We start from the raw sequence: 66332 nt of genomic DNA on the forward strand, positions 1-66332 counted from the left end.
ATGTAATTTTAACAAAATAAATAATTATGTAAGTTTTTCCGAATAAGGCGAATGGTCGCACGTAGGGGTAGGGGTGGTAATGGGTCTAATAATTTTACCTATAAAATTTAAGGGTTGAGTTTAAAATAGGTTGAAAATAAAATTATATAGAGTTTTAAGCTAAAATTTTATAAGAATTAAATAGAGTTGTGAAAGAACCCAATAACCTTAACCTATTACCACTTCTAGTCACATATGTGCTAAAAGGTTAATGGTGCCATCTATTAAAGTACGGAGAGAATACATCATTTTTCATGTATAATTTTATTTACAAAATTATCACTGGTTCTTTTATAAGGTATGATATGCTAGTGGCCCTAAGGGCATGTTCAACAGTAGAGTCCATTGTGGGCTCTATCTCAAGTCACGTCAGCAACCAGAGTCTATTTTATAATGGTACGTACAAAGGTAAAGTTAGGTATGATTTCTTCATTAATGCAATAAAATGTTTTTTATTAAACTAGTTTTCTTTTTATACATCCTCATGCAAGAAAGTTTATTTTAATAAATGCTAAGAGTCGACTCTAAGTCGTTGCCATGTTTTTCTCTCTCCTTCCCTCTATTTCATCCACCTCACCAAATTTGCTTACGTGACGATTGAGAAAGTCAGCTAATAGACGTGCCCTAAGCCCCTAACTTGAACCCTTGAACATGTAAATACATATCTAGATCCTTAATTTAATTTATGTATCACTTAAGATCTATAATATGGATAGCGTACCTCCAACACTAATATTACCATCCACAAAGGCAAGGATTTTGTAGCATCCATGGACACCAAAGTTAGCATTGGATCTGCGTCATGTAGTTTTAACATCAAGTGATACATTAAATCAATATTAGATATTTAGATGTGCATGTTACAACTTACAAGTATATGAGTCTAGATGACATCTTGATTCTAGTTTGCCAGCGATGTATTTTACTCGTGTAAGCGATGTATTTTACTCGTGTAACGATGCCAATTGAATAACAGTTCTAATTAAATGTTTACAATTTTCTAGTAATAATCTTACGATAACGGTTCGAACCAATAACAAATTTGTAATTGCCCCTAGCAACATCATCGCATCTTATAGAAAGCTAAACATAAAAAATTATACACTACCACTGTCACTTCAATGAGAAACGAACAGGTAAAGAGAACAAAGGCACCGCTTTGGAACATAGGAATTTCCCTTCAATTCTACCCGAAATATATTTTGGTTTTCACCACAATTCTATGTTGTAGAGTCCATAAGGTCGAAAGCGTAGCCGGCCAAGTCATCCATATACTCGTCGAGAGCACTCTCAGAAATAATCCCAGTGTCATTGTGTTCGATCAGCTGCACACGATGGGGGCAAATTAGGGGGTCCGACACACATGTACAAAATACGAACAGATTCAAGCGAAGGTAGCATGAATAAGGCGGTACCATGATTTCATTCATCAGGTCCTTCTCCATCATCCGCATCAAAACATTTTTAAGGGGGAAAAAACACGAGCAGAAGATTCACATAAACAATGTTACCGAGTGTCATAAAGCATGGTTATCTGATGGCAACAATGATTAGTCCAAAGAGGCGTAAATATTACATCCATTCTACCTGCATATCGTCCACAGAAATATTGGTCTCCACCACCTGCAAGGCGCAGCATCTATGGTAAGCTGGCAACACATGGAACAAGTGCATTTGCAGGTATGTTGAGAAAAATATACCTCAATGTTGTCATCCATAAGCATATTGTTCACCATCTGCATCACATGTTGAATTCAATATGCCCTCAAATCAGTAACAAGGAAATAATTCAATTAATGATGCAACAAGAACTGTACCTCCATTTCAGCCAGGATGGCATCATTGTCCCTAACCATCTCGGATGTCCTGCACATCGCAATATGTTTCAGAATTTTTTGTGGCATAACAACTCGCACGCAGAATGGGAATTCCAAAACCTGGTTTCCTCAAAGAATCATACAGATCAAGTGCTTCCTTGCTTGGAGAAATGGTGCCCTGAACATCATGATCTTGAAGAGATCCAGCTCCTGAATTGAAACTCTCCCTGTACTTCTGGAAAAAAAAAACAACAGCAAGACAAACAAGATGCATCAAGATCTTTTACAGCAGAATATGTGATAAAAAATGCTCTGCGACATGGCAGGAGGTACCTGGAGGTGACTCTTGATGTTTTGGGTCGTAATGCCGGTGACACCCATGGTTTGCATCGTCTCCTTCACTGCAGTTGGTTTAGCTTCTGCAGGTTACAACAGTTGGATAACACTGCATCAGTTTTTTAAAAAACAACATAGCATCAACTTCATTGATCATTTTGAGATCCAAGCAGTAGGACCAAACCATAGGGACCTCCTTGGAAAGCCACAGCCTCCACAAAGATCTTATGGAGATCATCAGACCATCGGAGGTAACTCCTTGTTGCCTGCATAGCCCAGATAATGCGAGAAGCCAGAATGCTTGACATGTAAGAAGCATCATCGTCTTGTGCTGGTTTGCTGTTGGACATATTCTGCAAATCAAACTCAGGGAACTTCAGTAAAGATTAAAACAAAGGTAGTTTTGATTGTGTAATCAAACAAGACAGAATTCAGTAAATTGTATGTATGGTGTAAACGTGAGGATGTGCTCTCATGGTAACTCAAAACATTTCCAAATAGAAATGGGAGAGATCAAACGAGTACAAATGTTTTGAAATCCCATATTTGAAATCAAACATGCATTTAGTCAGCATAAGAGAAACTAGAGCTTGCTATAAATACTAGTACCAGTGTCTATGATGAGAAAAAGGGAATCGAAACTGCGCCGGCTATTTTAGGGAGAGGAGTGAATGGCATTCCAACCTTTAAAGTATATCACCCCTTTTATATAGTCCTTCCTACATTGTGTCTATCACACCAGTCACCACAGTTGGTGTACATGGGAGGAAAGGTAGGCAGAGAAGTACAAGATTTCTCAAAATGGTAAGAAAACAAAATGAATGATTATCTCATATTAGCCATGGAAACAATAGGGTGCTCTTTCAGAAGCACATGCAGCCTCTGCCCAATACATGATGGAAGTGCATCATAGGTCATGCAAAACCATCCACGTGATAAAGAAAGAAACATAGAACTGCAAATATAAATTAGGTACAAAATGAATGTTGAGGTTAACTTATCAGGCAAGCTGGATGTTCAAGATGTGATCAAACTCCTATCCTGCCAACCCCTAGCGGATAGCAGCTACGTAGCAGCATAACCTTGTCTTGCCATTGTCATACCATCTGCACATTTTGCAATTAAGAAAATATAGAATTTCAGAAAAATGAATCATCCATACAAGGTGCCTAAATTTTGATACTGCAAAGCTTTGTCCATCCTTCAAATTGCAATTCGAAAAGTAGGGAAGAATTCCAAAAGATCTGGATGTACTATAGAAAATGAGTTCAATCCTACATGTAATTGCATAGATGTATCATGAGGTTCCCTTTTACATGGAAGATGAAGGATACATGAGTGCAATTGTTGCCAAACCAGTATTCTAGGTATGGTTGGCAATTTGGTTGAACTGTACAGATCACAAGGGTGATAAGAAGTGTATCACAGGAACAGGAACTAAATTAGTGTATGACAATAACACTTATGACGTAGTCAAATTTCAGATATTATACATAGGATTATAGGAGTACATCACTGTTCTTGAAATGCTATTAATAATACAAGCTATTTTTACAAAGAATGCAACTATAAGGGAGAACAAGAAATTGTGCCTAGTTCTCTTCATGGTTGTAAGATACGAAGAAAGATCGCAGCAAAACAAGCACTAATCCTCAGCAACATACTTGTTCCGACGAGCACCAAAAGCAATCCTCTGCAAGTGAAATCAGGGGATTTGATTATTCAACACGGTGGAGTTGACTGTGGTTGAGGATGACAAATAATAACAAATACATTGGAGATCTTACTGAAAATATTCTGGAGTAAGCTTTCAAGCCTGTGAGAAAACGGATATAGGTCGGTTTCATGGATTGGTTGGTAGGTATTGCTCTGATGTTTGGAACGAGATAATCCGCAACCTATCACAATTCATAATAAAGTGGCAAGAGGAATTATTTTTGGGCTTATAACTCCGTATAAATAATATATTTTTGGGCCTACAACAGTCAAGAAGACATCAATGGGTGTATATTAACATCAATAACATGTATAAGGCAGGTACATCGGATGACTGATAGATATATCCTGTGTTACATGAAACCTAGATCTCATTGGTGGTATAAAACACTGTCCTTTGTCATGTAAAGCTTTTCAGCCTTTTAAATTCAATCGAGCTCATGTATTTTACTATAAAATTTAGCTTTTTCATATGTCCTATAAAAATATTAGGCAATCACTTTTGTTCTGATAAAAATAACTGAGAGATATGTGAATAATGGTTCTCTCCGAAATTAATAGATACTAGGGTATGCATGTTTTCATGAAAGATGTAAATGTATACATGATCAACACAACAGGTTATTAGCATGTTTGAACATTGGTAATCCAAGTAAACACAACAGGTTAACTTAACCCATATATGAATAATTGTTTCACGATTTTCAGGAACAGATGGCTGGGTCCAGAGATCATGTTCAAGCTACTTGGTTAGACATTTCTGAACAAAAGACAGGCCGGCTTGCAGTAGCTAAATGATGATTGCTACTTCACTTTTCACTTTTCAGCCATATGGAAACTAGAATAAGAACCAACAATATACTAAAAAAAGGAATCGAGATGGAGCTCTTACCACATTAGGAGGTTCAGCTAATATATTGATGAAAAATTTGGCCTGTCATCAATATAAGTGCAGAATTAATCACGATGAACTGTCTTTTCAATAATGGTTAAAAGGAGACCATGTGAAACACTCACCTGCTTCGTTGTAGCACCAGACATAAGAAGATCAGTTGTAACCATGCCAGGCTGCACAGATTATTATGTACTTAGCATAACTATTCTTACATCATTATTACTTGATTATAAAAGAAAGCAATCAATTAGCTTCGCAGAGATGCATGGCTCAAAGCTTACAGGAACTAATTTGCTAAACAACTCCAACAGTTAATTGTCTTTCAGCAAGAAACTAGTCAAGTCTAAAATACTAAGACACCAGGAAAAAGGTTTGGAGTTATGTACCGACAAATTGTGCACCATGACATTGTTCACTTCATTCATCTGCAACTCTGCCTGCAATTAGAATCAAATTATTGTTCTTCCTGCAATTTATAATAAACAAGAATTCCAGAAGGACGAAAAAATAAAAGGAAATTGAAACCTAAATTGTGAGTTGTTCATAAAAGTCGTTCCATTTAAGAACAAAAGGGTCTGAACTTCAAGTCCAAGGGCTATATGGATGATTAAAGATTATGACTTCAAATTACTAATGGGTATCGAGTAACTATTTGACAATCTCACATTGTTCTGTATACTGAGAAATGGTGGTAATCAATATTGTATCATAGTTGTGCTATCACAACGGGGTCAACAATTTATATGAAGTTACGATGCCACAAATACTGGACTATGAATAAATACTTCACTTGATATGTTCTGATTGAAACAAAATGATATGAAGCTATAAATGTGCTCCTTTAAAAGACCCCCAATGGTCGTGGTGAATGGTGAGTTTGCCATCACCCCACCAACTACTACAATCTAACAGGTAGGACCACTGTCCTTCACTCACTTTCACACTAACCAGTCAATGGCCACCCCTAGTAACAATATATGAATACCCAATGGATAAAACAGGGAGGGGAGAATTGCATCTAGCAAATAGCAGCCGTGGCATAGGCTGATTAGTAGTTGGCGGCACCTTTGTATGGCTGTGTGCTATAATCCCATAACAAGGTACGTGCATTCTTTGTATGGCATAGGCTGATTAGTAGATAGCTAGTTCTCATATAAGAGTTATCTTTACCTGTAGAGATTTTGTAAGGTGCACCACACTTCTCTTTGTTGCACCATATGCAGCAAACCTGGTCATTATCAATAATAATCAGTGTCATATCTCAGCAAGGATATTAGCTAGTATTCCAGTTTAATCGCAAAAGGCATTACTAAAGATAGATAATTAAATTTAATATTGTTTGATATCCTCCCTCCTCCCCCCAGGGCGCCGCAGCGTAATTTTCATTTGGATGAAACTACTGATAACCGTACAATATATGTTTATATGTAAGCCAAATGCAGCACATAAAAGTATAAGGCACAGTTATATGGAATTGGAGGTACTCTCCTATCAGCAATAAACTAAAACATTATAATACATGATGTGAAATTTCATAACTCCATACTGTATGAGAATGCAAAAGTAATATATAATGGTCAAAACACACAACAGAACATTCTTCTATTGAGTACACAAGAGAACAAATGGAAATGCAAACCTTGGGGTTGGCCTTCCATCAGAACCAGCCCCATCGATGTTAAATATGTGGCCACCTCGAGGTTGGTTTCTCATCATATTTATTGCCTAAGATGGCAAGATGGCAAGAAGATGAATATTTGGGAAAATGACACTTTATAGTTCTTGTAATGAAATGCAGAAATCTAATACTGAGTTGAAAGACATACCTCACGGCAACATATCATTAATCCAAGAGTGTTAGTTGTGATCACTTCCCTATTGAATCAGAGAAAAGTGGCATTTGACTATCACTTCTTGAAAGCACAATTGAATGTATTTGGTCAAGCCGTAAATAAAAAGACAGCATGAAAATTACATGAGAGCCTCATCGGAAGTCTCGACCAACGGTTTAAAACTATATGCATTTGATCCAGCATTGTTGATCTGTCCCAAGAAACAAGAAAATAAGGAGAAAATCATGCCCTCTTATGGTATCTAGATTTTAGCCCAAAAAGGTTAGACATTACAAAACTGAGTGTTTTAATTAAATATTAAGGAGGGTAGCAGAGAAATTTCAAGCACTCAAGAGTATGTAGTGAGAATCAGCATAATTTATAGCCAGTGATTTTCGTATTTGTACATAAGAAAAGAATTGATATGAGTAAGTTCATGTGCAGATATTTGATGATGATGGGGTGATTATGTACCCAAATATCAATATACTTGATTTTGTCACGTGCAAAATCAACAAGTGCCTTTACATCTTTCCCCTCCCTAACATCACAGACGATTCCCTGCAATAATACATATGGAAGCACTTCAGAATCTAAGATACAAAAGTATTAAGCTGTAATATTTTCTATCCACAAACATAATTTAGGAATAGAGACTCCAATGGCAGTATAAGCATCAAGTAGCTCAGCAGCAGGAAGTAGGTACCCACACATGTTGCTCTCCAAATTCCTTTTTCAAGTCAGTCACCACAGATTCTACCCTTTCAGCTGTAGAGGATAGACTGCATGTCAAGGAAAGACTAAACTGTAACTATCTTGTGTGCTCTCTTTTTTTCATTCTCTAACTAAAAGTAGGCTAAAAATTCCAACCAATTTATTTGTCTATCCATTTTAAAATTTCATGAAACATCAACTTAACAGGTCAATCATCTCAAATAGCTGACCCCTATATAGAGAGCCTAATGCGAATAATTTAGAATAGTTTAGGATATAATATAAGGCAATAGCTGGCTAGTGCATAGTTTAGTGTTAGGTCAACAGGTTCGTCCAGTTGAAAAGAAAGGAAAAGAAAGAAAGAGGTGAATTATACATGACCATGCAGATCAATTTGTATTGCATCTTAGGCTCGATAACTTATCCAATTTTGTTTATGTCATCACTAAAATTAGCTCTCTATGCCTATTGAAAGCATAAAATCGTTTCTGTACCTGATCTTGAGCAGATTATAACATTATCGCCAGCCTTCAAAAATTCCTTTGCCAGAGCATATCCTATACCTGTTTAAGAGCAAACATAGGTCATTGAGTCAGCATGTACTAGTTACTAGAAAGATTTTTGAAATATGCTTCGACAACGGAAGGCTGTTAAGAGATATACCTCTACCACCATTTACCAAAATATCTAACATGTACAGCATCAAAGAAATTGCTCCATACAGTTCCAAGCTGATTTGCATCGTTTTAACTAAAAGTCTAAAAGATCAATACCGGATGCGTTCATCTACTTCCAAATTGGTGTTGGTCTCTTGTATAGGATACATGAAGCACGAAAACCATTCCTACTAAACATGGTTACAACTTACGACACAACAAATTCATAGACCTAAAAAAAACAACACAGCTACCACACACGGACAATCTGATCTGAATCACTTCCAACATAAGCAATTAAGCATTCAGAAATATCGATCACCAGTCCCTACATGATACCATACCGTCATCCACAAACATCTACTACTTCTCTCCTGTAGACAAAATCAAGCATGTGAAGCAACACGACTACTCGACGAGGGGGGACTCAAGGAGCGACAGAACCCCACAGCACCTTTCGTGGAACCGGTGATTAGAATATTATACGGAGGCACCATGGCCTCCCTCCGCGCGACTCCTCCACCGCCGGAGAGAGCCTCCGCCCGGATCCCGCCAAGTTGCCGGCCGCACCCCGCCGCCAGCCGGCGCCGCGCTGGCCGGCCGGGGAACCGCACCCCGGGGGGCGAGCACGGGGCCCGGAGCGGAGCCAGGCCCACCTGGGACGAGGCGCGGAGCGGGACGTGGACGGCAGTTGCCGCCATTGCGGCGGCAGTCGGCAGCAGCGATACGAGGCGAGGAGGAGAGACGGGCGTCGGCAACTGCGCCGCCGCTCGCAGTCGCAGAGTCCGGATAACGAGCAAGAAACAGGGAAGGATTAGGGAATGGGGCTGAGAGTTAATAGACCGGGGGTGGCCCACGCGTCGGTGTGAGCAATCATCTCTTTCTGTTTTTTTTTCTTTTTTTCTGTTTTTGTTTAGAATAGATGAAGAGCAACCCTCCCTTTGGAGTAAAATTTCTCCAAGCAATTTTGTCCAGACGATTATTCAAACAGATTTGTCATGGCTTTGAGAGGAGAGTTTCACTTTTACGGGTAAGAAACATTTGGGCTTAGTGAAACTCTCCTATGGTATACATCTATATCTTTTTTTTATGCTTATAAGCCAAATTTTTAATTTTTAATTTTAAATTTGAAAATATTTTTTTAGTTTTTTCATCAAATTATTTTTCAGCCTTACCTTTTAGATGCTAAAAATACATATATAGTTTTTTATTTATAAATTATTTTTTATTTAAAAATATATTATTTGGATTTTTAAATGAAACACCAAAACAATAACCCGACTTCCTCTTGTCGTATACTTCAATCTGACGTGGTCGTGGACCTGTGTCACGTGTCCTGGTGAATGGTGTATAAGACGAGAGTATGATTACGATATGTCGCCGTTGCTTATGCACTAATGATACTGCCATTGGCTGTCACGATGCCATTCTCGGTGAGCGTTGCTTGCTGGGTTTGCACATGCAAGCTACACCGCACATAAATACGCACTTTAATTTGTGTACACTGCATCTCGATCTTGAGCATATTTTTGTCTTGATCTGCGTGCGGTTTAGTAAACGTTTGCAGACACATGCATAGTTAAGCACCAATGTCACGTAATTCAGATGTTCATCGATATCACCGCAAATAATTATGATACTATGGAAACTCAAGTAAAACTAAAGCATCAGACTAGTTTATTGATTGATTATTAGTATCACTACACAGCTGGGTGCGACACAAAGTACTGACAGGTTAAGCGGAGCACCCACTCTAGCTAGAGCCTAGATGACAACCTAATCAACCATCGATCATATTAACACCACTTAGCGATGCCCCGCCGGCGGCGGCCACCGGATTAGTTCAACCTTCGGCGGCGCTCGTCCAGTCCGCCGGCGAGCCGGCCGGCCTAGAGGATTTCCGGGCCACTGTACGTCAAGGGGATGATGTTAAGGTCCGGCAGCATGCCGGCGCCCATCGGTCGCAGCCATGAAAACTGGCTCTTCTCCTCGTCACTCAAGTTGCGGCCGAACGCGTGATGATCTGCAAATGCACAGATGAAACTAGCACAAATCGATCGATCTGCAGCTCGAAGTGGTGGCTGTGTACTTACTTGGGTGGAGGTCGAAGGGGTAGTCCCGGTAGAAGGTGCACTGGCGGCGGGGGCCAAGCGAGTAGGGCGGCGTGAGGACGTCGAGGAAGGCGCAGGGCTCGTCCCCGCCGGCGATGAACCGGTGCAGGTTACCGCCGGAGGAGGGGTACAGCACCCAGGTGCCGCACCCCGCCGCCACGTCGTGGTCCAGCACCCTCTTCGCCAGCCTCGTCGTCGACGCTGATGCCGCCACATCGATCCAACGCCGTACGCAGAGCGGTCGACATCGACGGACGACGACGACGACCGGCCACACGCACGCAGAGACGTCAGACCGACGGGGGCGAGGTAGGTACGCCGGCTGCGCCGGCGGCGGCGCCTGAAAACTATACAAGGGCCGAAGGGCGGGGTGTGGGCTTACGTACAGCGAACGGGGCGGTTCGCGCCGTTGCCGTGGACGGCGGGGCTGACCCAGTCGAAGGACTGGACGTGCGCCGAGCCGGCGAGGAGCTTGCTGAACACCGTCATGCCCGGGTGGTCGTGCAGCGGCATCACCGTCCCGGGCGGCAGGTAGAAGATCGCCACCTGCACGACGCATGCATGCAAGAACCAACCAATATATATACGCAACGACGACGTTTCAATAAAGAATCGATCGTTAATGAGTTTGTAGGTTCAGAGATCAGAATTAGTAGAGTCACTTTTTTTAAGATAATGGATTAAAAACCTTAGTAGAGTCACTTAGGATCTGTTGCCTGTTGGGACTGAACTATGTGTGCACGCACCGTGAATTTCTCGCATTCGTACATGTATTTGCCCCCGATGACCGGCGTGGGGCTTCGTGCGGCGGCTCTCGTTACCTCGGAGGCGTCGAACTCCGTGTCCAGCCGGATGTCGTCCGGTCCAATTCCATCTGGGTGTCATCGGGTAGTCACTTCCTCAGCAAATTAATTTGAAGAGCAAGTAATATAAGTCTCTAAACACTTGTGCCAACATGCTAGGTAAGATCAAATGATAGGATGGAGAAAAGAAGATAAAAGAGAGGATGGGTCATATCTCTCATCTATGGAGCAACATCTATACAAATAAAAACCTCCAACAGATGAAAGAAATAAACCAATTGATTCATAGCAAACAAATAAAGTAGAATTGTTATGGTGTATTGAGGGGTGTATGCTAGAGATAATATACTGTAAATGTTACTCCTAATTAATGTAGATAAAAATAGAGGTGACGACCAACCCCTTTCAGAAAACTTGCTCTAATACTGTATTCAAAGTTTTATACAAAATCATATCACTTTATGAAGGGTGACACACGGGGACCACAATATTACAAAGAGAAGGGAATGAAGAAGAGGAAAAAAAACATCACAAGAAAATCAGGCTCAAAAAAAGGTTCAGGGTAGCATTAACTTTAACACTCATTTTAAGGAAAATAGTAGCTCATCGGGTTAGTGGTATCTAGATATAATATATATGTTCGGATATGTCTGATAGCAATAATGCGTCCATGATAAATATGGTATATATCATATATAAAGTCAATAGCACATATCCACCAAAGTACCCGACTATATAATGATAGCACATGCACACTACATTAATTGCACACCGACGTATAGATGCGAAGCAAAAAAATTCGTATATATGATAAGCAATGGCTAAAAATAAAATGACGTCATTTAACTTTTGTAATTAGACATATGCCATATACATATTTCAGTCAACATTACATTTTGACCAGCCAGGAACGACCGACGAGACTAGTTGACGGCAGCCGATAATTAACTTGAGCATAAATAGACTTGTAAGCTTGAAATTTGATCATTCCTCAAAGAAAACATCTCCCGCTGTGCTTACCTCCCAAAAAGGAGAAATGAGTTCTCAAGAGAGAGATGTGTGGTCGTGCAGTATCAGCGACGATGATAAGACTAGTAAACCAACATACACATGGATAATGCATACTGCATATGGTAAATTAATTTTCACGTATCGAGAAAACATCCCCTTATTTTCTCAAAATACTTGTAAATCAGCGTGAAAAATTTTGAAAAAAATGGTGATATTACTGCAATTAACAATTTAAACTTGATTTCCAAAAATAAAATCTGATGTCTAAACCGTAAGAGATGCAGAAATATGTGCACGTGCAACGATCGAGAAGTTGAGGTTAAATATATTAACGAAGCCACGTACTGAACAAGGCGAGGATCCGCGAGACGGTGGTGGGCGGCGGCGCGGACTCGGAGCCATCGAGCAGCACGCGGCACTCGTTGACAAGCAGCTGGAGAGCACTCTGCCGCCGCGGGGGCACCGCCACCTGCCGTTGCACCGCCTGCGGCACCGAGACCACCGGCGGCTCGTCGTCGTCGTCGCCGGCGCCCTCCTCCCTGCTGGGGCTCCCCTCATCCGTCGGACCCCTCTTCCTCTTCTTCCCGGCCGCCACCTGCTGCTCCGCCCTCGTGGGCGTCGTCGACGGCGACCCAGACTCTGTCAACGTCTTGGGGGCCGCCGCCGCCGCAGACGACTCCTTCCCCGGCGCCGTGCCCTGCCCCTCCGCCTCCTCCTTCCTGAACGCTGCATCCAATGCAGCCACGGGAAACGGGGCACTCCCAGCCATCGCTAACAACACAGCCACGCATGCAACGTTAACGTACGGGAAGGTAGTCAGAGTCCCACGGGAAAATTCACCAGACGCAAACCCAGCCATGCATCACCGAACGCGCGAAATTAAGCTCATGCATGCTCACCGTGCAACACACCCGCAGAGCGAGCTAGAACCGGCAATCGATCGGCCAGGAGCAGCGCGCGGGTTGCTGGAACGCGACCGAAGCCGGCCCTATTTATACACACGAGCGCGCGGTGGTAGGCCAGGGACACGTATAGGTAGGTACATGCAGGGCCTGCCCTGCCGCGGCGTGCGTGCGTGCGTCACTGGGGCGGGGATGATGAGTGGGCATCGTGAGTTCGTGACGGGACGACGCGCGCGCGCGCGTACGTGTGGAATGCTTTCGCGGATCGAGACGGCGGTATGGCCGCCTGGCCGGCGGGGTCGGACGAAACGGACCCACATGCACCGCGCGCTGCCTTTTCGCCCGGTGTGGCCGTAGGTTTTTCCGCTGCCTTTTCGCCGGCGACGAGACGTGACGGCGAGGCGAGACAGACAAGCCCAGCATCGCGCGGCCGGCGCGCCTTGCTCTTTCTTCGGGTGGTCCTCCTCGTCGCATGCAGAGGTGGTGATCGATGACGAGAAAAGGTGACTCGCCGGTTAATTTTTGGATGTTTGCGGCTTCGCGCGGCGTGCTGGCGGCGAGCGCCCGCGCGCGCGGGTGCATGCGGTTGCGTTGCGTGCGTGGAGCGTGCGGGGTGCGTGCGGAGGCCGGGCGGGCTTTCTTGTCGTCCGGGGCGGGGCGCACCCGGCTGGACACACTGCACATGTATGTATGTGCGTCCAGCTAGCTAGCGTGGCCGTGCATGCGTGCAGCTGCAGTGCTTTTGTTTGCTTGGGGGTAAGTCATAAGTGTGATCTGCCGGGTGCATGCATGGTGCGAGACAGCACAGAGGGCCTAGCGTTTCTTTGTGCGGCCGTACACGTGTACTGCTAAGTGGGCGTGGTGTGCAACTGGCAGCTTGCTGGGCATGCACCGCGTGATCGAGCGATGGTCCGTGCTAGGCATGCATGCCTGGCTCGGCGCCCATTGAACTCGTAGTTTAATTAGTACTACTTTCTTAAGAGGTTTTGGTGTGCGGATCACACGGATAAAGCGATCCTATGGATTAAACTTATGATTTACTGTTGCTTTCTACTGTCAAGGGATTTTAGTGTGCGGATCACATAGGTGAAAGAATCACATGGATTGGAATTGTGGTTTACTATTGGATTCTAATGTCAACAGGTTTTTGTGTACGGATCATGGATGATAGGATAATATGGATTGAGCTTGTGGTTTACTACTACTTTCTACTGTCAAGAGGTTTTGGCATACGGATCACACGGGTGATAGGATCATATGGCACTAGGGTAACTATAGCTAAAAATGGTGATGGTTGCAAAATAACGGGCCATGCTTTTTTAACTCATATAGACGTGTAAACCCGTTGATTGCATACGACATAATATAGCTGCATAAAAAAATGGTCGTGTAGATTATGTTGTTATAAATCTATATTCAAACACGCAAGATTAAACTAGATCTACACTTGAAGAATCTAGACCAAACTTAAAATTGCATATTTGTATGGAGATTTGTATTAATATAATATATCTAATAAAATGTTATAACATTTTATACAACTATTTGAATCACATGCGCCTAGGCCTAAAAAAAATTAGGGGGGAGGGGGATGGGGGATAACCTAAATATATCGATTATCATGGCTCCACACCGCTCATCGTCTTCTTGGTATGATAATAGTAGTTTTGTGTTTATGGAGCTGGTGTTGGCGCCTAAGACACTGGCATAGTGTAGTTGTCTACGAAAAAAAAGGACTACAATAATAGACTTCAGCTCTATTTGCATAGAAATCATCGTTAATGAATTATTAATAGAGAGACAATAGTTACCTGCATATGAGGATCACCTCCATAGGGTGACCTAGTTGGCCAATTGAATGATACCGGCATTGACATATTAGTTCTAACGATAGTTGTTTTGTGAGCATATGAAAGGGGGAAGAGAGGGTATCTCATGTGCTCAACCGAACAATGACGAGAAGAGTATTGATGTGGATTTCCTTGTGTGGTTTAAAGCAATGAATGGATCACATATATAAAGGGAAGGCCGAGAGAGGTAGGTGAGGATTTTGCAGGATGAAAGCGAGAGGTGCTGGATACAACAAACGTGAAAGGGACGTAACGTATGCAACTAGAAATTGAAGTTCCAATTTAAAGAAAATTTTAAAGATGAATTATATCAACCATCCTCTTGGACGCGAATGCCAACTCATACAACTATTATGTGTTGTCCGTGCCACGTATAGAGGGGTCGGGGATAGTGTATTGATGACCCAACTAGTTTTTATTCTGTTGTCTATGAGACATATTTATTTCTTGTTATTCTCTTATGTGTAGTTGGTGTCTCAAGTAGGGGAGAGGGAAGTCTACTATGTGAGCCACGTCACACCTACAAAGCCATTAAGTGTAAGAGTTATATCATTCTTGAGAAAAAATTTAAGTCATCCATTTATTCTAGATTTAAGGGCTAGAAATGTTGGTTACATGTACTACACCATGTGATAAGGTAGGGTGGTGGTGGGACCAATGACGAAAGGGCAAAATAGTTATTTATTCATCTACTATTCTTTTTCATTAGTGGGATGATAATTGCCTCATGCGTCCTCTGCTCTCATTGTCCTTTTCCTCTCTTGAACTGTTGTTTCTAGATTGTTGTCTCCTCCCCTTAATGTCCATGGTCCAAAAATTTATCACTTCTCTTTTCTAGTGATAGGTGGGCGCCCCAAACCATACCATCACGTGCCATAGAAAGCAACATCGAAAATTCTTTCACGTTTCACATATACCCTACTCCTTTTGTGATGAATCATGTTTACCTTTCTTTCTTCTCCTTTCCATTCCACTAGCACAATCTTCGGCGAGATCCTCACATCCCATGTCCTCTCTGCTACACTAGTTCACTCTACTTCCATTTTCCATTCTCCGTTTGAATCCAAACTAGGCGCAACATTAATAGAGGCTTAGAGTTTGGAGTGAGGAAGAACATTTACTTCTTAAGCACTAGCGCATTATTACAAGGATAACAACTTGGTGTAAAGAGAATGGATGAGGAACAATATCATGGGGCATAGGCATGACAATAAACTATCTTGATTGCTTTGTAAGTACTGATTATACCCATTTTCAAATCAATGGTTGGAAATAAGTGACACCTCATATTAACTCTTGGTTCCTCCTCGAATATGTTATGTTTTCTATTACATAGAGCAAGGTCAATAGTATAACCAACTATTTGCTTTAAAAAGTGTCACATCATCTACCGTCAATCTAATACCCTTTGTATATAACAATTAGCTATGTATGCATGTTAAAACATTCATACCCTAGCCACCAAATTCTCTCACAAAATTTCTAGGAGACCATGCTGAGCTAGCTACAAATCTAGAGCCTACTTCACTCATCTCTCTCCTCTTTTATCTCCTTCAACTCACCACAAATAAGATATGATTGCTTTTGTAGTATGCTTATGTCACGTTATTATACTTTCTATTATGTTTTGTTCTTTACCTCTTCTTTGTACAAGTAAAATAATAGGCTGAAATTCAACTATAAGCCTATGTGGAGAAAAAAGAAAATAAAAAATAAATTGTTGGCTCTCATGTAATAAATAGTGCTACACGTACTCCATGATAAATGCATTAAATATATAACTGGAAGGAAGAGATGGGCCAAATATTTTTTTTTAAAAAAAGGTTTATTAAACATCCTCTAAAATGCTCCTAATCTTCCACGTGTTGCATTAATAAATTAGAAAAATGCAATAAATTCTAAGGAAAAAGTAAAACATCTAACTATTTGTTTTCATTTACATAGACATGACAATTATTTTAAGCCATTAGATTAGATTTATTCTTTGTACTACTTAAAAAGAACGTAGCGGTGGTGATGACTCCTACACTTGGCAGACACACTCAATCATTATTGTTCGCTCTTGAGGTTCAATATTCTAGATTGCTTCCACAGTCCCTTCTCACTCTCATGGCTTGGAACTTCGCTAGATCGACCCAACATCGCACTATCCTCTGAACTCATCTCTAACAAGTATTCGCTATATTTGTTACCTTGCGACCAATCTCGTATCGCTCTCGTCATCGCTTCCTACTCCCTCGAGCGAGTCATGGCTGCCTCACCATCATACCCACCTCTCTGGCTTTCGACCTCTAACTCATCCCACCGCCCCATCTACCACCATCCAATAACATACTCAAAATTTTCCCAAGTTGAGAAAAAAAATTGCGAAATATTTTACTTTTGGGTCTTCTTGATTTTATCAATAGTTAATCTCTTTAAAGGTTTTACTCTTTTAAAATGATTTACTTTCAAAATTCAAATATATTTAAAATCCTCCTAAGGACCAACATACTTTCATTTGTAAACATTGTGTGGTGAGTTATTCTCCAATATCCAAATACTCCACAAGTATTCCACTTCTCATTTCTAATAACTCCCTTGAAATTTTTACTCCTCTATTTTTTTCATTCAAATGTTTTCTTTGAAATTTATATTCTTTGATTCCATTCAAATAAATTTTAAAGTTTCATACATTCCCAAAGTTTACTCCTCTCCCTCTCTTTGTCCGCCTAATAAAGAAGAAACAAAGAAAGAAAGAAAGAAAAGAAGAGAATAATAAGGGGATAGAAGGAGAAACTGACATAGCTTTGTGTCACTCACCTAATAGCTGATGTGGATCCTCCCAATTTCGCTGAAGCTAAAAAATCTCAAGACCAAGGCAAGATATATAAAATATAATCATACAGATGCCCTTAAGTTTATGCTTTAATAATCTTTACTTTATGTTAATAAGTTGATTTATTTTCACGTTATCACCTAGTATATAAGTACAATAAATAATAAGATTTTGATCATATAGAAATCCATAATTTATTTTTTCATGCATTATAGGTTTGAGTGAATGCTTTTTAAAAGCATTTAATATTTCATGTAATTTCATAATTTTAGAATAATATTGTAGTGAAGTAGGTTAAGTTATGCATATCATCATCTTAATGATCATATGGAGACATGTTGAGATACATGATATTATTTGGGGGTGTGTTATGGTACATGGAGGTACCATTTAATGTGGTTATCCCCTTTAAAACCCCTTTTATAAATTAAGAATCCGGTGAAATGTTTCATGCTTGGAGGGTATGCACATGCCGGATAGGGCTAAAAACGGAACGAATATGGACGGATAATATTTGACACTAACTAGCCCCACGATACTAGAGAGACTGTGATTTGTTGGCCCAAAAAGGGAGACGTTGATCTAGGAGGAAGTCTTGCTACACTCTAAAAGCTAGCTAAAGAGGTGAGAGATTCTTTCCACTTTTAATTTGGTATAACTTTCTCTTAGTTTTCAGTGTAGGATTATTCTAGCACCTCATTTCCCCATACTACAGGGATGGTACCAGGCCTAGGGCACCTATAGCTTGAGCCCTAAGCCTAGGTCCATAATTCTCTAAAAATTAAGTGAAATCATCCTATAAATTTTGAAAATAATTAACACTATATTAACTTAGTCTACTCTTGAATTTTTTTCTAGCTCCGCCCCTGCTTCTGACGCAAGATCACTTCCCCTTCATGTTGTTGCACTTGCGACGACATATGAGATTGATGGCGTTGATGGTGATGTTCAAAAAAGGATCGAGGAGGTCAGCACTGTGGCCACCATGTGGCCACCATGGCTGACACGAGTCAGAAACTCCGACGCATCGGTGATGGTAAGCCTACCCAACACCTTCTTGTAGAAGTCCATCATGGCATTATGTACCTCTATTCACATATTTTCGCTTCTACTTATACTTTCAAATTTTAAATTTTCAACATTAATTTAGAGTCATTTTTATGGTTTTTTCACTGGTTTATTTTTTATCATTTCTATTTACCGCTAAAAATACATATATAAAATTTTTATTCACAGATTATTTTTTGTTTGTTAATTAACCCGCTCGCCTTCGGTGCCCGCATCGCGGAGGCACGACAGCAGCAGGGGACAAAAACCTTGCCGACCGTGAGAGACACGAGACTGGAATCAGTTGCCTACCATGATAGGGCGTAGGCGGGGAATTAATCCTCCGTTGGGTTGACTGTTCTCGGTGGATAGAGGGTTCGACTACGGCAGCGGTCATAGTCCACCGGGGAGGAGAAGAGAAATGGGATTTTAGGGGTGATGGGCTGTCATTAGAGTCGAAGAAAGTAGGGCAAGGAATCCGGCGATCCGCGGAAGACGACATGCCGAGGGCGAGGGCACGCCGGCGTTGGTCGGCGCGTGGTCTAGAATAAAGCCTCGAGCTGGGGTGTGTCGGCTGCGTTCGGCAGCTTGTTTATTAACGGACGCAGAAAACACGGATATAGATTAGTACATGATTACTTAATTGTTAACTATAAAAAATATAATAATGTATTAATCTGAATATTTTAAAAACAACTTTTCTATAGAAAATTGTCAAAAAAAACACGTTGTTTAGTAGTTCGGAATGTTTACGCACGAAAAACAAGAAAATTTAGAACAAGATGATGGGCCGTAGCCCGTAGGCCTTGGGCTCATTGCATTCTTATACCGAAGTTTAAAGAAGTCCTCTCTCCACCGATAGAGGCTTCACGAAGCGCCCGCCCCGCGCATTTCCCCTATTCCAGAGCGTAAAAAATATTCCATTCCCTACGCGAAGCGAGCGGCGGGGACACATACGGTGGGGAGCTCCGGAGTAGGCGGGGAAAAAAACCATGGGCCGTACTACGTGCATGCAGCCTGGCAGTCAAGCAGCAGCTGGGCCTTGCCCAGGCAACATGCGCATGCACATGACAGACGTACCGGCGGGTGGTTACTTCAAACGACCACTGGAATTTCCAGCAACTGTGTGCTCCTCCGACCCTACCCTTCCCTTTCCCGAGACCCTAGATTCCAGAAAGAAGAAACATCGGTAATCACGACTGGATATCACGAGATGGCGACTGTCTGTCTTTCCGTAAAAAGTGTGGAACGGTATACTCCCTCTTAAAAAAACCAATTATCTGGTTTTCGTGTCTAACGTTTGATCGTACGTCTTTTTAAAAAAGTTTTCAGAAAATTAGAAAGAAATTAGTCACACTTAGAGCACTATTCATGATTTATCATCTAATAAAAACAAAAATATCAATCACAAAATTTTTTTAATAAGATGAAGAGTTAAAAATTATAGTTAAAAAGTAAAAAATTGGTTTATTTTGAGATGAAGGGAGTATAATCTAAATGAAAAATAATAAATAAAACTTTTATATATGTATTCTTAATAATTTATAAGTTAGTATTAAAAATAAACTTTGATGAGAATACTTCTAAATCAACCATAAGTTTAATTTAAAAGTTTAAATTTTAGTTTATAAATATAAAGAAAAACAAAAAGCTGAGAGTAGGTGGTAGGAGTTCCTTTCGATCGGTTACCTGCTGTCCCAGTCCCACACCGCGCCCGCGTTTTGTCAGGAGGAAGGCGTGTTACCATGAACTGCGTCGCGAAACAGCGCTTTAGGAAAATGTTTTAAATATTCTTCGATGTTGGGTTTAGGATCGGTGATACGGTGTGCGCTGCTACATGACAGAAGTTCTTAACTGAGGGGGTCTTTTTAAGCATCTCCAAAAGATGCCTAATATAAATCCTAAAAATAAATATTGGTATTAGAAACTAAAAATGTTGCTTCAACAGCAGCTCAAATTAACTCTCAAATTTTTACTAGTCCTAAACATCAATTTATTTTGACCCAAATTTTGGCCTTCTGTTGAGGTTGCCAATCCACCTTCATTGTAGCAATGGAAATAATTTATCCTGCAACTATTTCAGTCTTCACTGTAGCGATGAAAATAATTTATTTTCTGATCATAACTTTATGAACTTTAAAAAACATCATTTTGTTTTCAACTCTTTGTTTGTACAGCTCTGTTTTAGATCATCAGGATAACCCAAAACGCTGGCTACTTTTGAGAAGAACACTCGCCTGCTTATAGTCCCGTAAACTTCAGGAAAAGGGTTGAACATTTACTAATTTATGTTCCAAAATTATCCTTGGATGTAATATATATTTTTGAATTTGGAATGAGTTGTCAGTATTATTATGTTTGACTCGTGCATATGCTAAAATGGTTGTTACAAAGGGCCACAATGATGAATTGGCATATTTAAAGTTTTTGAGACTATATTTTTAGGCACCTCTTGGAGATGGGATGTTTTTTGAGCCCAAAATTTATTGGCTAGCCCCTAATCCATGATTTTTGGGACTATATTTTTAGGCAGGTATTGGAGATGCTCTTAGCCCCAATGTCACATTAGATGTTAGACAATTATTATAAATATTAAACGTAAACTAATTATAAAACTAACTACAAAAATGAGAGCTAAGTTACGTGATAATTTTTTAATCCTAATTAATCATAATCAGAGCATGTTTACTGTAGCATCACATAGGCTAATTATGGATTAATTAGGCTCAATAGATTTGTCTCGCGAATTAGTCTAAGATTATAGATGAATTTTATTAATAGTCTATATTTACTATTTATAATAAACGTCCAAACATTTGATAGGAAAAGTGACTAAACCAAACACCCCCGGTACCTGTCTTGTACTAGCACTGAGGGTGCGTTTGTTGCCTCCTATTAGATAACTTATCTCCCTTGATTCTCACGCTCACGCTTCCTGAACTGCTAAACGGTGTATTTTTTGCAAAAAATTTTCTATAGACAAGTTATTTAAAAAATCATATTAATCTATTTTATATTTTTTAATAATTAATAATTAATTAATTATATACTAATCTATTACTACGTTTTTCGTATCAGGTTATGTTAAACTTACCTCCTATTCAACCAACACGGCCTTAGTCAATATGCCGGTACGTGTAACGAGTGAGCTTTCACAGTTCGTATTACCACGGCCGTGCTCTTCACCTTGGCGCGGCAGCGATATACCACAGTATGATAATATGAATTGGAGTCGAATTTAAAAAAATTAAGAAAATTTAAAGAAAAAATGTGATAGAGAATGATTTGTAATGAAATTTGGTAAAAAATTATATTTGAACACAATTAACTAGATACGCAGTTAAACTATATACGTAGGCACATAGTTACCATAGTTTCTTATGTAATAATTGTTTGTAGTGTATGGTTGCCTGGAAAATTTGGAAATGAAGAAGTTATTTTTGGACGTGAATGATTTGTATAAGAGACAGTTGGACACTAATATATTTGAACTACTGCTTTGTATTGTTTATTGTTGTGTCAACGTTTGCTTGGATATCGCCTAGAATGTACAATAATTATGAGTACTAATTTCCTTGCTGTGTACTATTTAATAATCATTATGCTAAATTTCTATTTTTTTAAAAAAAAGTGTCCTAACCATTGGAATTATAGCTAACTCTAATTTCCTTTTTTCTTACATTTTGCAGTTTTTTTCAGATTTTTTAAATAATTTTTACCATCGGTTTATACTAGCCACGGTTTTCGACAAAAACCATGCGGTTTTGACCACTTAACGTGCTGTTTTGACTAAGAAAGCCGTGATAACCATTTAATTTAAATTCAAAATAATTCAAATACAAATTTGTCGTGATTTTCGCTGTTTTCGTGTAATTATGTGTAATTTTGATTACGGTTAGAAATAAACAATATTTGTACATATTTTGGTGAACTATAGATGGAAATATCCATAAGTGGCATTTTATGTTTTTTAAAGATAATGGAATAACATTCTGTTCTTCGCTCGATGAGTTACAACCAATTATTACAAAGTCCATAAAAAACAAACTCTGCATACACGGACATAACACCGATCCAAGATAAAGTAATAACCCTCAATTACTGAATTCTATTTGAGAATCTTCATCCAAAGCTGGTAAAAAGATGCATAATCGTCGACTCAAGTTTACGGCATACATCATTTATTAGAACTGGTACAATAGCAGACTATAACCACCTATAAGCATATTTTAAGGTGATAAGAGAGGAGAGAGAAGAGTAACGAACTACAGATTTGTAGCCAGCTACAACACGGACTCCAAGACTAATGTGGGTATTCAGGTGGAGTCCAATATTAATTGTGTAGTATATTACTATTGTATGATTTGATTATTAAGTTGGCTATAGATAGTTCGTAGCCAGCAGTTGATTGTACTATTGAACTTGCTCTTAGCTTGATATCTCTATTTTAATCAACTATAATTTTGCCATTTGCAATTATTTACCATGCATTCTCTGTGATAAGTAGCCGTAGATTCTTTGAAGCAGATGCCAGGAAAAATTTCATGATCTGAAAATACATTTTTTTTCTATACCTCAGTTTCTGAAACTGAGAATCACCAGACGAAACGCATTTTTCTAAAGTTAGTTTACAATATTATTTGTCCTGAAAAGTGAAAACATAGTTATTGAATATATTAATCTATTCTCGAAACAGGTTGACTGATCCCGGCGTACGGGAGAAAGCCGAAACCAGATCACACAGTGAGCCGGCGTACGCTTTTCTGAAGTAACCTGCTTATTAGGAACGTAACATGTGAGATTACCATCTGCTCCACTGTTTACGTACGGCCATAATCTCCACTGTAAACATCTGCGCTAATCAGATGTTCCCTATGGTGCCAACTTAATTCGCCTGCATGCCGTCGCAGTGTAGCGTGTCACCGACGCAGGGTAGGTTCTCGAAGTCATTTTCTTACTGCTGCTGAAACGAACTTTCTGGTAATCGACGGAGCACCCCAACATCTGCAGCCCCGCAGCCTCATTTTTTTTTTCACGCTATATAATATAAGCGAAACGATTTATTAATAATATTTAAAAATATTTTTAAACATGTTATATATATATATATTTGTTTTTAGCGATTAACAAATTAAAAAAATAAACACAGATAAGAAATCTTAGATTTAATTTAATTTTTTTTATCCGTGGACGTAAGCGCCATCCATCCATTTCCAGCGTGCGCCATCCATCCATTTCCAGCATCAGTTGCGAGACCGACAAGCGATTGGTCGCCGCGGCGGAGTCGATTCCCCGCCCCCGGGCCGTCCATCCACTCCGTCCCCGCACGTGGCTCCACGCGATCGTGGCCGTCCGTCCGCACAGGCGGTTTTCCCGCGAAAAAGGCGGGCGGCGCCGAGACCGCGAGGCGGCGAGGGCGACCAACCGGAACGCCTCCCCCACCGCGAGCTCGAATCAGAGAGCCGGACGGCGAGAGACCGGGGGAAAAAGTACACGCGGTTCTTGGAATCCACCGGTATTTTTGATCCACCACCCAGCTCTCTCCCTCCCCCAACCCAACGTCTCCATGGCTGGGCTGTCCGGCCCCTGGTTTTTGCTGCTGACTTATATTAATATTGGCACGCGTCGTCTCCTTCCTTCGCCCTCTGTTCCTCCTTATCCGGCTTAGCCTCCTTCCTCACCTGCACCCTGTGTTCTTCGTCTGGCCCGTCGTCGGTGAGGCGGCGGCGGCGGCGGTCTTGTTCTTCTTCTTGGCTGGCTGCGAAGGTTTCTTGAGGTTTCGGTTTTGGTTCTTGTCGTGTGCGACGTCAGTTCTTGGGAGGTTCGTTCTCCGGTGAGGTACTGCTGCTGCTTGGGGCCGGCGAGTTTGGGGAGCTGTCGATGAAGGTGGCGGTGGATCAGGTGAGCAGCGGAGCGGTGGAGGCCAACAGGCGGAGGGAGGCGAAGGGGAGGAGGAGGTCGGGCGGCGGCGGCGGAGGTGGTGGTGGCGGCGCCGTGGTGCGGCGCACGAGGAGGCGCGTGCTGCTGCGGACGCCGGAGCCGGAGCCCCTGCTCCAGCGGCTGTTCGAGGGGTGCCAGCACGTGTTCCGGGGCCCCGGCACGGTGCCGGAGCCAGCCGACGTCGTCCTCATCCGCGGCATCCTCGGTACGCGCCGCCATTGCCACGATTCGATCGAGCTCCCCCTTTTCACTTGCTAACTAACCGCGCGCGCCGGCGATCGATCCTGCAGACAAGATAGGCCCCGGAGACGTGAACCTGAGCGCCGAGCAGAACTTCTTCAAGGCCACCGACGCCGCCGCGCTCCAGCGCCCCCTCACCATCACCCGGACCACCATCTACACGTGCACAAACTTCTCGGTACGAACGAACTCACACGCATCTCGTGATCAAACCAACGATCGATATATCGACGCGGCGCAAATGGCAGAGAGATTTGGTTAGAACACCTCAAAACGAAAATGGCTGACACGTTGAATAATAATGTGTCGCAGATAGTGATATTCTTCCTGCCCCCGACGGCGGTCATCCCGCTGCACAACCACCCGGGGATGACGGTGTTCAGCAAGCTGCTCCTCGGCTCGCTGCACATCAAGTCCTACGACTGGGCCGAGCCCGCTGTCTTCTCCGGCGCCGGCGGCGGCGCCGGCTCCTCCTCGTCTCCCGACGATCGCCGTAAGCTCGCCACCCCACTTCATCTCCGTCGTCGCATTGCTCGTCAGATCGATCGACGAGTACTGACCATTCGCATAATTTCTCGCAGTGAGGCTGGCGGAGGTGGTGCGCGACGGCGGGTTCAGCGCGCCGAGCGACACGCTGGTGCTGTACCCGGCGGCCGGCGGGAACATGCACCGGTTCACCGCCGCGACGCCGTGCGCGCTCCTCGACGTGCTCGGCCCGCCCTACTCCAAGGACCGGGACTGCACCTACTACCAGGACTTCCCCTACTCCCACTGCCCAAGTCAGTACTACCTACACTGGATTCTTCTCTGCACATCGGAGCGAGTGAGTGCACGCACACGAAGCTGACATTGTACACTACTCCACTTATATTGCAGGTGACGAGCTGCATCAGCATCGCCATGGCGGCTGCTGCATGGACCACGACGAGCGGCGGCTGGGGTGGCTGAAGGAGACGGCCATGCCTGAGGATCTGGAGATGTACGAGATGCCTTACAGAGGCCCGCCCATCCTGTAGCACGTACTCCACCACACAGGATGTAATCAACACACGGAGAGGCACTAATTACAACTGCATTGCATCAAGCAAAATTAAGCGCAGCGCGGTTCGCCTCCTCAAGTCTTGATCTCGAATCAGCGTAGATTAATTTCTCTGTAGCGAAAAAAAAAAACTAGCCTGTCCCCGGTCGATCTGTCACTGTGTTCAGGTTTACGCGAGCGAGCGCGTTGTGAAGTACATATTGACAGCTAGGCGTGTGTGTGTGTGTCAGTGTGTGCGCGTGCAGAATGTCTCCATCGTGTGCTTCCCTTTTTTGATGGTTAATAGAAAGATCACCAGTGATGATTGATAGAATGGTAGATTAACCAGGGTCTAATTAACCGGCCACGGGTTTAATTGCTGCGTGAAACGGGGTTTGCCGGTAAGGGGGTCAAGATCAAGTCACAGCGGTTTGCCGTATGTTAGGTCAGGTAGGTGCGCATGAGTGGGTGCAAACCTGTTCCTTTCTGAATCCTTGCTCGCAGTTTTTACGTGCCCCTTGTTTGAAACCTAATTTTTTACAAAAGTTTCGAAGCGAAACGAACTGGTCCGCATGGACCCACCTGCCCAGCTCCCGCCGTGCTGAACCATTCAAGAAACTATCGTATTTGATTTTTTTAACGTTCGGTTTTATAATGTAATATGTTTAATTTTTTAAGTTTGATCATTTATCTTATTTAAAAATTTAGTATAAATATAAAAAATAATAAGCTATACGTGCTTAAAGTTCTTTTGATAATAAAGTAAGTCAGAAGCAAAATAAATGATATTCCTATAATTTTTTAAATAAGACAAATAATTAAACATTGAAAAAATAAAGTCAAACATCTTATGTTATGAAACGAATTTTTGGTGAAACATATAATACGTATACGTAACCTGGGCAATTTTATTATTTTTGAGAAATATATATATATATATTTACCAAAATTTACACTTATTATGTTATTATATTTTTCTTAAATAGTAAAATTGCTCACGTAACATACTTACCCACCAAGCTCAGTTTTATACGTATAGAAATAACATGTAGTGGGGAGGGGGGGGGGGGCTACGATCGAGTCATTGCTTAATAAACAAAATTAATCTAATCGCGCTTGCACAAAATCAGCAAGTGGTGAGCCGTCACCGGTTCACGTGGTGAACTGGTGAGTAGTACTAGTGTCCTGGTACGTCGAGACCGGCACAGTAGCACACCGTTTTGGCTGGCTCGTGGATTTGTTGCGACGGATGAATCGAGACACGAAAACAGCATGCGGGGGTGAGCAGGGGGAGGGCTGCAAGTGGCTCGAATTCGATGGACCAACGTAACGTTAGTAGCGGTGCAGTGCTGCTGCTCCTTCCTTGCTTGTCCGGATCACGTAGACACGTAGGCATGGAGCCGTGTGCACGGTGGCGTGCCCTTTTTCTTTTATCTTTTCACGTGAACTTTTTTCAGTACTAATTGTTGCGTACCGTCTAAATAACTATAAAAACTATTAAAACATTAATAAAAATAGATTATTAAGTGCATCATTTTATAAATAAAAGTGCATGATTAAATTTGATTTTTATAAATTAAAAAGACAAATATAACTAAATATGTGCATACTATACTACTCTAACTTTAATTTATTCATTTTTATGTCAGATTTAAATATACATGATTAGAGTAACATATTGTATATTAAAGCTATTTAAAATATAACAATCTATGTGACATATAAACGCAATTATCGAGATATATTCATGTTTTTTCCCCCATAATTGGCAGCTCCTCAGTTTACCGGAATTGGTAAGACCACGTGCGGGCACGCCGAGCTTCCCCTCCCCGGTCCCCCCGGGCCCCAGCTATTGGGTTTTTTGGGTTCACGTCCGGCCCACGAAACATACTAAAAATGTTAGGCCGACTAGTCCGAATGTCTCTGACTCTGATCCATCTTAACTGGAGCAAGCCTACGCTTAAAAGAACCTAACATAAAAATGCTAAAAAAGGAAATGAAAGGGACTACGGCTACGGCATATATGCAGTTGTCTGTTTAGGTGAGCTGAATCGACTACCGAGCAGGGCACAATGTTTATTCAGTACACTACGCAAATTTAAGCGCCTCTGGTTTTTAAATAATAAGAAAACAGTAAAAACCTGTTTGGTTTCTTTCTGTTTGTTTCGAGAGACTAAATGGTGACATAATGAGCAGCTAAAGTTGGTACTTTTTATGCAAATAGAGACTTAGGCCGTGATGGATAAGTTAACTTATCCTCGATAGGGAAAATGTAGTAATAGATTAATATATGATTAATTAATTATTAATTATTAAAAAATATAAAATAAATTAATATGATTTTTTAAAACAACTTTCCTATAAAAAATCTTTGCAAAAAATACGATGTTTAACGATTCGAGAAGCGTGCGCACAAAAAAACGAGAGAAGATAAGTTAACTAACAGTGGCTGCCAAACGCGGCCTTCGTCCCTTTAGTCCCAAATAAATACCTCCAATGAAACTTATTTTAGCATCTCAAATAGAGACTTATTAGTCCCTCCTATTTAAGATTTTACGGACTAAAAGTGACTAATAAATAGGGACTAAACGTGAACCGGCGGTGCAGGTTACGCTATAATAGCCCGATCGTTCTTAGTTTTTTCTTTCCATATTTGTATGCATGTTTCTCAGCCGGTTAAGCGGCTTATTTTTAGAAAGTTTCAATATAAATATATATCATCTCACAATTTTATAGTTGTTGATTTCATTCTTTATCGTATTAAATAACTATCAAAAAGTCATATAATCTTTTATCAAGAGAAACAATACAATCCAGCGTGCGATTATTTGTTTGTCGCTCAACTTGCTCATATAATTGAGGCATACTTGCTACAAGAACGAAACATGTATTTTTTTTATGTATTGGTTACACAAAATAGAGAAAAGACTTGCTACGAGAATGGAATATGCATTTTTGTGTATTAGTTACTCCGTAGTACATAAAAGAGGGAAAAGGAAAGGAATATCATTAAGCATATGCTTGTACAGAATGAACTAGAAGCCGCAGACAGTAAACATTCTAGCAGTACCAATATACATGTAGAGTGTATATATGCACAGACCATAGGGTACACACTTGTACAGAATTGTAGTGATATACTACTTTGCTGTGCATAGGAAAAAAAAAAGAATTTGACCCGCTTAGACACAGTGGCATACTGACATGCCGTGAACCTGCGTTCAACCAGAAAATGAACTACAGTATTATGGTCCCTTCGCATAGGAAAGTTAGAAAACGCTCTGGTAAGACTAGTAGTTACCCATCAGAGTTGATCGTAAAGAAATGGGGCCAGCGGGAACCATTCTCTTGCCATTCAGTTGTTCATCTATCCTTATGGGCCTATGGGCCTGTCTCAACTCCCAAACACAAATGTTTTTCCGACACTGCAGCACTAATGCGTCCACCGCCAAAACACAAACATCACCACCACTGTGATTATCATACCGGCATATGCAATCCACTTGTCCACACGATGCCGCTTCTCAATAAGCTTCAAAACAGAATTTGATAGACCAACAGTATTCAGAATGTCCAAGGCTTTCCTTTGAGCACTCTGCAATGCAGGGAAAATAAGAGTATTAACAAGCAGAAATAATTAAAGCACGAAAAGCTAAGAAAATTGATCATGCCAGTTAAAACTGATGTTTGCATTACCTTTAGACGATCCCTCTGGTCAGCATACTTGTGAAGGATAGCTACGCCTGTTTCATATGCTTCATCAAGCATTCGAGAGGAGGCACGAGCTGATTGCATTGCCTGGGCTTCATCGTCAAATATCCTAAGGACATGGGAAGACTCACCATTCTGCAGCGGTAACTTCCAACTATTTAATCAAGCAATGAAATATCATGCAAAAAAGAAACTTCTAGTGTTTTTTTGAATGGATTCTTACAGCTCTCTCAAATAACTCTGCCCTTTCTTTTGCTTCTAGAACCCTCTTCTTTTGCCGCAAAGAGTGCCTGTCAAGGGTTTCCTTCAGCGAATCAACCTCTTCAGACAGCTGCTCCACTTTTCTGTCAGGATAACACAAAAACACAAAACACTGTCATGAGTTTGAAATAATAAGCCTAATGCCCTGTTTCGAGATAGTATTAACAGTTGCACAATCTCCAGGATTTCTATATGCAACAAGAAAACCAGCACTCATATAACGCATGTGCTTGCACATTTTTTCGATACACAGAGCATAAAATGTCAGTCTACATCAGACACCTTGAAAGCATAATGCAAGAAACTAAATTCTTTAAGGAATCAAATGTCAGACCGAGACTTCCATCTGGAACATATAACCTCCTGATGAAAACAATGTTTCTGATGAAGCTCCCAATTAGTGTGTCAGCACAAACAATTAAGGCAACCCTGTTACGGACTAGCCATCTAGGCTCCCATTGTTTCGTTTTTGGGTTAATTGGATTCATGCCATTATAATTTTAACGGTTTTGAAATATGCCATTACTATTCATCTATTTGTATATATACCATTACAATTTAACATATATTTTAGATGTACCACTATTTGCCCATTCAACACTCTGGGAAATTTTTTTAGACTAAACTACCCTCTTCTTCTTCCTTCATCCCCTTCTCTCCCCATCCCCCAAGCTCCCACGCTCTTCCTCCACGCCGGCGACCAGGCGAGCCGCGAGCGGAGGCGGTGGCCAGGAGCGACGGCGTGGGTTTGGGCAGGGAGTGAGTGTCCTCAAATATCCCCATTCCCGGCAGAGGCACGGCCCTTCATGCCTCTGATATTCATGGGTTCGTGGCCGGTGATTACGAGCGGCCCAGTGGTTATGCGACTCAGCTCATGGTAGCCACCGACAACAACGCTGAGCTAGCCATCTGCCTCACCATCAAGGGCGTCGAGGACGTTATCAACCACCAGTTCGCCTTCGAGCTCTCCACCCAACCGATACCATGTACCTCGTTGTCAAATCCAAGAAAGAGAAGAGTGGATCAATTCCATTGGATAATCCATCGTTCAACACTCCCACTCCCTACCCACCCATCCAGTGGCTGAGCCCCTGAAGAACTCGATCTTGGGTAGATGAGAGGGGAGAGAAGGGGACGGAGGAAGAAGAGGGCAATTTGGCAAAAAAAAATTCCAATGGACGAATAGTGGCATATTTAGAATACATGTTAAATTATAATGGCATATATACAAATAAATGAATAGTAATGGCATATTTCGAAATCGTCAAAATTATAATGGCACGGATCCAATTAACCGTTCGTTTTTTGGAGAAAAAACGAACGGCTTATTTGCAAACAAAAAATAATTTACGGTAAAACTTTTACATACATGTTTATAAGAATTCAAAGGCAAATACTGTAAAATAAACTGCGATGGAAGAACCAAAAAAATCAACTCCAACATTAAGTTTTAAAATTCAAATTTTGGTTTATAAGTAGTTGCAAAAGCAAAACGATGGGAGCCTAGAATTGTTTTATAGGCTTTAAAATATCAATGTTATAACAGTTTTATTTATACAGAATAGATAAATTAAATATAACAGATCTTCACAAAACAAAGAAATATGAACCAACAGGGCAAGCTAGTTGAACAATCTAAAAGGTGAAAGGGCAGAACAATATCGTCTAGACCGACCAAAAGAATAAAGTGCAATTGTACATCCAATAGGCCTCACTTCAGAGCTGACACACCACCAGTTCTGTTCATTTGGCCCGTGGTTTAGACCCTCACCGGTTCTGTTCATTGGGTAAGGGGTTAGCCCAGGATCACAGCCTAATCCCCACAGGTTCAGTTCATTTGGTCAGGGGTTATAGCCTAATACCCACTTGCTCATTTCATTCAGGCAGGAGTTTGTAGGATGCCAGTCGGGACATGGGCTGCCAAACAGGCCTGGGTGATGTACTGATGATTATGGCCAGAAATTCCATATTTACCAGAAACATAAAAAGTGAGTTTCCGAACTAATCTGCGGCGATAACACAAGGAATTAACAAAGAAAAAAGTTCCTTGAACCTTGATGCTACAATGAACATGTAGCATGAATGAGAAAAAATATGAGAAATTGCAATCTGAAAGATTTAAAAGAAATGTTTTACCGATAAGCACAAGTGCACAACAAAGAAATAATAACCCGATGATCAAGTATGGTGCAAGAACTACAAGATGATCCTACATTGGTGAAGAAAAGATTGCTCTCATATAACACAAGTTCAAGGTCTGGTACTCTAGGAGCACTATGTGTAATAAAAATTCAAGGATGCAAAATTATAGCATTCCAGTTGCACTAGGAAGGTAAAATACAAGTTTGAAAGCTAATAAATTTGATCAAATTGAAGACTAGACTAGAAATTTAAAATTTCTACTTACTAAGTTGTCCATATCGGTCCTAGTTTAGTTCCCAAAAAAAAGTTTCCCAAAAACATTACATTGAATCTTTGAACACCTAAATGAAGCATTGAACATAGATGAAATAAAAAAACTAATTTCACAGTTATCGCAAAACGAATCTTTTGAGCATAATTAGTGCATGATTAGCCATAAGTGCTACCGTAACTCACATGTGCTAATAACAGATTAATTAGGCTCAAAAGATTCGTCTAGTGGTTTCCAGGCGAACTATGAAATTCGTTTTTTCATTGGTATCCGAAACCCTCTTCTGACATCCGATTAAACATCCGATGACATCTCATCCAAAAATTTTTGCAAACTAAACAAGGAAATTCTTGTAATCTTGAGCTTAATTGCCTAATACAAAACATGAGATTCAAACAATCAAAGTATTTACGTTTGCTATTTTGCTGGCTAATTTATAAAGTACTAATCACTAAAGAAGTAATATTCTAGGACTGACAGAATTAGCATTAAGTACAGCTCAAGTAAAATGCTATCATGCAACTGACCTTCTCAACTAACCTTTTTTTTGTGGTTTGTTTACATAGGTAGTAAACTAGTGTCTACTTTCACAATGGGGCATTAATCCTTCAGCTCGAAATCCCTCTTCTATAAGAAAATAAAGTTGCAAATGCAAGATTATTAGCTAGCATGTGCTCGTTAGCTGGTAGCTTCAATCAAAGTACTCTATTAATGCTTATTATTGTCCTCTTTGCCTCTATCAATCATCACAATGCATATGGTCCAATTTGAAAAGGACTATTTTGTAGCAATATTTTTTTTGCCAATACTATAATGTATTTGAATCTTATTCAAGCAACAGACAGAACTGGAGATATCGCCCAACAACAGCGGGCTCTAGCCATGCCATTAACCTCACCATTCAATTCCTTACCAAATATATGATTATTCAAACAAGTCAAAGAACGAAATGTATGGAAAACAACTGATAATGGAAGCTAAACAAACAACTATCATTCGAAACAACAACTAAACCAAATAAACAATGAATAGGTTTAATGCTAATCATGCCATCGAAGTATTACCCCCCCACGCACATTGATTGAACAACTTAAGTTCTATCTCAGAAGAGTGCGTCTCCAGACGACCATGTAGTATAACCTTAGCAGCACATACCAACAGTTTCCATAGAATTTGCACAAAAGCAAGATAGCAAGCTAAACTACGTATGTTCCAACAAACAATGGAACAAACAAGCAGCACAGTACATAACACAAATTAAACTTCTACTTCTGAGATCGCCATAACCATCAGACATTCAAGTTAGTAAGGAAACAACCCATTAGCAAATTTGTCATCATCTTCACCCGCAAAATTGCCTACGGAAAATCGCACTTCACAATAATGATACGGGAATATTGTGATTTGCGCCAGCGCCACACAAACAGTCCAAGCATCGGACGATCTCTCCGACCTCAATGTCAATTCACCCGTCCATGCCCCAAAAAGAGTTAGGGATTTAAGGCTGTCCTTAGTCCTTACCTCTTCCAGAGATCGCGCTGGCCCTTGGCGGGGATGGATCGCCAGAGCCGGTCCATCTGCGCGCAAAGGCCCTGGATCTGGGCCACCTCCCGTCGCACCTCCTCAGCAGCGGCCGAATCCCCCATCCCGCCGCCGCCCCCGACGAGCGGCGCGGAGGGGTAGGAGGACGAGGTGGGGGCCGACGCCAGGCGCTCGACGCGGGCCACGCCGTCCCTGGCCGAGAGCAGCAGCCGCCGCGCGCTCTGGTACATCTCGGACAGCGTCGCGCCGCCGCCGCCGCCGGAGAAATCCATCGCCGCGGTGGTCGGACTTGTGGCGAACTCGCGATCGAGGACAGGAGGAACAATTTCTTCTCTTATTTTTTTTTCGAATTTTGGATTTCTTTTTGTTCTTTTTGGCGATGGGAAGGTGGGAAGCTTGGAACTAGATACCGGCAGGTGGGGCCACGGGCTAACCTCGTGACGTGGATGCGGCACGTGGAGGACCGTGGCTGGTCGAGCGTTTGACTGGACCCACCACCATGTGGGCCCCACGTAAAGAAGCTGCCTTCCACTCGAAGGCTCCAGCGGCTGGATCGCCTTCCCGCTGCGAAGGCGTACTCCATCCCTGAAGGCGTATTTCTCTCGGAGTAGTACTACCTAGCTGATAAATCTTAATATTTTTACCGTAGGAACTTTTTGGTCACGCCACCAATATTAGCGTAACGAAACGGCTCGTCACGCCATGCATGTTGACCAGGCTGTATGGCATCGTTGTATTGTCACGTCACCAACACTGGCGTAGCCAAAAAGTTCAGTTTTAGAATAATTTTGCCTCATGGTTTAGTAATAAAATTACTTGCTAAAAAGATTTATTTATTAAAAAATTATCACTAGCTGACGAAGATTTGCTGAAAGTGCAGGGGTATTTCCGGAAATTTTGTCCCTCAAATAAAGCTGCAACAGCAAGCGAGGGTGGAAAAACACTAGTGATCCTGCCGCCGCTGCACTCTCTTCCCTCATCGTCCTGCGGCTCTTCGCTGCACTCGCCTCGCTTTCCCCACCACCGCCACCAATCGGCACCAAAGCCCTAGTCCTCGAGGACCCGCTCCCTCCTCCGGCGCCGCCATTCCGCCATGAGGTATCCCCGTCCGTCCCTCCCTTCACCATGTTGCTGGGTTTTTGGTGGGTTTTTCTCTTTTCTTTGTTTGCACTTTTGCCCAATGGGAGGCGGTTTCTTGGGTTGCTGAGAAACTGCGATGTTGCCGCTGCTTCCTAGGATCTGAAATCGATAGAGGTATTCCTGAATTGGTGGGATGGTCTGGTTCGTGGGCACTGCGAATGTTAGGGCGTTAGGTTTAATATATGGTGCACGTAATTCGATCGGATGCTGAACTGGTTGTAGGATCAGATGGGAGTTTATGGACTGCCCAATCTTTCTTATTTGGTGTAATATGTCTAACAACAATGCAGAAACCTGTTCTTTTTATCTTTTTTAAAAATAAAGGTTTGCGGATTACGAAAATGTGGATATGCAATTATTGAGTATAAACCAAAATTAGCGGTTTGTTATACTTTTTATGGTGCTTAGTTTCTGGAATAATAAACAGGACGACCATTCTCGTTCATGATTATTAAGACTGTTGTCCTGCAATTTACTAGTAGTAAATTGATGTCTACTGTTACATTGGAAGCAAGTGAAACATGCCGACATCTGTCAAACAAGATGGTCTAACAACATGCTAATAGGATATGCATTTGGCAATTAGTAACTCGTACCATACTACAATTAGCATGCATTTGCCTACCACATTGCGTTTGAGTAGTAGCCCTTACTGTTTTTGTCCTTTGTGATATAAGCTGATAGCTTGGGAAGAAGTATTGGAGTTGGCAGGATAAGTGTATTGTCATAAATTGACTATGGCAGTGTTTGATTCTAAGTTATTGCGTTAGTTATGCTTTTGCCTTTTCTTTTTAGACACTAGTTCATTATGTTTATATATCTATCACATTTACTCTTATCCCTAGTTCTATTCAGTCCTATCAGCATCCAGTAACCTGTATGTAGAGATTTTGATCCCATTTAATATTAGTATTCTAATGATGTATAAAGGGAATAAGATAGAACTGTTACTGGCATGCCTTCTCTGGCCTTCTTTTCATTTCTCTACTGTATACCTGCAACTGACAAACTTTGGATTGATTTATGTGTTATGGCACAACATGATGCATTTTCAATGGTATGCAGTCGTCAACCAGAGGTTCTGTGGGCTCAACGCTCTGAGAAGATTTACTTGACTATTTCACTGCCAGATGCTAAAGATGTTGTGTTGAAGACTGAACCTCAGGGCCTCTTTAGCTTCTCAGCTGTTGCTAACGGGGAGCCTTTTAACTTCACTTTGGAGTTGTTTGATTCCGTACTGCCAGAGGTAATTTCATGTGGATTTCAATTTGAGGTTGCATTCACTTTCTACTTTTGGATTGATCTTGCATGGATGAACTTAAAATGCTAATGAGATGATTATATATGTAGTATTTAACGTGTTGGCTGTTGTTTGTTCTTTAATATAGCACATTTCATTTGTACAAAAGCAGGAAACCACACATTGTTCGTTGAATATGGCTTCTACACTGTATGTGGAGGCATTCACTATCACTCATGTTGTAAACTGTAGAACTATTGTAAACAAAATAAAGAAGCTGAGCAAACAAATAAATGAAGTGAATCACATTTTTGTGGAGCTGCTAACTGATGATGTTAACTTCCCAGGCAATATTGATGACATACATTATCAATCTCATTTTGAATTTTTGGCTAACTGTGATTTTTGCTTTGTATACAGGGAAGTAAAACAAAGACAAAGATGGGCTTGCGAAACATAATCTGTTCTATCCAGAAAGAAAAGAAAGGTTGGTGGAAGCGTCTCCTGAAGTCAGAAGATAAGCATCCATATATCAAAGTTGACTGGAACAAATGGTGCGACGAGGATGAAGAGTCTGGTATGTGCTAATGATATGCATACACAACTGCAAAATTTTTTATTCTACAAACATGTGGAGTCTATGAGAAATAAAGAATTGTAAAAGGAAAGTCAAAAGAGGCAACTTAGCAAGTTATGTTGACATAAAGGATTCTGTAATAGCAAGGGCCTTGGCTTCAGTTTGTTCTCATGCAAATGCACCCTCACTCCGAATTGGTCACAGAGTATATTGATTTTAAAATAAGCTCCTCCTGTATATCGTTTTGGTTGCACATTTTTTTATGTTTCTAATAAGGTTCTTTTATGTTTCAGTAATCTGGATTGTTTTATTAATGTTGTACTTTTAAAAATAAGCTCCTCCTGTAGAGTTTGTCATATTTGTACTTTGGAGAACTAACCATTGAGCGTGAAGGTCAAGAGCATAATATTTACACTTTCATGGGTTGTGAATCTTGTGATGTATTTTGTGGCAAGCATTTTTTCTGAGAAATTGAGTTGTTGTGCGTTTTTTGTTAAATATGCTGGTTAAATGCTCTGCAGTCTTGTCATGAAGCCTTCTAGTGCAAAATACTGCTCTGCTTTTATTTCAGTTTACTTGTTCAATGGAAGTTTCAGATTTATTCACTTTATCTGCATTTTGGATCCTACTGCCGCATTGTTTGGCCTTTCTAGTTGCATCTAACACACTGTTCATTACAGATGCACCAGCGGATTCAGACGATGACTTTGATGAGGTTGGACTTATGAGCTATTACCAAGCTTCTCTGTCTTCTTTTTTGGAGTTCAGATCTAATGCTTTGGTTAGTGGTGGTGCTCATTGCTCTCTTCGCACTGTTGCAGGGAAATGACAGAGAGGAAAGTGATGGTGATGATGATGATGATGATGGAATGCTTTGTGAGTGCTACTCTTGCTTGCATAGCACTATTTTTTTTTATGGTGTTTTTTTAGGGGGGGAGTCATCAGAATTCTGAATTAGACCTTATATGTTCCTACGAGTAATGGCTGATCATTAGTACATTAGTATCGACGCACATGCTTCTGAATTTCATCTGCTCATACTTGCATAAATTAAACTAACAAACGTTTTTAGCAACACCTTCCTAGTCTTTTATCTTTATTTCAAGTTGCCACACGTCAATCTGTCCCCTAATTCATCTCAATTTGTTTGCAGATCTCCCTGACCTTGAAAAGCTAAGAGGCAAGTGATTAGCCAGCTTTGATGAAGGCAGTAGACTTTCAGTAACAAGTGACTGTTGACGTGACAAAAGTAGACTTGTCTTTTGGAGTAGTTGGTAGTTTCGCTAAACATCTGCTAGCACCAGACTGTCGGCATGATTTGCTTTCGATACCCTCTTTATCATACTGATTAGTCTTTGGTGACACTACTGATCCTGGGCTGTTAATGTAATAGCAGGGGGGTACGTGTTGTTTACTACCGCTAGTGAACGACCTATGGCTAGCATGACAACTGACAAATTGACGATGCAGCAGCTAGGATGTTATGCTGCTATGGATTCTGAGCACCTTCTCTCAGTTTCATGTCTGTTTTTTTGTTGAGATCAAGCTTCTCGTATGGTATGAAGCTTGACTGCTTGAGAGTACCATCAAAATCTATGTTGCTCGTACTAGCGTATTGTCATCTTGGTTATGACATGCGCACAGGATTTGTCCAAGAACTTTTATGGATCTGAAAAATTATTTTCTTCCTTCTTCTGAAGGGGGTAAATCGTGCTACACGACGATGGATGGTGCGCGACACAGTGCATGTGCAGCCAACATGCCAATGAGATCATATCGTGCAATGCATGTCAACATTGCATCAGATTCCATGGTTCAATTATTGTCAAAAATGTCAAGGCAATGGAAGATGACGGGCCGCCTTACTTTGAATGGTAGCCACGTCTGGATGTTCTGCTGCTCATTGGTGCTTGGTGAGGAATTGGGTGCCATTTTTTGGCTCTTTTTTTTGAAAAATCTGAACAATATATTTACAAACAAAAAATAATTATGAATAAATTTTATATATTTGTTCTTAAAGATCTAAAACCAAAGGTTATTAAATAAACTATGATAAAAAACTATAAAGTTAATTCTAAATTTAATATCAAAAAATAGAATTTTGGATTCTAAATTTAATATAAAAAATTAGAAATTTGGCTTATAAGCAGAAGCGAAAAGATACGAGGTACATTTTTCAACGCCAATTAGGCCGAGCCACTTAATTTGGGATTAACAGGTAAATCGATCTTAACAAAAAAAATCTTGAGGCCAACCAAACATAGAAAACTTGAGGCCAACCGCTAAGAAGGCGATCGATCCCACCTTAACATTAACTATTCATTAGTTCAACGTGAGAGCGAGAAGACGGGATCATTAGGACACGTATAAAGGTACCTATTAGCTGACTTTCTCAATCGCCACGTAAGTAAATTTGGTGACGTGGAGAAAAGAGAAAGAAGGAGAGAGAAAAGTTGTTGTCATGCATGGCAACGGCTTAGAGCCGACTCTTAGCATTTATTAAAGAAAACTTTTTTGCATGAGAATGTATAAAAAGGAAATAGCTTAATAAAAAATATTTTATTGCATTAATGAAGAGATCACACCTGACTCTACTTTTGTACGTATCATTTTAAAATAGACTTTTATTACTGACGTGGTCTGAGATAGAGCCTACAGTGAGCTCTACGGTTGAACATGCCCTTAAGAATTTTGGATGGGTTTAAAATTTGCAGTTTATAAGATTGAGAGACAGAAAAGAATGGATAAGTACAAGTGTACGATCGACGGACGGTGGCACCGACCGCGGGGAAAGGTGACCAAGCCATGTGCGCGGAGGCAGAGGTACACATATAGGAGGGATTGCCCAGTCACTCGTTCGAAGAATTTTCGAAGCTATAATTCATCTATTATGATCATATATCATACGCACAACTTCTCCACTTAAAATTAGATATTCACATTAATCAATACTAACAAAATCAACTATAAAATTTAAGTTCGAAATTCAATTGTGCGAATGTGTTTAGGGCATATTTGTTTTCCATAAACTTTTTACTCTCTGTCACATCGAATGTTTGGACACTAATTATAAGTATTAAATATAGATTATTAATAAAAATCACCCTGTAATCTGGACTATTTCGCGAAACGAATCTATTGAGTCTAATTAGTCTATGATTAGCAAATATGATGCTATAGTAAACATTTGCTAATCGTGGCTTAATTAGACTTAAAAAATTTGTCTAATAAAATAGCTTTTATTTATGCAATTAATTTTATTATCCGTCTATATTTAATAATTTTAATTAATATCAAAGAATCTCTCGTCCAAACAGCCAATTAAACATTCTGGCGCCGGCTCAGAGGATGCGCGCGACGTGAGTGAGCGAGGCCCCGCCACACGTGGCCGGCACGCCTCCCCGCAAGGCGCGGCGCTGGTACCGCGGCTTGTGTTCTCTGCTTCCGCCCAGCCAGCCACCGCGCGCCGCGTGTGCCGACAACGCCGTCGAAATCTACGCGGCGCGCCTCGCCGGCCCCTCCTTTGCCGACTTCTCCACGGCGCTCGCACCGACGCCACACCAAGTGGACACTGTGGAGACCGGAAAATAATCGACCAAGAGGGGAAAAAAGAAAAAAAAAAACAGTACCACTGCGGCTCCCATCGTCTCCTTTAATTAAAAACAGATATATATATATATATATATGATAATGCTATAGAATAAACAACGATAAAATCATAAATTAGCTCTAAATTAGAATCTAAAATTTAAATCTAACTTTTGCAGTATATTTCATGTTATTACGTGCATTTTTCTCTTTTGTAGCGAAACGGCTAGTGCGTTACACTTACACGGGGTGCACGAACCCATGCATTGCCCTCCCCAATCCGTCTCCTTTTTTAGCCTGATCTTTCCCTTCTTATCCGATGAGCCTTCCGTTTCTCCAGGCCACGGACCACACGCGCCCCTCTATAAATACCGGCGGCGACGAGCCCGGCAAGATCACCCACAGCTAGCAATCGCATCAACTCTCATTACAAAAATCCACACTCCATTTTCCTCTGAGATCGTAGAGAAGAAAGCAGGAGAGAGGCACCGGCCATGGCGGGCATCATCCACAAGATCGAGGAGAAGCTCCACATGGGCGGCGGCGGCGAGAAGGAGGAGCACAAGAAGGCGGAGGAGCACAAGAAGGCCGAGGAGAGCAGCAAGAAGAAGGACGGGGAGCACAAGGAGGGCGTGATGGAGAAGATCAAGGACAAGATCACCGGCGACCACGCCGGCGACGGCGGCGAGAGCAAGGACAAGAAGGAGAAGAAGGACAAGAAGAAGAAGAAGAAGGAGAAGAAGAAGGACGGCGACGGCGAGCACGACGGCCACAGCAGCAGCAGCAGCGACAGCGACTGAGCCCTGTCGGCCGGCCGGCCACCCCGCCGGCGCCGTGCGCCCGTGCATGCATGACGCAGGTGCGCAAGAATAAAGATTCTTTCTTTGTCATGTTCTTTTCTTGCTTTGCTTTGTTAATTCCTTATTAGGATCTGAAAATTTTCGCGTGGCTGTGACATGATCATGATGCGTAATTTTTTTGCAGATGATGCTGCAGATGATTGGAGGAGTGCGTAGCAGGGATAATTAGTATCTGTGGGATTAGGCAGTGATCTGTCTCATGCATGTTTGTGTGCTTGGATTGCAGAAGAACAGGCAACGGTTTGCCTTGTGATGTACTGCTAATAATGGCTGCACGGTGCTTTGTAATAATAACGTTAATTATTCTGAAAGTGATGTGTATTGGCGTATTCACTGTGGTGCTTCAGATTCCTATGCCTCTTCGATTTGCTTGGCTTATTGTGATCTGTCTGCTGAGTTGAACACTTGGAAGAAAATGGGGCCTGAGCTCAGAGATGAACAACGCCTGATTTTTTTTTCCATGAAGCTTTCCTAACTCAAAAACTAGATCTCATTTCTTTATTATGGGCCCATGTCTGCTCTATCCGATAGGATCAATTATTCTCTCTCTAAGAAAGGAGAGGATCGGACGGATTGATTACCACTTTCACTTTCACTCTTCCTATTTTATATTTTGGTATGAAGAAAGTACTTTATTATTCAGCCTCGTTATTTAGCTTATACTGTAATAAATATGAAAAAACTGGCATATTAATAAATTAAAATGATTTTTGAGTAAAATGCTCTTATCGCTCTGAAAACAAACACTCTATACTGAATCACTATAGAAAAATATAGAACTAAACTATAAAATTGAGCACTAAAATTTAGATTTTGGATCATGCTTACGACGAGGCCCGAATTAGTCGATTGCAGGTTGCTGTCAAAGCACTGTATGGAATCCGATTCCGTGACAACCATGGGTCTATTTAGAGAGTTTTAGATTCTGAGAAGCAGCTGCTTGGTAGCCAGTTTCTAAGAATTTGAAAAAACTCCTAAACCTAATTTTAGAATCTGTAGCTACAGATTCTTAGGAGCTGTGAACCGAACAATAACTGCAAGATGGTGGTGGTGGAGGGAGTGATGCTGTGATCTCGACTCCACCCACGATTAGGCCTGCTAATGGGTTGGATGGAAATGGGTTAAATGGGTTGGTTTTAATTTAGATTGTTCGGTTAGAGTAATAATATTAGCAGTTCATTAGAGTAATAATATTTTGTAGGTGGATTTGGATTGGATTATAATTCACTGGCTTACCCACGATAGGACGGCCCAAATTGAATCAGGCCGAGAGACGATAGGAGATGGACAACTCGAATGGGCCGGGCCCACACACGTCCCAACAAATCCCGTCTGGGCCCATTCTAAAGTTGGGCCTCACGTTCGTTGCCGTCCCGTTCTCCCGAAGATGTAACATGGGCCGCAAGTACATATTACTATGGGCCGCATTTTCGCGGCGATCCCGTTCCGGCCTGGTCCACTGCCCACGGCTCGGTTAAGCGAAGCGCCGCCGCCTCGGCTGCTTCCCTTCCCCTTTGCGGCGGCGCCGCCGCGGCGGGGCTTCTCGTTCTCGATCACGACGGTCTGCGCGATTGTTCTGCAAGGATTTCAAATCACTGGGCTTATAAGAATCAAATCTCAAAATGTGACATTTGGAGCGCTCCGCTGCACAAGAGGTGGGCGATCAACCAGGTCAGCAAGATCTCGGTCGCGCAGGCTCCATTTCTGGTTCCGTTCCAAATGTAATGCGTCCGTGCATTATGGCATCAACCATTCCTTTTTCATCCGAGATCATTGCCAGCCATTGCTCATCGATTCAATGCTGCACGACAGCTAACACGTAGCAATACTGAAGAACACGTAAGGCTAGTTCTTTAGCTTTTGCTTATGCTTATATATTAAAATTAAAATTTTAAGTTGATTTGGGGTTTTTTTTTCCGTTGTACTTTATTTTTCAGATTTAGCTTTTAGATCCCGAAGAACACGTATATAAATGTTTTATTCAAAAACTATTTTTTATTTGCAAATATGCTGTTTGATTGTTTTTCCTTAGTAGATTTGTGCTGTTTGGTTTGGATGATTATGAAGCAAACATGCCTTCTTCGCTTAGATAAGTAGAATACAATTTTAGTTGTTCCTCTATTCAGCTGTGTCAGTAGAGGGTATATTAATAGCAGCCTTTTGCCATGTGGTGAACTCGGAGAAATCCTGCAAGAACTGTGAGCAAGATTTCAGAAATGCAGTGAAAGATAGCTGTACGCGCTACACATATTGATGTTTCTTTAGCAAGACGAGTACAGCTATGGTGCGGTTTAAACTGACCATGACCACTCAATGATTAGGAGAAATCCAGAAACAGCGACGTATAAATCCATGTGCAATTAAGAACACTATGTCGTACTTAGCTGTAATGCTAAACATGGTACGGCTATCACTAGGCTGCAACCAACCAAACATCTACGGTTAGCATCTGAAAGTCTTGTGAATGTCAGTACTCTGCAAGTACAGATATAAGTAAAGCCCATCCAGTTCAGTAGTAGTATGCTCCAAAAACAGTACTTATATCATCGCTGATAGTGAAAGATATGCAGAAAAAAACGCCTCTGCTCGAGTCCATATGTCTGAATATATGGGCAGTTTGATCTCAACGTCAGTGTGAATGTGTGATGGTATGCAGCGTGGGGAAATCAAGCATAGTTTAGGGTCGAAAGCCAGCAGATCAGCAGATGACTGTTTCTGAGATGTGAAGTGAGGTCACTTCTTTAACTGAAGTCTTTCTTCTTGTTCTTGTTCTTGATGTCATTAGACCTAGACTCACCAAGTTTGCTCCTGTCATTCATGGTTTGTTAAACTTGAACATTATTTAGTAATTATTCTCAAGGTCAAGTTAGAATTGATACCATGTGCACATCAGAGAGAAACATAGAAAGAGATTGCATGATGCATTTAGCTTGCAGACGTATTTTAAAAGACAAAACTGGAAGTACACAATATCCTTAAATCTTAACCATGTCAGGGACTTGATAATGCTAAGTAAAGTCCAGTTTTTTTCAGGACACGCTGTGGACCAAGCCAGCGCTGTTCTATTAAACGCTATCTAAGTCAGATTACCCAGTCATTTGCAAACCAAACTTTTCTGAAAGAAATTTGGTGTACTACCAAAGGAATATATGGACGAAGTCAGCAGTACTCGGTTCAGCAGCAAGAGGAAGAGCCATATCCTTCTTCCGAAAAGAGGAAGGGACATATCTTTACTAACGGCATATGTAATGCATGTAACAATGACATGAATATTGTACTTACCTGTCAAAAAAAGGATTATAAATAATTTGAGCGGATCAACTTGAAGCAGTGAACAAGCCAATAACATAATTTAAGGGAACAAGCCAATAGCATTTTTTTAAGGGAATGAGCCAATTAACTTCACCTTGTAAACGCAACAGCGGAGCAAGACACAAACAAATCAAATATAATCCATTAATCTCTGAACATCAAACACTGGTGACACAAGCGACGCATTTAGCATTTTCGTAGGTACTAAATAATTTGTCTATGTGATCTATAAATGACAAGCTGTCACGATTCACCTGTCCATATTGCTGGATGGTGGTTAATATGAGCATTGACAAGGAAATGTTCCTGTCAGACCATTGTGGTGTCTTATATGGATGGTTTCATAAAGAGCAAGAACATTTTGTCACTTCGATGTCATTTTGATGTCACTCTCCTAGTAACAAACAAGAACCAGAATAGTCCATCAAATGCGCTAGAGTTAATAGCAAGAATTTCTAAGAAGCTGAATTGACATTTGCATCTTGCCATTGCATAATTTAAAGGCTGTCTGAAATTCCGAGTGCCACTTCGGTTTGTCAGTGACCATCAAAATGAATCTCAACAATGTCGGCCTAGACTAGTGTATTTACAATTGAACTTACCATCTGGCATGTGCTATTTGAATATTTGATGTTTGGTTTTCACAGAGCATTGATCGGTCATCGGTGCATGCAACTCAACTTGGTCTCAGGAAAAGGTCAGTCCGTCAGTGAAAAAACGAATTCAGGGACAAGCAGCCTGCAATCATCTCCAGTATGAAAAAAAAAAAAGATAAGAAAACATGGCAGGTTGACAGTAGTTAGTCAAGTCTCTTCGAGCATGCTGTAAGTACTTAGCTGAATGGCAGGCACAAAACGAACATTCTGAACAGTCGAAATATATGCCATAGCTCAACTCACCCAGTCTTTGACTGCTAATGCTGTCAAATTACTACATCCGTTTCATAATGTAAGATGTTTGACTTCTTTGTTACAACGTTTGACTATTTATTTTATTCAAAAATTTAGTACAAATATAAAAAATGATAAGTTCTTTCGATAATAAAGTAAATCACAAGCATAATAAATGATATTTTCATAATTTTTTGAATAAGACAAATGGTCAAACGTTATCTAAAAAAATAAATCAAACATATTACGTTATGAAACAGAGGGAGCACCAAGTGCATACAAAAAAGAGGTTGAGAATTGTGGCATCCAATCATCTCAGCCTTGATCATATCATTAGTTTATCGCCTACAATGTACAACGACGAGAGCGACGGCGACGGGCAAGGTCACCGGGAAGTTGCCGCCGCTAAGCTCCATCCACGTCCACATTGATGGCAATTATACAATCTTAGTCTGCCAACACATAGAACAAGTCCTCCTTGTTCTTCACACCCACCATGTGGCACCCGGCGACACCGCCGCCGGCCAAGCCATTGCTGATTACTTAAGCCTCCTCTGCTACTCACACTCCTCTTGATGGCTGCTTCGTCTAGCTCTAGCTCGGCCAAGAATTATTAGGTGTGGTGCAGTGGGAGGAGAGATAAAGGTTGAGGCTTTTGGTGATTGGAAAGGGGAGGAGGGAGATGGATAGGTTGGTGATACCGGAGCCGACGAATGAGGTGGTGGTGCGGGTGGAGCCAGGGAGGCCGGCGAGGGGGGAGCTGACGCTGAGGAACGCGATGCACACCATGCCGGTGGCGTTCAGGCTGCAGCCGGCGGTGAGGGGCCGCTTCGCGGTGAGGCCGCACACGGGGATCTTGGCGCCGCTCGCCGCGGTGACCGTGGAGGTGGCGTACCTGGCCCCGGCGGCGCCGGAGGGTCCGGGAGGGGCGGCCGGCCGCGGGGAGGACGCGTTCCTGCTGCACAGCGTGGTGGCGCCCGGCGCGGCGGTGAGGGAGCCCGTCATGGCGCTTGACTCGGTGAACCCGGAGTGGTTCTCGGCGAGGAGGAAACAGGTGTTCGAGGACAGCGGCATCAGGGCGTGCTTCGTGGGCGCCGCTGTGGCTGCGCGTTTGGTCGAGGCCGGCGCGGTGGAGGAGCTGAGGGAGGTGCTCGACCGCAGCGAACCTGAGTGGCGCGCGGCGGACGCCGTCGACGAGTCCGGGCGCACGCTGCTCGACCTCGCCGTGGGCCTCGGCCGCGCTGACATCGTGCAGGTGCTGCTTGAGTACGGCGCCGACGCCGACAAGCCGAGCCGCGGGCGAACACCACTCGAGACAGCCGCAGCCTCGGGCGAGTGTCTCATCGCCGAGCTCCTCCTAGCGAACGGCGCGACGCCGGCTGGCTCCGACGCGCTCCATGTGGCCGCGGCCGCCGGCCACAGCGATGTTCTGAAGCTGCTTCTTGGAAAGCCCGCGTCAGCTTCTCCCTCGTCCGCATCCTCCGCGTCCTTCTCTTGCTCCTTCACATCCATCGACGCAGCGGGGAGGGACGGAAAGACTCCTCTGCGGCTGGCGGCGGAGGCCGGGAGGAGGGACGCCGTGAAGGCGCTTCTCTCCGCTGGCGCGAGGGCCGACGCGAGGTGCGGCACGGACGGCGGCACCGCCCTACACGCCGCGGCGAGGCGCGGGGACGAGGTGATCGCGCGCCTCATCCTCGCGAACGGCGCTGCCGGCACGGCGGCGGTGCGCGACGCTGCCGGGAAGACGGCCTTCGAGATCGCCGCGGAGGAGTGCCACGCCGGGAGGATCATGGACTTACTCGGCCTCGGCGAAGCCATCCTCGCCGCGGCGCGCAAAGGCGAGGCGCGGTCCGTCCGCCGCGCGGCCGACGGCGGCGCGTCCCTGGAGGGACGGGACGCGCACGGGTGGACGCCGCTCATCCGCGCCGCGTTCAAGGGCCGGGTCGACACCGTGCGCGACCTCGTCGACCGCGGCGCCGACATAGAGGCCGCCGACGCCGACGGCTACACGGCGTTGCACTGCGCCGCCGAGGCGGGGCGCGCCGACGTGGTGGACCTCCTCCTGAAGACCGGCGCGAACGCCAAGGCCATGACGGTGAAGAACAGAACAGCCGCGGAGGTCGCGGCCGCCGCGGGCAAATCCAAGGTGGTTCGTATGCTCGAGAAGGCCGGCGGGATGGGGCGCAAGGAGATCGCCGAGAAGGCGTCGCCGGCGCTGGTGGGGAAGGCGGGGAGCCTGGACAGGAGGCGGAGAGGGAGGAAGGGGAGCAGTGGCGCCATACGGTTTGGTGGCGGGAAGGAGGGGTTTGAATCTGCCGCGGTTTCCGTCGGTTGGTCGCATTAATGTCGCGCTTGTCTTCAGTTTGAGGTGGAAGATTCAGATGGATTAGTTGGAGATTGTGATTAGTTTTGGATGAGAGGTGATTACTGATTTTATTTTGAAGGATGGTTTAAATGTTTTTTACCTAGTATTGTGGTATATGTGCATTTTTGTATAAAAAAAGGGTTTGTTTATAGAGAGGTAATAATAATTCAAAGTTTTTACCTTCTGTTAATTGCCGTAAGATTTCCGTAAGAAAATAATGAGGCAAATACTCCATCCGTCCCTAAATGGTTGACGTCATTGACTTTTTTATACACGTTTGACTATTGGCCTTATTCAAATTTTTTTATAAAATATTGAAAGCTATATATATGCATAAAAGTATACTTAACAACAAATGAAATGATATAAAAATAATTAATAATTATGTAATTTTTTGAATAATACACATGGTCAAACATGCATAAAAAAGTCAATGACATCAAACATTTAGGGACGGAGATAGGGTATTCTAGGTTGCTGTAAAACAGTGAAATGTACTTTTCTAAAGGTCTATGTTGAGTTAATGAAATATATACACGATTCTGGTAAATTTGTATGTGTCAAAAAAATGCAAAGTGTATTCTCAACAAACTTTTGAGAAATTTCAACATATAGCACAAAAAGACATGTCGATACCAAAAATAGCATCAAAACTTTTCGCTTTGGTCTATAGCATAGCCTATACATTTTTCTTTGATTTGTAGCACTTCCATCGCAAATATTGTTTGGGATGATGGTTGAGCCATGGTTGGAAGCAGTGAAGGTCCAAATTACCTTCATCTATTTTCCATGAAATTTGAACTACCTCGCTTATATCTTTTCTTCATTTACTTTAGCGGATTAGTGGTAACCATGTGCAATGGTGTGATGATAGAGGTGGCAGGGTGCTCCATGCCACCTCCCTCTGCTCCAGCTACGTTGGACTCTTCTTTAGCGGATTTGCTCAAGAACACCACCTACCAGCTCTTCTCCACTGAGCTATCTTGTCTTAAACCTGGCCACCACCCACTGGCTTGCCTAGGTCATCACCGATCTATTGCTAGGAGCCGCCTTGGTATTGAACACTGTCATTCATCTACCTCCTAGTCTCCACGCACCTACTGCACCAGGATCCATGGCTTCCTTTTATCGATGGTGTCAGGCATAACTGTCTTTGCCACTGCAAAACCAAGTGACTGTATGATCGTCTTCGTAGCCAATGGCTTCGTGTCTCCCTAGACGGTGGCTCGCTCACGACGTTATCGCTGCATGTGATGCAACACTCAATGTTAAGTGGACACAAATGATAAATTGGTATGTGTTAACACCGTTATGGGAAGATGTGATGTAAGTGCTACATACTGAACAGAAACAAATGATTTGTGCTATAAATGTTAAGTGAAATGGTTTTATGCTATTTTTGGTACATGCCTATTTATAGATCGAATTTTGTCATTACTTTTTAGGGGAGTATTCTCAATATCTTGGGTGCATGTATGAGAAATTTTTATTTTTTTATACTATTTTAGGTTTATCCGTTGTTTTTGGCGTTAAGAATATGCATTGGTAGTACTATACGAAATACCCACTTGAAAACTCATGTGTATCTAACCCACTCGTCAACTATGTACATCCTCTTTTTAAGCAAGCAAGGCCGATACTTGTGTACCGATAGCCTCTTATAAATTGTCATCTTGGAGAAGCATTGGTGGTACGTGATGCTAGTTGCCACTCTTTGTTGCAGCATCAAAACAAGTGCTTATCTTCACGCATCGCACGCTTCTCTTTTTCTAAGCACCTACACGGTCAAGTTGCATCTTGGCTTAGTTTACCTATAGCTCTGTCCTTGGCAACAAATATTCTGAAGATTGTGGGAGGTGAGTGTTTTGGTATTTTTATAGAAAAAAACAATTTGCATATTTATAAATAAAAAATAATTTATGAATTTTTTTATATACATGTCCTTAGCTATATAAAAGTAAAAACCAGAAAATAAACTACGATGATAAACCCTAAAGTTAACTTGAATTTTAAGGATGAAAATTCAAATTTTGTGTTAAAGTATAAACAGAAACGAAAAGATGCCAGTGTATTAGTTTATGACTCCATTGAAACACAGTAAAATATTCAGATGAATCAGTTTACCAAAAAAAAATCCTCCAAAGCTCGTCATTACTACTCTACCACTTAAAAGTCCTTACTTTAGCATTTGGAAAACGAAAGAAAAACAAGCTGAGATAATTCTCCTTTTCCAAACTGCAGGCTGCTGTGGAAACCGTTGCCGACGCCAAAAACAATATTTTGTCCGAAGCTCCCGAAAGGTTCATGGGGGGAACAAAGAAGCAGCATGGAACGTGACACTGGGAACAAGTGATCTTTCCAAGGAGATCCAACGGCCAGGATCGTCTACCAGGCTGTGCAGCCGGCCACGATTCGAGGCAAGTGTCTGTGGCCTCAAAAGGAGAGGCGCAACGGGAAGAAAGGGCCTAGACGAGGCCACCCGGGTACATGTATATGAAAATAGGCCCATCTGGACATCTGGTACGTTGCATACTTTTTTTTTTTAAAGATCTGGTACGTTGCACACTTTGTAGATGACGGTGTTTGTAGTTGTACTGGTTTGTCCGTTTTCACGCTATTCCCTCCCTTAAATATTCCCTCCATCAAATAAGATTTTTTGGTATTATTTAAATTCATATATATACTAATGAACCTTAATGAATCTAGTTAAATCTAAAACATCTTATAATATAAAACGAGGTAGAGTATTCGATTCTACGTGAACGCTGCTTCCTCCGGTTTTGAATGTTGAACGTTATTGATTCCTGACATATCTTTAATCCATTCGCTTATTCTAAAATTTTATATAAATATGTAAAAAACATAGGTCATGCTTAAAATACTTATAATGATAACATAAATAAAAATGATAATTATATTTTTTAATAAGATAAATAATCAGATATATGTCCAACTGACGATAGTACCGAACATTAAAAAAATCCCATGGAGTAAATAGATATTTGAGCATTGATTTGTGTATCCTGCAAGAGTACAAGTCGCCTATATAGTTTGTTGATATTTTCAATTTTACAAAATTTTAGCATTGCCGAACTGTGTTAACACAATAAACTAAATACCCTTCAACTATTGTACCCTAACAAATGTATGATAGTTCTGTAAACTTTTCTGTCTTAAAACTCTACCAAATTTGGATAAATATAAATATCAAATCAAACGTAGCCTACGCTGCCAAAATTTGGTAACGTGAAAATATGTCGAATTTGCACCAAATTTTGGCAGGGTCTATTCGGGCAACAAAGTAAACAAGCTGTGCATAAAAATAAAATAGTGAAGATGGACCGATATGATCTGTTCTCTTCCTTAATAACAAAACGAATTGTTCAAACATATTAACATATGTACGGTTTTTTACTTCGTGCATGTATCATACCGGTAGATAAACAAACCATACATTTAGAATTGATAAAAAAATTGCAACTAATCCATGTTTGACGTAGTAATACTAAGTTTAATTAATGGTTCATATAATAAAAAGAACAGTGTAAACTATATGTTATAATTGTTGAGAAGACCAAAATTGCAGGATATCTTTTAACCTCCTACATGCATCGAGATCTATTGTAGGAAGGCAGAGAAGCACTGTTCAGGTGAACAGTAAATAAATGCCATATACAGTGCCTAAATACCGTAGCAACGGTATAATCAAAATATTGTTCGATATTGTGGTAAATACTGAAGCACTAAATCTCGATTTCGTTTGATCCGACGGGTATGAGATATACCAAATTCACCCGCCGTAAGCAGTGTAGCACCATGCCTGCAAGGGATCCTGTTCCATGCTAGATGACGTCAAGCATATCCAACAGAATGCCTGATGCATGCTGGATCGACCAGCTAAACCAAAACTATTTTGCAATACTACCATTATTATCATATGCAAAAACTCATCTATAAAATCGAGCAAATCTGTGGAGATTGAGCACATTGCAATCACCCCTTTATTTTTATCTTACAATAAGCAGTTTCTTTATATATTTTAAAAAAACAACAACATGGTACCGCAAAGCAAACTGTATGCTTCACCAGAAAAAAAGGCACGAAACAGGGGAAAAAAACCGCACAAAACAAAAGAAAGGAGGCGAGGCGAAAGCAAAGCAAAGCGCATCACTATTTTTGGGGGCCTTTTGACCATCCGATGATCTATTCCTGTTCCTATTCCCATTCCGCTGCACGTCAAAGTACAGGGAATCGCGGTGGGCCACCGGAACAAACGGAAAGCACAAAAAACCCCACAACCCCACACACCCAACACACACACACACACACACAGAGCATCCAGGAGAGAGAGAGGAGGGGACACACGCAGCACATCCATCGGTTGTCGCTGGAGCGGAGCGGAGTGGAGTGCAAACAAACCCTAGCTAGCCCGGTCCGGACCCGCTCCCTGATCCGGTGCGCCCGGTCAAACCCCGAGCCGCCCCACCCGGTCACGCACCCTTCCCCCCTCCTCCGCTTCTTCCCCACCCCACCCTCTGCCCCACCTCCACAGGCCTCGCCGGACCACCGCCGCCGGCGCCCCCCTCCACCGAGTGGGCCCCACCTTCCCCCCTCCCCTCCTCCTCCTCGGAACCTATCGGCGGTGGTGGTGTCTATCTATCCTCCTCGCGCTCTCCCGCGTCGATCGCCTCTGCTTGCGTCGTTGTTGTGTTCGTGGGGGTGGGGGTGGGGGTGGGGGTGGATGAGTGAGAGGTGGTGGGTTTGACCGGACGCACCGGATGTGTGCTGTGGGGAGGTGGAGATGCGCTCGGGATTGAGGGGCTGATCTCGGAGAGGAGGCGTGAGGGGGGCGGGTGCTATTATGGAGAGAGGAGGAGGAGGAGGAGGGGTGGCGGGGAGCGAGCAGGGGACGCCGGAGAGCGAAATGGGGGACGGAGACAACGACAGCGTGGACTACGCGGCGGAGATGGAGGTGGACGCCTCCGGGAACGGGGCGGCGGCTGACGCGGCGTACGCGGCGCGCGCGGGCGCGTACGACGGCGTCGACCCGTTCGAGGGGATGGAGTTCGACGACGAGGAGGACGCGTGGACCTTCTACAACGTGTACGCCCACCGCGTCGGCTTCAGCACAAGAATTAGCGTCATGCACCGCTCGCGACGGGACGGCTCCATCATGTCGCGCCAGTTCGTCTGCGCCAAGGAGGGGTTCCGCACTTACCGCGGGAAGAACGAGGTCTCCCCTGTCGCCGGCGGCAGCGGCGAGGATAGCGCGAGGGGCCGCCGTACTCGGGCCGTCACAAGGGTTGGGTGCAAGGCAATGATCCGGGTGAAGAAGCAGGACAATGGTCGGTGGGCCGTCACCAAGCTTGAGACCGAGCACAACCATCCTCTGGTCCCTCCGAACCAGGCACACTGCCTGCGCCCTCACAAGCCACTGTCAGAGTGTGGGAAGCAGCGTGCATTTGGGGTTCCTCGAAATGGTGGTATGCTTCTTGCTATTGAGCCTCCACCAACACCTGTTTCGCCGCCTGTGCTGCAGATAAGCGTTCCTCAAGGAGCTCCGTCGTATACTAGGGATTGTATTGGAGATCATGTACGAGTAATTCTGGATTATGTCAAGCGCATGCAAGCTGAAGACCCAGCTTTCTTTTATGCCATGCAATTTATTGATGGACATCCAGTAGGGAATATCTTTTGGGCTGATGCAAGGGCAAGGATGGCATACAAACACTTTGGAGACGCTGTTTTCTTGGATGATTACTGCAAAAGGAGCAAGTTTCAGCTCCCACTTGTTGCTTTCACTGGAGTTAATCACCATTGCCAGCCAGTCCTATTTGGTTGTGCGATCATTGGGGATAACTCTGAGGCTTCCTTTGCTTGGTTGTTTGAGACACTCCTCTTGGCAATGTCTGGTCAACACCCTGATTCTCTTACCACAGAGCATGATAGTGACATACAATCAGCTGCCTTTAAGGTTCTTCCCCGAACTAGGCACCGTTTCTGCAGATGGCACATCTTGAATGAAGCACATGATAGGCTATCACACTTGTCGAATGCATTTCCTTCCTTACATGAGGAGCTTGTCAATTGTATCAACATGTCTGAGACAATTGATGAGTTTGAAGCAAACTATATGGCATTAATTACTAAGGTTGGCCTGGGGAATAGCGAGTGGCTCTATTCAATGTATAATTGCCGGCAACATTGGGTCCCAGTGTACTTGAGGGATACATTTTTTGGGGATGAATCATCAAAAGAGGAGTGTGCTAGTAGGAGTTCATTTTTCGATGGCTATATCAGTTCAAAAACTGATTCGCAGTCATTCATCCAGCAATATGAAAAGGCTTTGGACTGTTGTTATGAGAAGGAGGTGAAGGAAGAATTTGAGACAAAGTACTCACTTCCAGAAATCAAGACATCATCTCCTATTGAGAAGCGTGGTGCGGACTTATACACAAGGTCAATGTTCTTGAAATTCCAACAGGAACTTGTTGATGCCTCTGTTTCCTCTCTGGAAATAATAAAGGAGGATGGCAAATCTCGCATATATAAGGTGACCAAATCTGCAGGAAGTGAGAAATCTCATACGGTCAAATTCAATTCTTTGGAAAATTCCGCAACATGTAGCTGTCAGATGTTTGAACATTTAGGTATTGTCTGTAGGCACATACTTACTGTCTTTGGCACACACTGTGTATCTTCACTTCCTTCTCAGTACATTGTAAAAAGATGGACTAAATACGCCATGGAAAGAAACCCAGACAAGAAAATGGATGAAGTTAGCAAAGTTAATGAGCCCAAGGAGGAGCAAAAAAGTGGTGTTGAAGATGGCGAGCAATCTCAGACATGGCGCTACAACAGTTTATGTCGTGAAGCACTTAGATATGCTGAAGAAGGAGCATCATCGGTAGAGGTTTATATTGTAGCAATGCAGGCTCTTCAAGAGGCTACAAACAAGGTAAATATGGCAAAAAGAGGCATTGGGCAGGTATCGCCAAATGCACCATTGGCAGTGATGCCAATTGCAGCCCAACCACCAACTGAGGGCTTCAGAAAAGCACAGGAGATTGGTTTTAATCAGCGAAAAAAGAGAAGAAGGAATTCAAACAACAAAGTGACAGAGAATTCATCAAATCAACTTATGTATCTGCAACAGCCTGTTAATTTTTTGTTTGTTGCTCCTGGTACATCAAGTGGTCCACAAGGGCCTAATCAAATAGTTGCTGCAGTTCCTGTTTCTTCGAGTGTGCCACATGGTCAAACATCTCGTGCAAACCACTCAACTGATGGAAATACTACACCCTGTTCTGTAGCTGCTCAAAAACATTCTGACTTGCCCAGCCGCAATGCATCAGCACCTTCTTTTGGAAATGTTGTGCAAGAAGGAGAAATTAAATCTTCAGGGTTTTCTTCGCAAATAAAAGAGGTATTTTTCCATACCGACTGCCAGAAGTTTATCACACTTAGGATAATCAAGGGATTATAACCAAAGTATATACTTCCTCCATTTTTTTTGTATATGATGTTTAGGGAGATATTCTTGTCCTTTTACATGTGTTACATTTCTGTTACAAGTATAACTATATCTTCCTAATTTACCCTTTTCTTACTGCATTTAATGACTTCCATTAAGGTAGGGCTTTGTAGGATGCATAAATTTAATGAGGTGGCAAGAGACATACTTAATAGGTTTATGTTACTCATAATGTCATAAACCTGCAGAATCTTTTATTAAAAAAAAACTATAGGAGTACTGGATTGTAACAAGAATCTTGCCAACTTTCCTGAAGGAAAAAAGATAAGAGTTTATTTTTATTTTTTATTATTTTTTTTTGGGGGGGGGGGGCTTGATCATCTTTTATGTTATATATTTGCATTTTAGATTGTGGTCTGTCAACTAAGTACTCTCATCAAAGACCAGCGAGGTTCCTGCTACCAATATTACGGATGTACAGTTAAATATAAAAAAAGATTGGGAATTCTGTTTACTGTTATGCTCAGTGAGATGGATTATTTCCCTTTGCTTCTTGCCCCCGCACCACCTCTTGTTTCTATTTCCCTTTTTTCTGTTACATGATCACAGGTGACATCAAAATGAACAATATAAACCTTTCCTTTTTCCTTTCATCTGAGCTTGATGATTGATTCGATATGCGGCATATGCCATTATGGAAAATGACTAGTGAACCTTTACTTGAAGCATGACTGCTTGTAGGGAGAATACTAATTTCTTACTTGAGTGAATTAGATTGTTAGGAGACCTCATCATGTTCAAATTTAGCTATAAATGATATTGTAAAGAAGGTTTATTGAATCATTGCATTGTGCTTAATTGTTTATGACTATGCTCACTTTCTTAAAGTTACCCCAATTACTCATTAATACCTTGCAGATAATCTTATAACCTTCACCTGTTATGCATTACAAGCTTAATGCACTATGAAAATGACATTGTTGTGGTCAATTCATTAGAAATGGGACCTGAGCTGTTTTGGTAATTTCTACCAGCTTTTATTAGTGCTGTTTTGTATGTTTACACAAATACCCCCAGAGCTCACTGTTTTATGAGAATTTGGGGATTATTACCCCTTTTAAGTGATTGTTTTGGTAGCTTAGAGACATTCTCCCTCAGCAGTAACTTATCAACCAAATTTGTGTTTCTACTTGACAGCTGTAACCTATTGGGAGGTGAGAATTTGGATCCCAGTGAATAGTTCTGGAAGGCCCACATGCTATTGAAACATCTCCCCTTCATTTAAGGAAAATCAATTGATTTCTTATTGCAGATCTTATCCTTCAATTTTACCTGTGATATCATTGATTGGAACATAGCTATCACACTAGCTATAATTGTACTTTGTGTGGTTGGATCTGAAAGCAATTGTATGGGTCTTTATTTGTTGCTACTTTTGAATTTCTATCTCCTCATAAAACAAAGTGATTTTCCTTCATACAAGATCTACGGCGCTCAGTTATTTTAGTTCATTTATCCATGACCCAGCTTACATTGCCAATCTGCTTATGTTAGCTCCAATTGCAGCTTATTTTCATCTGTGATTGTGTTTAACTCCATTTTTCTTATGTTTACATAGTGATTTCCATTTCAATGTGTTTATGCTTACATCAGCTTCAGTCTTTGAGATACTGATCTTGACGAATTCGCAGAGTCATGAATTGTCCCAAGGTAATGGCAGCAAGGGAAACAGTGTAGCAAGTTCTACACCTTCACCACAGCTTGTGACAGTTCCTGTTGGACTGTGCTTGCCTTCCATGGACAGCTCGAGGACATCTGCAGGTATTTTTTGGCATTATTGTACTCAAATATATTACCTGTCCCTAACATCTAATGCCAGTTATGTATACAGATTTTACCCTTTATTGCCAATCATCTTCGCTTTTAAGTTCGTGTTCTGACAATATATGGGTGTGTTTGGTAGTTAGGACGTATGCAGCCAGGCTCAAACGAAACAGGTTGGCTAGGCTAAGCCAGGACAGTGGAATGCAACTGAGGCTTGTTTGGTTGCTTGGTGTATGGTGCATGTATTTGCTAGGATGTTTTGTTGGTTGGGTTGGAGATCTTGCATGAGTAGTATTGATATGAAAAAAAATATTAACAGTTTTTTAATTGTTATAAACATAGTTTAATAGATAATATGTGTCATATATATTCTTAATATAGATTTATATACACTAATATCCCATAATCTACACTAATTGATCCTTAATGACAGTGCTAATTCAGTTGTAGTCTAGCCAGGTTCGATAGAAACAGATGTTACTCTCATTTTCTAGGAGCCTGGCTGAGCTATGTCTGGTGCATGTGATGAGCCAGGCTCCATCCTGCATCCAGCTAACCAAACAAGGGATTTTTGTATCTAGTCAACCTGGCTCCTCTCAAATGCAGCGAAACAAACACGCCCTATATGTTTGTCTCTACTGTTTAAATATGAATACTTATCTACAATTCTTTTAACTGAAATTCATTTAGATCTTTCTGTCAATGCAGACGCGATGAATTCTACAAACTCTGGAAGCATGAATAGCAATGGTAATGCGTCATTTGGTCTCTGTCAATCTCAATCTACTCATTCACAGACAAGAACATTAGCAGACAATGCTGATCCTCGGCCATTTCCTGAGGGTTCTTCCATTCGGGCAGCAGCCATTGCAGCAGGTGCACGCATTGCATCTCCATCTGATGCCGCTTCAATCATAAAAGCGGCACAGTCAAAAGGTGCTATCCACATTAGGCCAGTAGAAGGCGTCTCAAATTATCTGAAACCGTTAGCCCCACAACCGCTCTCCTCACTACCACCAGGCAACATACCCAGTTCGGTGCATGCTTCCTCAAGCCAGGCGCAACCTGGGCGGTGCAGCTTTGGTGATTCTGCAGCAGCCAAGGATGCAATTTTTGGTTCCACAGACAGCAGTGATGAAGATGAGTATGATGAAGATGATGACACTGACGATAACGACGAAGATGAGGGGATAACTGGTGACGAGGTGGAACAAGAATAATCTTCATATTGGAACCTCGTCGGCTCTCACCTGTACTTGTACTAACCTCTCCTAATGGCTTCTGAGGCCCTGATCTATAACAAACCTTTTCACCCATGGAATCTCTTAGAGCATAGCTGTATACATGTTTATAGCCTGTATGTAAGCCCCGAATTACTGCCTTCATGAGCCTAGAAGTTGTCCCCCCTCCTCTCTTAAGCATGCCTGGGAGTCCCTTTTTGTCAACCTAATCATAAACATTGAGTTTTGCTAAGCTTGGTTTTTTATTGGCTCTTTCTGGGGTTTGGTCAAGTAGTCAGCTCGCATGTGAGGTTATGTACAGAATGAGTTGTTTGCTTGCTAAATGCTTCAACAGCTCAAAATTTTGTACTCCCATTTTTCTCTTCTTGGAGAGAGATTTCTGAACTTGGGTTCGCTGCCCCTTGACGTATTGTTCCAGCATTTCCTGCAAAACAATAGTAACTGATACACGAGACAATGTGATAATATCCCTTTGTGCTGCAAAAGCATACCATGTCTTTTTTTTTTCCCCAGAAAACAGAATCTCTATGCTCAAATGTTTGATCAATCATCATGCTGGTTTAATTATCTTGTATAAAAATCTTCCCAAATGGGCGGTTGCATTTTAAAGATTGGTTTGCTACTGGCTAGGCCAATCAGCTCATTAAAGCAAAGCCAGGTTTTCCGTACTTTCTGTGACGGGTTGAACCGGCAAGTTGCTTCGGTTTTGGTATCATTTGGCGTTACTAGCACCCATTTTTGCTTTTAATTATACTTATAAATCAAAATTTAAAATTTTAATCTTTAATTTAGAGTTGATTTTAAGATTTTTTTATCATAGTTTATTTTTCAGTCTTTATCTTTTAGACTAATAAGAACATATATAGAGTTTGTGCGAACACCGGAAACCAATTTTCTCTCTCCACCGTCATAGGCATTGAATTATTTGTTTCATTGTATAAAAATAGAAATGCATGATTAGACTGCAGTGTTAAAAAGATATCGAATGTTGATATTTTAGGATCCAAATAAAAACATGACAGAACACGATTCTCATAATTTAAGCCTATAATGCTATTGCCGATTAAACCCTAATGGTCTTCGTAGAAGATGTGCCCGTCGATCTTTGTGATAACTTCATCGATCGGAAGATATACTAGTTAGTTTTCTTGGAGTGAAACGTGCTCGTTCAGTTTAGGTCCTAAACTACACACATGCACTCGTATTTAAAACGGATTATTCTTTTTAATCGCAAGCTTCTTAGTACCAGAGACGCCAAGATAAGTTATGTGCATGTTCATAGTCATCTGTGTGCATGTTTATTATACCAACGCGTACTATGCTTAGGGTTCGTGTTATCACGATTATGGTTGTGCTAATAGTTCAAAGCCACCGGGACGGGACTTCAATAAGTCATGGTATGGTTTGAATATTTTTGACAAAATTAATAAAAGAATTAAAAAATCTTGGTGATATATCGTGTCGTGTGCTTGTCGCACTCAAATTTGTGATTATCGATATTAATAGTGCCATTGGGATTACCCATATATATATATATATATATATATATATATATATATATATATATATATATTGATTATCGAGACTGTGAAAATCATCATGATTATCGCTAGGAATATCACGATAATAGTCGGATACCGCATGAGTTTCCTTCCAAAACCATGACAGTTTCATTTAAATTTTCTAATTTAAATTTACATAATTTCTGAAGGGATAATCGCGATCTATTGCCACCTCGGTTTCGGCCTAAAAATGATATTACCAACCACGACCGTGCTTCAGAGGTAAGGAAAAAACAAAGACAAGTAGCCTTGTTGCGGCGGGAGAAACGCCGAAACTGCTTGGGGAGAGAAATTTGCTATTATGCCATTGTCAAATGTGGGTTTCAACTCTTATGCCACTCTGGATTTGGATTTCTCTAAAATGCCATTATCAAACGATTGCAATCTTTTTTGCCATTTTCTCATTTTGCTCCAAATCTAAAATGATTTTCCTCATTTTAGTTTTATTTATGACCGTTTTGCCCCGTGACATAAACAATGATCAACAAAATACGCTAGCAATGATCGACATAAGCACCTAAATTTCATAGTTGATAATCTCAAGCCTATATCACCAGTGCACTTTTATTATCCAAACACTTGCACTAACAATTCTTCCTACAAAGAGCTAAGCTCTTACCAGATAAAGATCGTAGCTACTGACCCGATTAACACCCTACAAGAGACGGCGAGCATCCGCATTTGGAGCAGCATGAGGTTAACTTTTTTCGCAGCCTAGATACATAGCATGAGCACATGTAGTCGCCCATTAGCCTCCATCTCCTAGAAGAAAGTGATGGGCTTGATGTCACGACGCAGCAATAGGGAGACCGTGAAGGGGAACACGAACGTCACCACCATTGCACGGTCACGGCCGACCCCACACCGACAGGCACCGTGGCGAGGTGGGCCCCTCTGAGGAGCGTGAGGGAGCTGTTGATCTATAGCATGGCGCGATAGACATGTCGAGCTCTTAGAGGCAAAATGGTTAAAAATATAATTAAAAAGAGGAAAACTGTTTTAGAATTAGAGAAAAAAGAGAAAGTGACAAAAGAATGGATCACACTCGTTTGATAAATAGCATTTTAGCGAAATCCAAATTTACGGTGGCATAGAGTCGTAACCCACCTTTTGACAACGGCGTAACAGTAGTAGCAAATTTCTGGCTTGGGGACGGAGGAAGACGGTGCTCCAACTACGCCTATCGAAGCAATTCTTCTCTCGCTCCGGTGCGAGGGCGCGCTCTCAGCACGCCGCAGCTCCGCTCCGGCAAGGCGGCCGCCCACCGTCCACCGCCCGGTGGTTTTCCACGGCCACACCCACTTCACGACGGAGCTACCGGTTTAAAATGCCTTTTAGCTAGCAAAGCGAGCCCAAGCCCACCACACTGAGAAAAAAAATTAAAAAAAAATGCATGTGCAAGCTAATCCCCTCATCAAAACCCTAGCCTTGTCGCCCCGGCGGCGGCTGGCGGCGCCGCCGCGGCGCCCGACGGCGGCCGTCCGCTGCTCCGCGGCGAAGAGGAGCTACAACGTCACGCTCCTCCCCGGGGATGGCATCGGCCCTGAGGTGGTCGCCGTCGCCAAGGACGTCCTCTCCCTCGCCGGCGCTCTGGAAGGCAGGCCTAAATTGTTCTCTCGAGGTTCTGTGCGTTAGTCCCGATCGCTGGCAGTGGTGTGACCCCCCTCCCCTTGTTTTCCTTCCGCCACAGGCGTCGAGTTCCGGTTCCAGGAGAAGCTGATGGGCGGCGCGGCGCTGGACGCGTACGGCGTGCCGCTCCCCGAGGAGACGCTTACGGCGGCGCAGGCGTCGGACGCTGTCCTCCTCGGCGCTATTGGGGGGTGAGCGGGTTTACTCGAGTAGAAATGTAGATGCAAGCAGTGGTAACAGCAGAGAATTGCTTTCGTGTGGGTCAGAATTCCGAGGTCTGAGAGAGTTGGATAATGGATACAATGCTGTGCTTTGCAGGTATAAGTGGGATAACAATGAGAAGCACCTCAAGCCAGAGACTGGGTTGCTCCAAATTCGTGCTGGGCTTGGCGTCTTTGCTAATCTAAGGCCAGCGGCAGTTTTGCCTCAGGTATACCAAGTTTCGACCTTAGTACAATACAACTCACTTGACCACAATTCTTTGTTTGAACAACTGTCTTAAGTTGCTTGGGCTTTCTTGAACTGAAAGGATAGTGTCGTATCTCCTTGAATAATTTGTACCAGTTGCCAATTTTGAACAATCCAAGCAAATCCAAGCAATGAAGGATCTAGGATGAATATACCGAGTGCTGTACTTATACATTCAAGGTTGTAACTACAGTAGTTTATGCAGTGCCTCTATTAATAGATAGGGAAAACTATGTCAGTAACCTTCAAGCATCCACGTTTAGAAAATATCATTTCAAATGGGGCTTTCCTGAAAATGACATTGCACCGTGAAGGTTAAAATGACTGTTACTTTCCGTCGTAGTGTTTAGTAATTGACAGTAGCTAGAAATGGGCGTGGAAGTGATGTCTCATTCATTCAGAAGCTATGATGGGATATTCCAAGATTTTTTTTTTTTTGCCTGATGCAATGTCATTTTGAAGTTAACTTCAGTTGCAATGCCATTCCATTTTCCAAATACACATGCTTATGTAATAATGCTCGCTCAGTTTTCTCTAGTATTCCCTTCATATTAATATAGGTTGTCTGCCAATTACGTAATGTTTTTTTACAAACCACAAAAGATATTATAATTTGCATTTTTAAATTGTGGCCCATGATGGATGTACATGTACCTATATAGTTATACCAATTTCATGTAGGCAATCTAGATTTTTTGGGAAAAAAAAGGTAATGGTCAAAATAATACTGTTTGACTACATTTAATCTAGGACAGCATATATTTAGCAACGGAGGAAGCAGTTAATGTGAAACTTTTTTTTTTGTGTTCATGTACTAATTATGCTGCCCCTATATGCAATTAGAATTCAAGAGTACTATCTGGAGTTACCTTTTCCTATGATCTAATAATTTCTTTAGTTAGTAGATGCATCTACTTTGAAAAAAGAGGTAGCTGAAGGAGTCGACATCATGGTTGTTAGAGAGCTTACAGGAGGTAATATTAATACATTATGATGGACCACAGAGTCTTCTCCTCCATATTTCCACGTGCATCCTGATGAAACTTGTAAGTGCGAAATGTAATTTGCTCCTTATCCTGGTAGGAATATACTTTGGTCAACCTAGGGGTTTTGGAACCAACAACAAAGGAGAGAACACTGGGTTCAACACTGAAGTATACTCAGCTTCTGAGGTAATACCACCCTTTCGTTAGATATGTTAGTACTGTTAGCACCTTTTTCCACAGAAAAGATATTTCTTGAACAAGTGATTATCTCATGCAGGCACACGGTGCCAGAAATTTTCATGGTTGAACTTGACCACATTCTTTTTCAACACTTACTTTCTCGCAAATGTCTGTTGGGTGTGATTTATAATACTTTTTACATTATTTTTTTTTTACTCAGAATGCATTCACGTACAGCAATTTTATGTGTTCATGAAAGTCTGCTTGATCCCCAGGTCGATCGAATTGCACGTGTTGCATTTGAGGTTGCTCGCAAGCGAAGAGGGAAACTTTGCTCGGTAGACAAAGCAAATGTGCTTGAGGTACTTCATGATATGTTTATGTTGCCAAACTTCTTATTGGTGTATATGTTGTATGGAAGTATTTCTTGATCCTTTCTGTTTGAATTGATTCTTAAACTGAAACATAGCCTCTGTAACACCCATATAGCATAGCATGGTTTTTGTATGATTGCGAGATAAAAAGTATTGTTGAAACACAGATTTGGTGTTTCCATCTTGGATATTTAATTGTTTCACCTACCGTTACTTGTTGTTTTTCTAACACTAATTAATCTCACGAAAGTTTAAAAAGATCTATTTTTGATATATTGTTTCTGCACATGGTTAGCATGACCATTTCAATGTTATATTACTGTAGGCGTCTATGCTTTGGAGAAAACGGGTGACATCATTAGCCTCTGAATTCCCTGACATTGAGCTTTCCCACATGTATGTTGATAATGCTGCAATGCAGCTTATTAGGAATCCTAAACAGGTTTGTTTCTTTTATATTTAACTTGTATCTTCCTGGGAAATGTGAGCATTTGTTGACCTACTGAATTTCCTGCGCTGTTGCAGTTTGACACAATTGTGACCAACAATATTTTTGGTGACATATTGTCTGATGAAGCATCAATGCTTACTGGAAGCATCGGAATGCTCCCGTCTGCCAGTGTTGGTGAATCGGTAATACATGACTCCAGAAGTCATCTTCACTGTTTAGACACTTTGATCTTGATGAAAATGATAGGTACACTCCTGCTAAGTATCCTCTTTTTGTATGCAGGGTCCTGGTCTTTTTGAGCCTATTCATGGCTCTGCACCTGACATTGCTGGGCAGGTTGAGATGACTTCAAACTTTGAAAAATATTGTTGGACACTACATTGCCTCTTAATATACAGCTTTATTTGAAATTTTGCTTTATTTACTACTGATATGCAGGATAAGGCAAATCCATTAGCTACAATTCTTAGCACTGCCATGCTATTGCGGTATGGCCTTGGAGAAGAAAATGCTGCAAAGAGGGTTGAAGCTGCAGTTACAGAAACACTAAACAATGGGTTCCGAACTGGGGACATATATTCTCCTGGAACGGTAAGACTCATTTGTTATGCATTCATCAATGATACAATGTTTGTATTTGTCAAAGCCCTGTTGAAAGAATAGTTCAAATATTCAATGACTAGTTGCTATCTGCTACTTTTCTGCCAAACCATAGGTTTAGTGCTTATTAGCTTTATATAGTCTTTTGTGTACAAAATAGTTTTTGGTCACCTAGGGATAATCATTTATACAGTGAGCATGTAAGAAAGGCGTCATGCATGAATGCTGGGACTAATATCTTCAAGCTTATCTGTAGTGTAGATAAAAATATCAATTTCTTTAAGCTTGTGCTGTAGCATCTCAAACTTGTTAACCACGCCACTTTTTCCAGAGTGGTAGTTGCTTAATGCCAATTATATATTCTCCCTTTTTGAAAACTTATCCTTTTCAAGCAGACATTGGTTGGATGCAAACGGATGGGAGAGGAAGTCTTGAAGACTGTGGAGTCGCAGAGCGCGGTTGCTGTAAACTCATAGCTTTTGGTATTTTCAGCTGTGTCCCTATGATTGTGATGGTTGAAAGCACATCAGAGTTTGAAATAGCCAAGGAATCACACTGATGCCAGACTGCGTTATGCTTTTCGCCTGCACTTGTGTCATTCTGGAACTCATCGCATGAGTTGCCTCTTTTCCCTTTTCTTGCCTATCGGTCTCTTTTTGTACCTTGAATTTTGTCCATGGTGATGGACTGATGGTAGACTTAAATTGTCTAGCCTAATAACAATAAAATGTGGTTGTTTCCCTTTACCGAGCTGAACAAGAATTGGGGTGTGTAACTGGACATTGGTTGGCTATATTATTCCCGTGCTTTGTTCATGTTACACTGTTGCAGTATTTGCTGATGTCTTACAAAATAAATAATGTGCAGACCTGTTCAGTTGGCCCTGTGCTAACCTTTCCCAATGCTCCTGATCCTCTGAGGCACTGATATTGTACCAATGCTTTCACCAACGGAATCTCTTTGGAGCACAGGTGTGTATGCCATGCCTGTTTCCTGTATTCAAAGGTTCCAACTAATCAACTATTGCCTCCATGACCCAAGAATTTTTTTTTTTTATCTCTTCTTCCTTTTCGTTGATCATTCTTAGCTGGGGTCTGCATGCTAGCCTTGTTTGATTGGCTCTGGCTGACACTTGTATGCTGTGAGGCAGCATAGTTGTTCACTGGTGAAACCGATTCAACATCCCTGCATTTTATTTTTCTTCCTAGAAAGAGATTATTCAGACTTGTTGAGCTCATGGCACCCTTTTGTCTCTGTGTCTTGAATGAAATACTAGTGGCTGGCTCGTTGGTAGAAGATCATTGCTACGTCTTTTTGCCCGCGAGGTTGACAAAACAGGTGCCTCGACGGTGACATCCAAGCAGAAACGTTTCATTTCAGCAGCTGGCTGAACTCTTTTTATGCTTGCTGATGCTTTTGCTGACCGTGCTGTGCATCACCTACAAACACACACATTCAGGTTCATCAATTGCTTCAGAATCGTGCATGGCTTCGTAGTAAGATCCTGCTAAGGGCTCATTCGGATCTAAGGTATTTTGAAGGATTCCTGAAGGAAGACTTTAGACAGGAAATATTTCCTATCCCTTCATTCTGCTCAACCAAATTGATCACAGGAATATCAAAGGGATATTTCCTTTGCTACAATTCCTAGAAAAAAAGTACAGGAAGACAAAAATCCACTCGAACCTCATGGTTTCAATTCCTGTGCACGAAGACCGATGAAAATCATGATTTCAGCTCCATCAATAAGTGATGCTCTATCGGCTAAGCCTAATCTGCCAGCTAGTTGCATGCTTTAACTCTAATTGCACTAATTAAAATTGTGATATTTTTTCATTCCTTTGTTTTACAATCCGAACAAGCCCTCAATCTGTAATCCTCTGTTTTTTAATCCTTTGT

The 66332-nt window shown here is 41.9% G+C and overlaps 10 protein-coding genes across 18 annotated transcripts; 6 read left to right on the forward strand and 4 right to left on the reverse strand.

The window, feature by feature from the left end:
* Positions 1 to 1112: 1112 nt before the first annotated feature.
* On the reverse strand, positions 1113 to 3278 carry LOC107303954 (myb family transcription factor PHL7-like). 4 transcript variants are annotated; one of them, XM_015835605.1, is made up of 9 exons: positions 3190 to 3278; positions 2377 to 2545; positions 2190 to 2275; positions 2000 to 2091; positions 1857 to 1905; positions 1740 to 1775; positions 1627 to 1662; positions 1455 to 1475; positions 1113 to 1364 (listed from the first exon to the last, which is right to left on the reverse strand). In XM_015835605.1, exons 2-9 carry the CDS (start codon positions 2540 to 2542, stop codon positions 1260 to 1262), a joined length of 591 nt encoding a protein of 196 aa, XP_015691091.1. In that variant the 5' UTR covers positions 2543 to 2545; positions 3190 to 3278; the 3' UTR covers positions 1113 to 1259. The 4 variants fall into 4 exon arrangements, with proteins under 4 accessions (XP_015691091.1, XP_015691090.1, XP_015691093.1 ...); XM_015835604.2 differs by lacking the exon at positions 3190 to 3278 and adding an exon at positions 2802 to 3183; XM_015835607.2 differs by lacking the exon at positions 3190 to 3278 and having other exon boundaries at positions 2386 to 3183.
* LOC102705150 (chlorophyll(ide) b reductase NOL, chloroplastic) lies at positions 3219 to 8799 on the reverse strand. 2 transcript variants are annotated; one of them, XR_005811354.1, is made up of 14 exons: positions 8460 to 8789; positions 7844 to 7912; positions 7342 to 7403; positions 7110 to 7196; positions 6779 to 6846; positions 6630 to 6678; positions 6443 to 6528; positions 5974 to 6031; positions 5190 to 5240; positions 4926 to 4976; positions 4801 to 4842; positions 3980 to 4090; positions 3785 to 3885; positions 3219 to 3298 (listed from the first exon to the last, which is right to left on the reverse strand). XR_005811354.1 is itself a non-coding variant. In XM_015835603.2 (13 exons), the coding sequence occupies exons 1-13, from the start codon at positions 8704 to 8706 to the stop codon at positions 3838 to 3840; spliced, it is 1029 nt and encodes a 342-aa protein (XP_015691089.2). In that variant the 5' UTR covers positions 8707 to 8799; the 3' UTR covers positions 3367 to 3837. The 2 variants fall into 2 exon arrangements, 1 of the variants encoding a protein (XP_015691089.2); XM_015835603.2 differs by lacking the exon at positions 3219 to 3298 and having other exon boundaries at positions 3367 to 3885; positions 8460 to 8799.
* A 1095-nt stretch (positions 8800 to 9894) lies between these two features.
* On the reverse strand, positions 9895 to 12699 carry LOC102705423 (plant cysteine oxidase 2-like). Its single transcript, XM_006651585.2, has 5 exons — positions 12276 to 12699; positions 10863 to 10990; positions 10503 to 10662; positions 10099 to 10317; positions 9895 to 10028 (listed from the first exon to the last, which is right to left on the reverse strand). The coding sequence occupies exons 1-5, from the start codon at positions 12697 to 12699 to the stop codon at positions 9895 to 9897; spliced, it is 1065 nt and encodes a 354-aa protein (XP_006651648.2).
* An 11413-nt stretch (positions 12700 to 24112) lies between these two features.
* On the forward strand, positions 24113 to 26089 carry LOC102723034 (plant cysteine oxidase 2-like). The gene is made up of 5 exons (XM_006650300.3): positions 24113 to 24692; positions 24778 to 24905; positions 25040 to 25220; positions 25309 to 25506; positions 25604 to 26089. Exons 1-5 carry the CDS (start codon positions 24428 to 24430, stop codon positions 25741 to 25743), a joined length of 912 nt encoding a protein of 303 aa, XP_006650363.2. The 5' UTR covers positions 24113 to 24427; the 3' UTR covers positions 25744 to 26089.
* A 2572-nt stretch (positions 26090 to 28661) lies between these two features.
* On the reverse strand, positions 28662 to 34065 carry LOC102699484 (membrin-11-like). 2 transcript variants are annotated; one of them, XR_005811479.1, is made up of 5 exons: positions 33652 to 34065; positions 29680 to 29800; positions 29442 to 29591; positions 29047 to 29340; positions 28662 to 28960 (listed from the first exon to the last, which is right to left on the reverse strand). XR_005811479.1 is itself a non-coding variant. In XM_040522856.1 (4 exons), exons 1-4 carry the CDS (start codon positions 33942 to 33944, stop codon positions 29179 to 29181), a joined length of 726 nt encoding a protein of 241 aa, XP_040378790.1. In that variant the 5' UTR covers positions 33945 to 34065; the 3' UTR covers positions 28664 to 29178. The 2 variants fall into 2 exon arrangements, 1 of the variants encoding a protein (XP_040378790.1); XM_040522856.1 differs by having other exon boundaries at positions 28664 to 29340.
* Positions 34066 to 34623: 558 nt separating this feature from the next.
* Positions 34624 to 38546, forward strand: LOC102705709 (co-chaperone protein p23-2). Of its 3 annotated transcripts, XM_015834991.2 has the most exons (8): positions 34624 to 34770; positions 35878 to 36058; positions 36473 to 36629; positions 37310 to 37344; positions 37451 to 37505; positions 37783 to 37809; positions 38026 to 38186; positions 38330 to 38546. In XM_015834991.2, exons 1-7 carry the CDS (start codon positions 34766 to 34768, stop codon positions 38166 to 38168), a joined length of 603 nt encoding a protein of 200 aa, XP_015690477.1. In that variant the 5' UTR covers positions 34624 to 34765; the 3' UTR covers positions 38169 to 38186; positions 38330 to 38546. The 3 variants fall into 3 exon arrangements, with proteins under 3 accessions (XP_015690477.1, XP_015690476.1, XP_006651649.1); XM_015834990.1 differs by lacking the exon at positions 38330 to 38546 and having other exon boundaries at positions 38026 to 38323; XM_006651586.3 differs by lacking the exon at positions 38330 to 38546 and having other exon boundaries at positions 37783 to 38114.
* A 2057-nt stretch (positions 38547 to 40603) lies between these two features.
* Positions 40604 to 41423, forward strand: LOC102699944 (dehydrin HIRD11). The gene is made up of 2 exons (XM_006650302.3): positions 40604 to 41076; positions 41202 to 41423. The coding sequence occupies exon 1, from the start codon at positions 40712 to 40714 to the stop codon at positions 41015 to 41017; it is 306 nt and encodes a 101-aa protein (XP_006650365.1). The 5' UTR covers positions 40604 to 40711; the 3' UTR covers positions 41018 to 41076; positions 41202 to 41423.
* Positions 41424 to 45756: 4333 nt separating this feature from the next.
* On the forward strand, positions 45757 to 47795 carry LOC121053975 (protein VAPYRIN-like). The gene has a single exon (XM_040522718.1). It carries the CDS (start codon positions 45962 to 45964, stop codon positions 47621 to 47623), a length of 1662 nt encoding a protein of 553 aa, XP_040378652.1. The 5' UTR covers positions 45757 to 45961; the 3' UTR covers positions 47624 to 47795.
* A 4485-nt stretch (positions 47796 to 52280) lies between these two features.
* Positions 52281 to 58560, forward strand: LOC102705995 (protein FAR1-RELATED SEQUENCE 5-like). Of its 2 annotated transcripts, none has more exons than XM_015835420.2 (3): positions 52281 to 55070; positions 56810 to 56939; positions 57633 to 58560. In XM_015835420.2, exons 1-3 carry the CDS (start codon positions 52506 to 52508, stop codon positions 58160 to 58162), a joined length of 3225 nt encoding a protein of 1074 aa, XP_015690906.1. In that variant the 5' UTR covers positions 52281 to 52505; the 3' UTR covers positions 58163 to 58560. The 2 variants fall into 2 exon arrangements, with proteins under 2 accessions (XP_015690906.1, XP_006651650.1); XM_006651587.3 differs by having other exon boundaries at positions 57651 to 58560.
* Positions 58561 to 60894: 2334 nt separating this feature from the next.
* On the forward strand, positions 60895 to 65322 carry LOC102700224 (3-isopropylmalate dehydrogenase 2, chloroplastic-like). Its single transcript, XM_006650303.3, has 11 exons — positions 60895 to 61342; positions 61436 to 61565; positions 61693 to 61804; positions 62741 to 62816; positions 62926 to 63014; positions 63284 to 63370; positions 63708 to 63824; positions 63908 to 64015; positions 64116 to 64169; positions 64272 to 64424; positions 64829 to 65322. The coding sequence occupies exons 1-11, from the start codon at positions 61135 to 61137 to the stop codon at positions 64907 to 64909; spliced, it is 1215 nt and encodes a 404-aa protein (XP_006650366.2). The 5' UTR covers positions 60895 to 61134; the 3' UTR covers positions 64910 to 65322.
* Positions 65323 to 66332: the final 1010 nt, after the last annotated feature.

This window comes from Oryza brachyantha, chromosome 3, assembly GCF_000231095.2.
Source record: "Oryza brachyantha chromosome 3, ObraRS2, whole genome shotgun sequence".
Classification (NCBI taxonomy): domain Eukaryota; kingdom Viridiplantae; phylum Streptophyta; class Magnoliopsida; order Poales; family Poaceae; genus Oryza; species Oryza brachyantha.

Coding starts and splice junctions, on each gene's coding strand:
- LOC102705150 (XM_015835603.2), bottom strand. CDS start 8,706: ATGGCGGCAACTGCCGTCCACGTCCCGCTCCGCGCCTCGTCCCAGGTG. Junction 6,032..6,442: donor GATGGAAGGCCAACCCCAAG/GTTTGCATTTCC, acceptor GATAATGACCAG/GTTTGCTGCATATGGTGCAA. Junction 3,886..3,979: donor CTTACTCCAGAATATTTTCA/GTAAGATCTCCA, acceptor TTTCACTTGCAG/AGGATTGCTTTTGGTGCTCG.
- LOC102723034 (XM_006650300.3), top strand. CDS start 24,428: ATGAAGGTGGCGGTGGATCAGGTGAGCAGCGGAGCGGTGGAGGCCAAC. Junction 25,221..25,308: donor CTCGTCTCCCGACGATCGCC/GTAAGCTCGCCA, acceptor AATTTCTCGCAG/TGAGGCTGGCGGAGGTGGTG. Junction 25,507..25,603: donor CCCCTACTCCCACTGCCCAA/GTCAGTACTACC, acceptor CTTATATTGCAG/GTGACGAGCTGCATCAGCAT.
- LOC107303954 (XM_015835605.1), bottom strand. CDS start 2,542: ATGTCCAACAGCAAACCAGCACAAGACGATGATGCTTCTTACATGTCA. Junction 1,906..1,999: donor AGCAAGGAAGCACTTGATCT/GTATGATTCTTT, acceptor TGCGATGTGCAG/GACATCCGAGATGGTTAGGG. Junction 1,365..1,454: donor ACCTGATGAATGAAATCATG/GTACCGCCTTAT, acceptor CATCGTGTGCAG/CTGATCGAACACAATGACAC.
- LOC102699484 (XM_040522856.1), bottom strand. CDS start 33,944: ATGGATTTCTCCGGCGGCGGCGGCGGCGCGACGCTGTCCGAGATGTAC. Junction 29,801..33,651: donor CAGCGCGATCTCTGGAAGAG/GTAAGGACTAAG, acceptor TTATCCTGACAG/AAAAGTGGAGCAGCTGTCTG. Junction 29,341..29,441: donor ACCAGAGGGATCGTCTAAAG/GTAATGCAAACA, acceptor CCTGCATTGCAG/AGTGCTCAAAGGAAAGCCTT.
- LOC102705423 (XM_006651585.2), bottom strand. CDS start 12,699: ATGGCTGGGAGTGCCCCGTTTCCCGTGGCTGCATTGGATGCAGCGTTC. Junction 10,663..10,862: donor ACGAATGCGAGAAATTCACG/GTGCGTGCACAC, acceptor TGCGTCGTGCAG/GTGGCGATCTTCTACCTGCC. Junction 10,318..10,502: donor CGCGAACCGCCCCGTTCGCT/GTACGTAAGCCC, acceptor TGGCGGCATCAG/CGTCGACGACGAGGCTGGCG.
- LOC121053975 (XM_040522718.1), top strand. CDS start 45,962: ATGGATAGGTTGGTGATACCGGAGCCGACGAATGAGGTGGTGGTGCGG.
- LOC102699944 (XM_006650302.3), top strand. CDS start 40,712: ATGGCGGGCATCATCCACAAGATCGAGGAGAAGCTCCACATGGGCGGC.
- LOC102705709 (XM_015834991.2), top strand. Junction 36,630..37,309: donor CGACGAGGATGAAGAGTCTG/GTATGTGCTAAT, acceptor TGTTCATTACAG/ATGCACCAGCGGATTCAGAC. Junction 37,345..37,450: donor CAGACGATGACTTTGATGAG/GTTGGACTTATG, acceptor GCACTGTTGCAG/GGAAATGACAGAGAGGAAAG.
- LOC102705995 (XM_015835420.2), top strand. CDS start 52,506: ATGGAGAGAGGAGGAGGAGGAGGAGGGGTGGCGGGGAGCGAGCAGGGG. Junction 55,071..56,809: donor TTTCTTCGCAAATAAAAGAG/GTATTTTTCCAT, acceptor ACGAATTCGCAG/AGTCATGAATTGTCCCAAGG. Junction 56,940..57,632: donor CAGCTCGAGGACATCTGCAG/GTATTTTTTGGC, acceptor AAATTCATTTAG/ATCTTTCTGTCAATGCAGAC.
- LOC102700224 (XM_006650303.3), top strand. CDS start 61,135: ATGCATGTGCAAGCTAATCCCCTCATCAAAACCCTAGCCTTGTCGCCC. Junction 62,817..62,925: donor TGTTAGAGAGCTTACAGGAG/GTAATATTAATA, acceptor TTATCCTGGTAG/GAATATACTTTGGTCAACCT. Junction 63,371..63,707: donor ACAAAGCAAATGTGCTTGAG/GTACTTCATGAT, acceptor ATATTACTGTAG/GCGTCTATGCTTTGGAGAAA.